At 47.9% G+C, this 51968-nt stretch overlaps 3 protein-coding genes and 1 non-coding gene across 4 annotated transcripts; 1 reads left to right on the forward strand and 3 right to left on the reverse strand.

Annotated features, from left to right (window-relative positions):
• Positions 1-5168: 5168 nt before the first annotated feature.
• NPR1 (natriuretic peptide receptor 1) lies at positions 5169-18456 on the reverse strand. The gene is made up of 22 exons (XM_068962816.1): positions 17745-18456; positions 16859-17058; positions 16306-16419; positions 15763-15898; positions 15327-15418; positions 14594-14729; positions 14136-14220; positions 13132-13252; positions 12466-12540; positions 12231-12308; positions 11719-11823; positions 11395-11466; positions 11131-11287; positions 10699-10854; positions 10290-10458; positions 9188-9334; positions 8979-9102; positions 8758-8826; positions 8114-8288; positions 7797-7895; positions 6322-6413; positions 5169-6169 (listed from the first exon to the last, which is right to left on the reverse strand). The coding sequence occupies exons 1-22, from the start codon at positions 18454-18456 to the stop codon at positions 6107-6109; spliced, it is 3177 nt and encodes a 1058-aa protein (XP_068818917.1). The 3' UTR covers positions 5169-6106.
• A 10680-nt stretch (positions 18457-29136) lies between these two features.
• Positions 29137-29208, reverse strand: TRNAM-CAU (transfer RNA methionine (anticodon CAU)). The gene has a single exon. It is a non-coding gene; the product is annotated as a tRNA-Met (tRNA).
• Positions 29209-29456: 248 nt separating this feature from the next.
• Positions 29457-36216, forward strand: ILF2 (interleukin enhancer binding factor 2). The gene is made up of 14 exons (XM_068964498.1): positions 29457-29541; positions 30233-30292; positions 30500-30542; positions 31111-31215; positions 31594-31671; positions 31980-32082; positions 32576-32641; positions 33116-33232; positions 33715-33793; positions 34462-34549; positions 34968-35029; positions 35108-35222; positions 35429-35519; positions 35666-36216. Exons 1-14 carry the CDS (start codon positions 29537-29539, stop codon positions 35824-35826), a joined length of 1173 nt encoding a protein of 390 aa, XP_068820599.1. The 5' UTR covers positions 29457-29536; the 3' UTR covers positions 35827-36216.
• Positions 36217-36405: 189 nt separating this feature from the next.
• On the reverse strand, positions 36406-38028 carry SNAPIN (SNAP associated protein). Its single transcript, XM_068965360.1, has 4 exons — positions 37871-38028; positions 37561-37607; positions 37213-37331; positions 36406-37002 (listed from the first exon to the last, which is right to left on the reverse strand). Exons 1-4 carry the CDS (start codon positions 38011-38013, stop codon positions 36901-36903), a joined length of 411 nt encoding a protein of 136 aa, XP_068821461.1. The 5' UTR covers positions 38014-38028; the 3' UTR covers positions 36406-36900.
• Between the last annotated feature and the right edge of the window lie 13940 nt (positions 38029-51968).

A 51968-nucleotide genomic window follows, 5' to 3' on the forward strand; every position in this document is an offset into this window, starting at 1 on the left:
GGTAATGGACAGGGAAGCCTGGGTTGCTGCAGTCCATGGGGTCACAAAGAGTCGGACACGACTGAACAATTGAACTGAACTGAATTGATTGTGCTCTCAGTGACATAACCCTTCTCCTCATCATCATCTATGTGAAATCTTTAGTAAAATAGGTATTTTTTATTTTGAAATTGCACAAAGAACAAGGAGGGAGAGACTTGATGAACAGTAGCAACGTCAGAAAAACTGTGGAGGTCAGGGGAGAGAGGGATACATGTGGCCACAAGTTCCATAATAGCCCATCATGTGACAGATGCTAGGAGGTGATAATTCCTGCTCTCTGCACTCCTGAGACTTCACCTGAGTGATTCTGCTCCAGACAGGGAGGTAGGCTGTCAAAGGGACATTGATGAACCAGGGTGAACACACAGGAGCTCCCCCAGAATGGTACAGAGTTTGGAGTCAAATTTTAGAGAAATCTCTAAAGAAACTAGTGATGTTATATTGTTGAGACTCCAATAGGGGGGATGGAGGGGGAGGAAGGGGGTTAGGATTAGGGGGGCAGGTTGTCCTTGGAAGAGAGAGGAGACTTTTACAGAGCTACAAACCTCAGTGCTAGGGCCAGTGGAAGAGGTAAGAGGCAGATTGGCCTTTCCATAAACATAAAGGGAATTTATATTAAATATCCAACATCAAACAATTTATAATTCACACTGGAATGATGTTCATCAAATGTTACCAATAACTATTCAATGGCCAAATTTTAATTTCTTCTGTGTACCTCTTTAGAGAAGTGTGTCATTTCTAGAAAACAATAAAGTCACAAGTTTTTGTTGTTGTTGTTGTTGTTTTTATTTTGGCAGTGCTTGTGGGATCCTAGTTCCCCAACCGGGGATTGAACTAGGTTCTGAAGGCGGAAGTGCCAAACCCTAACCACTGGACCACCAGGAAACTTCAATCACTACCTCTTTTTTTTTTTTTTTAAGTCTCTATTAGATATATCTGGTCTCCAAAGTCACCGTTCATCTACTGGAATATCTCTATCCTTGCTTCTTCTCTCAACTGTCACACAAGTGGATTTATTAGACAAGCTCATCCTGAGCTCACAATTTATATAAAAACTCAGCTCGAGGCTCTGAAAAACAAAGGACCCTTCATCCAACAAGATGCGCCTTCCTTAGAAGGCAGTTGAAGGAGCATGGGCGTGCTTCCTTGTCTGTAAACACAAATTATTTCCTCAAAAGGAATTCTATGATTGAAATATCTCCATCTTCTTATATCAGGGAGAATATTCTAATCACAGCTGTTCAAAAATAGAATGGTCTTAGTTCCAAGTCCCTGAAAGTTTTCCAGTAGAACATGAAAGATACACAGATGTTTCTTAAAGGATTTCAGTCCCAGATAAGTGGTTGAAATGCATAACCTCTAGCTTTTCTTCTAAGATTTTTAGATCTTACCTCTCATTGAGGGGGTCTAATCATGTTGCATTTCACTTACAACTGTTCCTGGATATCAGTAATTCCTTACATTTAGCATTATAGTTTGCATAATATAGACTTTTAATAGTAGCAGCAAACTTAATGAGTTCCTATTACCTGCCCTTCAGTGTTTTAAGGATATGATGGGAAAAAACATAATCCTCCAGGCAACCCTATGGGGTGGGTCTTTATTCCCATGTTAGAGCGACAGAGGATGAGATGATTGGATGGCATCACCGATTCAATGGATATGAACTTGGGTAAACTCCGGAAGATGGTGAGGAACAGGGAAGCCTGGCATGCTTGGAGTCACAAAGAGTCGGACACGATTTGGCGACTGAACAACAACCACCACGTTAGAGCAGCAAATTGAAGCTTAGAGAAGTTGAGAAGTTTGCCCACAGCTACTTGGATTATAGGTGGCAAAAGGTTGTCCCTTGGGGTCCCATGGTTAAGATTCCACCCTTCCTTTGCAGGGGGCACAGGTTCAATCCATGGTGGGGGAACTAAGATCCCACATGCCTCACAGTGAGGCCAAAATATATATTTTAGGCGGAGCTGAAATTTGAATCCAGAATTAGTCTCTTAATCAGCATCATAATGCCTCTCACTTACTAGAGGTTTGAGGTTGCTCCAGTTCTGAATCCTGAGTTTTATATTGTATGATGGCCTGGTCTTGGCCTGCTGGGAGTTTCGTGGGTTGAGACAAGATAAGCTGACCTGATCACAGGACATTATCAATAGTCAATGTATGCCATGTGCTGTCCACATTTGAAAGCCTAAGGCAGATAGAAACAGTGGGATGCATTAAGTCCAGAAGAGGTGTCATAGTGATTTTCAGATGCATCTGATTATGGAATCTTTGCTATGGAAAGAATCTTACAGGGCAACCAGCCTGACCACTCACTCAGGGGTGAAATCTGTGATAGGGAACTGGGCGGGTAGGTTTTATCCCCATCTGGACCCCCTCACTACACCTGCAGTTAGCACTACAGTTAAATGGGTTCCTGCCCCACACCATCTCTCTTCTAAGGCCTTATCCTCCTCACCAGCATCCAAATTTATCAGCATCTTGATGATAAACACCTCGCCTGGAATCTTAATTGAATTCCAGTTCAATGAGATTAAACCTCCCTGAACAGCATTAGCTATTTTTTTAATGGTTGATTAATTTATTTTCGTATTTTTACAACTCTTGCAATTAAAAAGAAAAAAATGACTTTCAGGCTGCAAAACTGGCCTCTGCTGCTAATTAGATTCCACGGATCAGTCCTGAAAGGTATGTGAAGTCGCTCAGTCGTGTCCGACTCTTTGCGACCCATGGACCGTAGCCCACCAAGCTCCTCCGTCCATGGGATTCTCTAGGCAAGAATACTGGAGTGGGTTGCCATTTCCTTCTCCAGGGGATCCTTTTAAAAACATCATCACTAAACGTACTGCTAGAATAAATAAACTACCCAAGCTCTTCGACCTAGAGAAGAGGATGGAGGGGGGCGTGGCGTGTGAAGATATTTGTCTTTTTCTGTCAGCTTTTTTTGTTTTTTTTTTCGGGTCCCAGGCTCTGGCACCGCCGGTTCCCTCTGCACACTGTCTACAGTGGGCCCTCCTACCCACAGCTGCACGCCCTCCCTCCCCTTCCAAGGGTGTCACGTGGGCTGATGAGATAATGTATGTGAAAGCCTTGGTCAACTGCAAGGCACAATCGAATGCCAATGATGACTGTTGTTATTATTCTTATCATACTCCAGGGAAACCCTGTTGCGTCCCACCCTCCCAGACCTACTCTGCAGGACAGCCGGCGAAACTCAAGCAAGGCTAGACAGCCCCTCCCACGTGGGCGGAGGTCCCGGCGCAAATCCGTCTCCCCTGCTAGCAGGCGGGGGGCGCTACTGCTCGCCTCAGACCCTACCCGCCTACCCGCCCCCCACCTCCCCTCAGTAATGGCTTTCCCAGTCCTTCCTGGCTTCGGGGGCCTAACTGCGGAAGGAAATCTCCTCAGTTCCAGTGAAAGTTCTCGAGCTACTGAAGTCATCGACTCCCTTGGCCTGTCTTCACACCCAGTCCCCCAGCCCCCTCCCCTCCAAGTGCCCGCAGCGGAGCCAGGCTGCCCCGGAAGGATCTGACCGGCAATTTCCTACAATTGTCTGACTGGGGCTCCTCAGTCTATCAGCTCCCCGCTTCCTTCCCCACCTCATCTCTTGCAGTCTCCCCTCCCCAAAGTCTCCCCTCCTGGATATCCCAACCTCCACCCTGATCTGACTTCTTAGGCCCACAGTTCTCTTTAGCATTTCCTCTCTCTTCTGGGATTGTCACTACCCTGGGGGAGGTGGAATGGGGGTTTGGGAGTCAACATGGCCACCAGGGCCCATCAGGAAGTTGGATGTGCTGCCGTGTTACCAAGGCAACCACCCTTCTGTGTTAGGCCTTCCCAGAGCTATTTGTCCCCAGCTGTGGAGGGTGAGGACTTGACTGTGTTAGGTCCCTCTCCCAATAAATCAAATCTGCCTGAGGCCAAAAAGGGTGGGCAGGGAGCACAGGATGTCTAGAAGACTCATTAGACAAAGGGAGGACAATTTATCCTTTCTTCAGCGACTTGTGTATCAAGGAGCGCTGTCCCCAAGGCAGACCTCCAAGCTCTCCCTGGACCATCCTGACCTCCAGTGCCGCTGGGCGTGGCCTCCAGGAAGAGGCTTGCAGAGGTCGGAGGAGGGGCCTGTCTGCACTTGATGGATGGTACTGAAGAAATGTCTGGCACTTTCTTTCCCCATGGGGGAGGTGAAACTGCAGCCACCTCTCCCCCGCATTCACATTCCTGCCTGCCTGCTCAGGAAGGGGGTGGGGTGGGTGGCCGGAGCAGGCAAAGGAGGGCCCTTAGCCCCACTGAGAGTTGTAAACTATCACTCACATTTGCCTACAGTCAGGGAACTGTGGATGGGCAGGTGGAAAATTCCCACATTTCAACTGAGGTAAAAGGGGATCCCTATGTTCCCACCCCACCCTCGTTCTTGGCTCCCAGACCGCCTGGGGTCGGTGCCAAGACTGCCCATTCAGTCTGCACTCATTATATTCCTACTGTATGCTGGGCATTGGGTAACAGAGCAAATAAATAGAGGTCTCAAAGGGTAGTCCACAGATTCTGTGAGTCCCCAAGATCCTTTCAGGGGATGTTGCTCAGACAGTTCAGTCATGTCCAACTCTTTGCAACCCCATGGACTGTAGCCTGCTTGGCTCTTCTGTCCATGGAATTCTCCAGGCAAGAATACTGGAGTGGGTTGCCATTTCCTTCTCCATTTCAGGGGATGGATGAGGTCAAAAAGATTTTCATGGGAATTCTCTGACAGTGCAGTGGTTGGGACTTGGTGTTTTCACTGCTGTGGCTTGGGTTCAATCCCTAGTCGAGGAAGTAGGATCCTGCAAACGGTGCAGCATTACCAAAAAAAAAAGTTTTTTTCCCCATAATCCTACTAATTATATATTATTTTACCGTTTTTTGGCTGCACTGAGCAGCACACAGAATCTTAGTTCCCTGACCAGGGATGAAACCTGTGCCCCTGCATCAAGAGCGTGGAGTCTTAACCACTGGATTTCCAGGGAAGTTTTTATTTACTTTATTGACTGTGTTGTTATGTGCACTGATAAGGCTCGTGTCTTAGCATAAAGTAAGGCAGTCGTTGTAATCTTCAAAAAAAAAAAAAAGCCAGTTTCTCTCAAGAATGTCTTTGATAAAGCAGTAAAAAATTAACATGTGATGGGTTTATTAAAGTTATTTTAAATGAGTTAATAAAGACTTGTTTTAATTTCTAATACAGAATATATCAATAGATATAACCCACATAAAAGCTCTTTGGGGCCCTCAGTAGTTCTTAAGGGTGTAAACAGATCCTGAGACCAACAGAGTCAGCACTGCTGGGGTCACTCATAGGCTGTTACACTGGTTCCTCAAAGTTGAAGGGAACTTTCTCACATATTAAATTGCCAGCTTGTGAAACGTCTTATTTAAAGCTGAGGGTAGAGAATATGGTTGTGTTTCCTGGCAACCCTGGCTCGAGAAAAGACACTGTCACTGGAATAAAGATTTTAATGGTCTCCACTCACAGGAGAAGCAAGGCATGCAAGCCCGCAGCCCTCTGTACTTCCCTTTCTCCCCTATGTGCTGAATGTCTTGTGTTGGGTCATGGGGGATTTGGGGTGTTTGGGGCCCATGTGGGCTAGGCCCAGATGTGGGCTTCTCCCAGCCTAGATTCCTCTTTAGTCCCTTCTCCTATTCCCACTCAGGGGGCTCTTCCCACCTCTCCCATAATAGTCACAGTGGGCACAGGGAGGGGCAGGAGGATTCAGGAATCCATATCCCAACCTGGCCTGGCCTGGGATAGGGTAGAGAGTGAGTGTGTGTGCCTACGTGTGTGTGTGCGTGTGTGTTCCCTGGGCATGAGTGTGAGTTTTGGTCCCGTCCTGTGGGCTCCAAGTTCTCCCCATACCAGTCCTCTTTCAGAGGTAGTATCTGGTGTCTCCACTGGGATCAGCACATCTGAGCTATTCAAGCCACTTCTTTGGCAATGTGGGGTTGCTGTGGACGGGCTGATGCTAGCATCTCTCTGTCATCTCCAGCCCAGGGAAGGGGGCAGTGGAAGGCCGGGAGGGGACCCAGGTCAGCCTCGGGTGCTACTCCCTCGCTCCCCCAGGAGCCAGTAGGTCCGAACTTTGCCTTTGCCCTGGAGGAGAAAAGAGGACATTGGGGTGGGGAGTGATACATCCACTTTCCCAAATGATGGGAATGGGGATGGTTGCCTGAGAAGGGGCCCGGGGGAAGGTGAGCCCTGCAGGGACCTCAAGGGGTCGTGAGGGCAGGGACTTTCTTTTCTACCTTCATTTCTACATCCCCTCGAAGCTCCAGCTCGAAACCACCAAACTCCTCCAGGACAGCCTTGGTTTCAGAAGATAAGTGGATCTTCAGGGCTGGGTAGGAGAAGGGAGGAGAAGGGAGACGAGAGATGCAAGAGTTGGGAGCAGGAGACTGGGGGCCGTGGGGCTAGAAAGATGCTCTCCCACCTTCCTTTAGCCCTGAAAGCCTCCCAATTCAGAGTCCCACCCACTCCACATGGTGTCTGACCACATAGGGCTTGCCCTAAGAATTCCAGAGCTGTGTTATGATAGCCACTAGCCACATAACACCATGACAGCCACTAGTCACACGTGGCTGTTTAAATTGTAATTAAAATGAAATACAGTTAAAATGCAATAAATAAATAAAATGCAGTGCCTCAGAGGCTACCATATTGGACAACACAGCTTATAGTAGAGTGTAGAGGTCAAGGGCTCAGACACTGGAGCCTGCACTGCCTAGCATGAACCCGAGCTTGGACACTCAGCTAGGGAAGTAATATTCACTCTCTGTGCCTCATTTTCCTTGTCTACAAAATGCTGAGAGTGACAGGACCCATCTCAAAGTTTTCCCGTGTGGATTAAACTTAATGTGATTCATAGAGTATTTCAAAAGAATCTGGCACTTAGGAGGCACTGTACAATTGGTTGCTATCATCGTTTTTTAACTCAGCACCCTCATATTAGAGTTGAGGGAGGGGAGATTTGCGCAGGCTGGTGAGGTCAGGCCCAGGCCTCCTGACTACTGTTCCCCGCAGCCCTTCCTTGACTCCCTAGCAAACTGTAGTCTAGGTCATCTTAGTATTCCAGGGCCTGGTATTCAGTAGTTGCTCAATAAATGGTGAATTGAATTGTGTTGACTACAGCAGGAAGCAGATCAACAGGAAGGAAGCCTAAGGGAAGAGCTGGGAGCAAGCATTTATCAGGTACCCATTGTGTTCCGGGGGTTGTGCTATGTTTTTTTATAACCCCAAGACATCATCATTTTAAAGATAAACAGCTGAAGCTCAGACAAGCTGAACAACAATTACGTGCTAGTCATGTTATATGACTTTCTCAAATAACTCTTCTGAGGTAGATGTTTAATTCTCATTTTCCAGATAAGGAAAACAGGGGTTCAGGGAGGTGTAGCAAGTTGACATGAAACATCAGTTGTAGAACTGAGATTCACACCAAGTGGAATGCTCTGAAGCCCTCTTAACCACACCCAAGAGGGCCCTAAAGGTAAGATTCCTGCTGGAAACTGTCAGAGGTTAGTCTGGAAAGACTTCAGTCATTTGGCAAAGGGGGCAGCTGGGACCTGCGTCTCTGATTAGACTCAAGGTGACCTGGCCAGGTTGAACCCTTATGAGAAGGCAACTCGGGAAGAGAGAGAACAGGGAGGAGAAGGCATCGGCTGCCAGGCGGGCAACGACAGCTCCCCTGCCCTCCCTGTCCCACCCAGGGGACCCAGAGTACCTTCCCCATTAGACTCCATTCGTGAGGCAGTGTTGACTGTGTCCCCAAAGAGACAGTACCGGGGCATCTTCAGCCCCACCACGCCAGCACACACGGGTCCTGAGAGAGTGGAAGCGCACCAGTTCAGGGGAGTAGGTGGGAGGAATGGAGGGTGACCTGGGTGAGGCTAGGGTAGGGTGCCCCAGGAGAGGCAGCAGGTGGGATCTGTGGTCGGTGGGAGCCCAGGGGTGTGTGTGGGGAGAGGTGTAGGTGTATGCGCGTGTGTAGGGAGAGCTGGAGAGAGCTAGGGCTGGTCTCCCATCTTTCGGCGGCCTCACCCGTGTGGATGCCGATGCGCAGGCGCAGCTGCTCCTGGGGCCGGTGGCGGATGCGGAAGGAGCGGACAGCGTCCAGCAGCGCCAGGGCCATGCGGGCCACCTCGCGGGCGTGCAGCCTCCCGTTCCGCACCGGGAGCCCGGACACCACCATGTAGGCGTCACCGATGGTCTCCACCTGTGAGGGTCGCGAGAGTGTGCAGGACCTGAGGGCTCCAACTTTCTCTTCCCAGTATGGGCCGTCACCCAGAGGGCACTGTCTCCTAGTCCACCCGTCTACCAGCCGTTGTGTTTGCCCGGTTTTTCTGGCGGTTCCTGGGTCTCCCCGTGACACCTCCTCGTGAGACTGTCTTTGCCCATGTCCCTTGGTCTTCTTTTTCTCTCCTTTTTTTCCCCAGTTCTACCTGTTTATTGCTACCAACCCATCTCCCGCCACCCCCCTCATGGGCGCATGCTCAGTCATGTGACCCCATGGACTGCAGCCCACCAGGCTCCTCTGTCCATGGACTTCTCCAGGCAAGAATATTAGAGTGGGTTGCCGTTTCCCTCTTCAGGGTAGTCTTCTCTCTTAAGGCTCTATGTCATTCTACCCTTCACTTTTTTGTAACCCTGTCCACAACTGTCTGTCCCTTTCCATCTTTACTCACCTTGTATACGTCAAAATTGTCTATGACAGCATCAAAGCAAGTGTACAGGTCGTTGAGCAGGGTCACCACCTGGAAGAAAAGAGAATCCACAAGGGGTGAGGCGTAAGGGACCCCACCTGGGCTCAGGTGGAAAATGCAGACCCAGAAGGCAGACCTGTGAGATGGAGATGAGAAGCCAGCACACCTGGCTGCTCTCACATCTGTAGCTGTGCCTGACTCACCTGCATGGGCGTGCTCTCTGCTGATAGGGCTGTGAAACCCACGATGTCACTGAAGTAGATGGTGACGCTGTCAAAGGCTTCGGCCTGGACTGTCTCCCCACGCTTCAGCTGCTCAGCCACTGAGCTGAGGGGCCAGGGACAGGGGCAGGATCAGAAGATGAGCCGGGCCCAGGGCAGGGCTGGTGGGGGCACCAAGCACGGGCACTCACTGAGGCAGAATCTGGTAGAGCAGGGCCTCGGCCTTGCGCTTCTCCTCCAGGTAGGCCTGGGTCCGCTCCTCCACCAGCTCCTCCAGGTTGTTGGCGTACTGCTCCATGCGTGACAGCAGGTTGTCCAGGATGTTGCTGCTGTTCTCCCTGGGGAGGGGGGTGGTAGAGGGGGTGGTGATGAGAGGGGAGCAGCATGCCCAACCCTGCAGTGCCCACCCCAGGCTCTCACCCTACCCAGACTTAAGTTAGCTTATACTGCAGCAGAGTCCCTGGAGACGTTCAAGGTTGGAGGGCACAGCAGGATGGGAGTGCAGGGGAAGAGGGTAGGAAGAAAGTCCAACTCAGCCCTGAGTCCCCCAGGGTCAAATCTGAAGCTTCAGATGTATTGGCTCTTTTGCTCATTTTGTTGAACACAAGTAGGCTAGAAGGAGGTGGAGGAGATAGAGGGCATCCCAGGTGGTGCTAGTGATAAAGAACCTGTGTGCTAATGCAGGAGACCCAGGAGATGAGGGTTCGATCCCTGGGTCGGGAAGATGCCCTGGAGGAGGGCATGGCAACCCACTCCAGTATTCTTGCCTAGGAAATCCCATGGACCGACGAGCCTGGCAGGCTGTATAGTCCATAGTGTCTCAAAGAGTCAGACACGACTGAAGTGACTTAGCACACATGCACACAGAGGAGGTAGAGAGGAACAGGGATCAATTGAGAAGAGAGTGAGGGCACAGACTAGCTAAGGGGTGTGCCTGGCAGAACTGGCCCCCATAGAGCACACTGGGAAAGAGGATCAAAGGATGGCTGGGAGCTCCCAGGGGGGACAGAGAGGCAAAGGGAGGAGGTGGAAGGCCATTTACTCTGCTTACCAGTGAAGACTGTGGAGAAGGGGCCAGGGAGGAGACTGGTATGAAAAGTGGGTGGCTGTGGGGACAACAGGGTCCTCCAGTATTCACAAAGGGGGCTGCGGGACTGTGGTGGGCTGGAGCAGACTATGTCTGGGGGGCTGTGTGTGGGCTCTGCCACCACAGGGATAAGACTTAAGCATGGGATACATGGTGGCTGCTGTGGGTGGAGGAGGCTGGGACGGCCCAGGGCGAACACCAGCAACCTGTTAAATTTTCGCAACATCAGGCGGATCTGCTGGAAGGGTGGCCGCTCCTGTGGGTCCTCGGCCCAGCAGCGCTGCATCAACTGCCCCAGTTCCTCCAGGTGACTCTGCAGGACCAGGGAGGGCCGGAAGGGGGGCTGCTCGCCCCGAGTCACACGCTCGATGATCTCTGTGTGGTCGGGGGAGAGAGGATGAGAGATGGGTACAGCCAGGGGCCTGTTGAGTAATGAGGTGGGGAAGCCCAGGATCAGGACAAGGGCCAGGGAAGCCCCGCAGGGACCTGAGCCAACCGTGCTCAGGGTCACTGGCCACAGTGGGGGAGAAGGGGGCAGCGTTTCCAGGGTTCCCTCTCTCTCGAGCTAGGCTCAGTGGAGTGTGGCGGCATTAGGGGAAAGTGTGGTCCTCTCACCTTTGGGACTGAGGTCCAAACCTTCCACATGGAAGGGGCCGCTCCTCAGGGCAATCTCCTGAAGGATGATCCCAAAGCTGTACACATCACCAGCCTGGGAACCCCGGGCAGGGGGCGAGGCCATTCGCAGGAGCTCAGGGGCTGTCCACAACTTTTCTGTGGGTCAGAGGTCAGGAGTCACAGGGTGAAGGGCCCAAAGCTAAGGGGTGACGGGAAACAAGGATGTGGCTGGGCTGATCTGGAGACAAAACAGGGGGTGTTAGAGCTAGAAGGGGCTTGAGATGACTTCATCTGACTCAGCTTTCTACTGATGATGAATTGAACTGGGAGTCAGGAAAGGCGGACCCGAGCCCATCATAGGCCAGGGCATCAGTCTCCCCATCGGGTTGTGCTTGCCGTAGGGGTTAAGGGTCAGAGTCATGTGGGGCTCACTGGCATAGAGGGTGTGTCCTTGCTCTGGCTCTGGATCCCTGAAGCTCTCCAGCCCGTAGTCAGTGATCTTGAGCACAAAGCGCCCATCTACCACGCAGTTGGATGACTTGAGGTTCCCATGGGAGCAAATGGCTCCATTGTGTAAGAACAGCATACCCTGGGAAGTTCGGGGAGGCAGGGGTCTGAGTGGGACCTCCAACCAGGGCCAGAGAAGAGGCCTGCCTGGCCCCTCGCCCCACACCCAGTGTGCTGTACCCGACCTACCTTGACAATGTCATTGGTGAGCGAGTACCGGAACATCCAGTCCAGGGTGATGCTCTCATTCTCCAGGATGTCCTGCAGGGCAGTGAGAGTCAGCCCTGTACCCTGCACGCGCCCTCGGGAGGAGGAGTGCAGGGGTCCCGCTGACATAAACTGGCAGAACGGAGCAAAGCTTCGTATTTACTCTAGTGCCACCACCTTCCCCCACTTCCATTTTACAGATGGGGAAAATAAAGGTCAGAAGAAGGAGAGGCTTGCCCTTATGGTCAGTCAAGGGCGGACTCAGGGCTGGGCCCAGGTGCCCTGACATTCCCTTGTCACCCTCACCTGGAGGCTCCCACGGGGACAGTACTCTGTGAGGATACAGATGTTGGGGGGATCAGTGCAGGCTCCCACAAACCTGGTCAAGTGTTCATTTTGTACATCCCGCATCTGCAGGTGAGAGCCAGCATCAGAGCCTGGCAAAGACCTCACTCCTCACCAAATCGCCCCTACCCTCAGGGAACCCTCACTCTTCCTAAATCCCGATGTATTCTCTCCAGACATTCTGTGAGCTTCCTGTGATTCTCACCCACTCCTGTTCGAAAGAACCTGTCCCCAGAATCTGCTCCCTCCTCCCTCTGCTTCCTAAGCCCATCCAGCGGAGCCCCTAGGAAATCTCTAGGAGCCCTTCTCCCATCTGTGATTCTACTCACAATGTGCAAGGGCCCCTCCCACGGCTCTAGGGCCCACCCTTTCCTAGGATACTCTGAGGTCCCTCCATGCTGCTTCTGTGGGCCAACCTCCCTGTATCCCCAGATTCTTCCCCAGGCCACTGCCTCCCTCCCTCCGCACATTACATGCTTCAGCTCAAACAGGACTTCCCGTGTCAGCTCAATGCGTTTCCGGTTCACACGTTTCACAGCCACGAGGTTGCCCTGAGCAAGGAGTGGAGGTGGTCACTGTGAGGAAAGAGCCCAGCACTGGGAACCCCACCGCTCTGACAGCCCACCGCTGCCCTAAGACTCTCCCCAGTCCTTCATCAGAGCATAGCCCTGCCCGATCTGGACGACCAGTGGTCTCACCCAGACTTACCTTATAATACGCTGTCTTGGCAAAGATTTGCAATTGGCCCTCTGTGGTCAGTAGGGAGCCATAATTGGAGCCTCTCTGAAGGGGCGGAGTGCAGGAGGGATGGTCAGCCAGGGGGCCTAGTTCTCCATCCCGGCCGTCTGAGCGCTGCTCTTCACTGCCCTGCCTTATCTTTGTGTCACCCTGCCTCATCCTGTCACCCTACGTCAATGTGGGGAATTTCAGCTCATCCTGAAATCCTTTCGTCATTTATTCACTTTTTAGAAAACAAAATTTATTGGAGTGTAGTTGCGTTACAGTGTTATGTCGGTCTCTGCAGTACAGCAAAGTGAATCAAATGTAGGTACGCATCTCTCCCTTCTTTTTTAGATTTCTTTCCCACTTAGGTCACCACAGAGCATTGACTAGAAGTTCCCTGTGTTAGACAGGAGGTTCTCATTATTTACTTAAAAAAAAAAAAATGTACTTTCACATATGCTATCACTGACCTGTGAGGGAGGCTCTGTGGATATAATCATTATCTGAGATGGTCTCAGAGAGGGTATGTGACTTGCCCAAGGTCACATAGCAAGTGAAGGCAGAGCTGGGACGAGAACCTTGCTCTCTACCCTAACTCGTCAGGTGCTGCCCCCAGCTCAGCCCCCTTCGCCCCAGTAGTGGAGTTCTTACCCCGCTCAGGGTCAGCCGGCTGCCTGCACTCCGCAGATGCCTCTCTAGGCTACTGGGCTGCAGGTCCTCCCAGCGCACACGCCACAGCTCTGAGGCCAGTTCCTTCTCCAGCTGCATCTTCCTGGGGCATGAAACCTGCACCTGAGCCCACGTCTGAGCCCCTGACCCAGGGCGGGGGTACTCAGCAGCCCCTCCTCAGAGCCCTGGGATCTCTGCAGGAGCTGAGAGATGGGTGGGGCAGTTACAGCCTCTCGGCTCTGAGTCAGGAGGCTTGGGTGAAATTCTGCCTCACTGGGGACCTTGAGCTAGTCATTTCATTTCTCTGAGTCTCATATTCACGTCTAAATGTCCTCATGAGGAAACTGGGGATCTTGATGTTTACTTCAAAGCATTGTTATAAGAGTGAAAAGAAAGGTGTGTGGAAGTGCCTGGCACACAATTTATGCTCAACCAGCCCTGATTTTCTTCTCTCCCTCCTTGCTTCCCTCTGTCATCAACTCTTCCTGCACCTGTCAGCCTCCCACCAGAAGGCAGGAGTGAGTCTTCCTTATCTCTCTCCTTTGCTCTGGGTTCAGCCCCTGGTACATGGCCGAGCCATCATCCTTGCTCAGCTAATATGGGTCCAACACATTGCTTCCCATCTGGTCTGTACAAACAGGAAGGGAGGATAGACCAGCCTCAGCCCAGAACCCACATCCTATGATGCTCCAACAGATCTGCTCCTTCTCGGATCTCCAAGATTCCCCTTGACCACTCCTATCTCTGGTCCCTCCTTAAGTCTCCTGCATTGGCAGGAGGGTTCTTTACCACTAGCACCACCGGGGAAGCCCTTTCCCCTCCTTCTTCGTTCTGGCGCTTTTAAGTCTCTTTTCTCCCCCATCTCCCTGGGCCTTGCTATGCTGTCCCTACACCCCTCCCTCTCCACTCTGGGTCCCTGCCACCTCCTCTCCTACTGGTTCTCCGGGCCTTCCAGCCTCAGTCACCACCCTCATCCCCAGGCTCACCTGTATATGAAGAAGGAGACGATCAGGATGCTGAGAAGGGAGAGGCTCCCCACCAAAGCCAGCACCTCCAGGGTGGAGAAGTGGTCTACAGAGGAGGACCGAGTTGCAGCAAGAGAGATGTGAGATAGACATTGGACAGGAGAAAGAAGAACTTTTTTATATATAATTTTTTTTTTTTGGTCGCACTGCATGGCATGCAGGCTACTCTCCTGACTGAGATTTGAACCCATGCCTAAAGTGGAAGCGTGGATTCCTAATCACTGGACTGCCAGGGAAGTCCCAGCACTTTTTAATATTTAATCATTGAACTCAGATGGTGGACGAAGGGACAAAAAAGGCAGGCAGAGTCTCTGCGGGAAACCCTCAGTGCCAGAGAGCAGCACCTATTCGACTCCCTGAACAGGAAGCATGCAGTGTCTGCAGAATGGAGGCCAGGAAGGCAAGGGGCAGTCAGTCACCTTGGTTGCAGGCTGGGTCCTCGTTGTCAAAGCCACACTTGGGGACATCGGGAGGTGGATACCCCAGGGGCCAGTTCAGTTTGCACCCTGACATGGTCACCAGTTCTTGGGAAGTCCCATTGAAGTTCAGAACAACCTGTGGGGGGGCAGGAGTGGTGGGTGGGCAAGGGGCCTTGGTGAGGCCTCCTGTCCAGGGTAGCAGTCCTCTCCCTCACTTACCCCGTCTCCGCTGCCAGAGACTGCGTCTGCACTGTCAACAGCTCACCGAGCCCCTGGCATGACTGGATACAGAGAGCCTGATACCCACGCCCCATGTTATCAGAACGGACAAACTTGTAAGTGACTTAAGCACTTCTATATTCTATATAGAATCACAGGCCCACACTCAGGAAGTTTGTAATCTGGGATTGAAGCACCCAGAAAATAGAAAAAGGCAGTGTTTTCAGTCCACATTCCCAGGCCTAAACCATATACTCTTCCTTCTGAATATAGCCTGTCTCTGCGGGAAGGGGATCCTGCCTACCTTCAGAGACATGGGGCTTGCTGAGAGCAGGGCTGTGATCCCTTCTTACACATGGGGCTCCCCAAGGACAACACCTGAGTCCCTATCATTCTGGTTGTTCCTCCAGATTGGCTGGAACGCTTTTATCCAGGGTTCGCTCTTATGCAGGGAGGTGGGAAGATGAGATGTCACTCCCAGTTGGCACTGCCTTCTTGGGGGGCACAACCTTACCCTGAAGGCGCCAGTGTTAGGATCCATATCCCAGAGGGAGAAGTCGGTCTCCCGGTCTCCATTGCTGTCCATTTTCAGGTATCCTGTCACACCTGGGGGTATGGAGGATGATGGCTGTGTTTTGAGAGTGGAAGTTCAGGGACTCCAGACCTCATCTCCATCTTTTGATCTGGTCTGTCTTGCCCTCCGAATATATATATGTATATATATAATAAAAGAGACAGATGTGTCATCAGCAGGAATGATTAGTGTTGGGCACTTAGGAAGACTTCTTGATGACTCTAGGGAGATGGGGAAGAAAGCCTAAAGGCAGCTTGGAGGAGAGGAAGAGACTGGTGTGTGTAAGTGACTACCTGCACTGCAGGCCTAGAGGCTTCCTGTTGCCTCCTGCCTGGGGCCCCAGGGTAGCCCATTCCTGCCACCTGCAGTCCCTGACCTTGGAAGCTTCGGTTCCACATCCGCTGAGTGATGCCCTCCCCGTCGGTGACAGCTCCCCCGTGTGCTAGAGTCTCCGTCACCGCCTGGATGTAGAGCAGGAGCCCATCGTGGAAGGACGCTGGGATGGTGTTCACCTGCAGGGGCAGGTAGAGCTGGGCTGGTGGGGGAAGTATGAGGGTGCAGAGTGGGGTGATGTGGGGCAGGGAATGGGAGGTAATGGGAACTTGGAAGAGGATGGGCGAAAACAACCTCACCCATGAACAGACAGAGAGATTTCACTACTTAGAAGACACATCTGTGTACACCTGCTAGGCACATGGGGCAGGACATATCAGCCTCATTTTGCTGATAAAGATTTGAGGTTCAGAGGTTGAACAATCGTCAGGGCCACCCACCATCATCAGGAGAGACAGGGGAGCAAAGGGAAGGGAAAGAAGGGCAGGCCTAGGAAGAGGAGGGAGGCTGAGAAAGCAGGGCAGAGACCAGCAGAGGGCTGTGGAGTGGAGATTCGGGGCCCACATCACCCAGGACCCCCTCCTACCAGGCCATCCTCCATGGTGAGGTTGAACTGCTCAAGGGCCAAGCGTTTTAGCTTCTGTAGGAATTCCAAGTACTCGGGATTATCCGGCTCTTTATATGTAATGATTTTGGCAGCCTAAAGAGGAGTCAGGGGAGAGGGGAGAGCTGGTTGGACGCTGACTCTGGTCCTCCCTGTACCCTGAGTGCCCACCTCCCAGAGTGGCACCTCTGCTTAGCTCAAGGTCAGATTGGACCTCATGTCCTGCATGAGGTGCTGCCTGAATCAAAGCAGGGAATGAACTGGGATGGCATTTCTAAGTCCTGATGGTCGTCGGGATGTGAACATTATCCCGCCTCAATGGCATTCTCTCATATTTTTAGCCTCCTAGTTCTGAAGTCCTCCGACCCTCTATGTACCTCTGGCCCCAGCCCCCTGCCCTTCTGTCACCTAACTCCTTACGAGAATCAATACTTTCTTTTCTGGAACCCTTTCAGACACTGAGGCACCCAGGACCCGGAAAAGATGTGCAGCAACCCAGAGCCCCACGGCTTGGGCTTCCAAGCTGGACCCTCACCCGGAAGGCCTGGTGGGCACTGACATCCTGCCCATCTCCTCTCTCCCAGGGCCTGCGGGGAGCAAGGCCGTGTGCACCTTGCAGGCTTTGCCCAAAGAGGTCCAGGTGGAAGAAAACATAGTCGTCCCCACTCAGGCCAGCTTCCAGGGCCAGAAGCATGAGGGCTCTGAAGGTATCCGGCGAGCTGCAGATGTAGATAACTGGGGAGAGAGAGAAGCCAGGGAAGCCAGGGTGTCAGGGAGTGGAGGAGAAACTGAAGCTGGCGGGCCCAGGGGAGGAAGTTCAGAGACCCTGCAGGTGGTTAAGTGGAACTCCTGGCTCAGTCTAGGCTAAGCAGAAGAAAGCCGAGGGAGAAGGTGGTGGGAGGGGGAGGAGGAAGGAGGCCAGATAGGGAGAGCAGGAATGGTGGAGCTGAAGGTGGGGAAGGTGAGGTGTGGGGCAGGGAGAGCAGAGGAGGGCCAGCTGGCGGGGGGACGGGAACAGGAGAGGGCATATGGGAGCTCCGGGAGGAGAAGCTGGAGCAGGGAAGGAGGCTGTTGGGAAAAGATGGAAAATGGGGAGAAAAAGAGGGCTAGGAATTAAGCCGGGGCCCCACTAAGTGTCAGGGTGGTAGCTGGAGGCCTTTTTTATCTCTGTTAACTCCGGAGGAATCGGTGGGAAGGAGGAGAGGGAGTAGGGAGGTGAGAATACAGGCGAGGTTAGGAAGAAGAGAGGGGGCCATGGAGAAAGACAGGGAAATAGAAACTCAGAGGTGGACAGGGCGGAGGAGGCCGAGGCAGGAATGAAGGGCCCAGAGGAGGAGACATTTGGTGCCGACAGGAGAGAGGTTAAGTCCCGGAGAAGGCCCGGAGGCAAAGCGGCCAGGCGGGTGTGCCCTGCCTCTCACCTCGGCCTTTACGCCGCACGGTGCGCAGCAGCATGGTGTAGTGGTCGCGGTCTCCCTCGGCGAATTCCAGGTGGTCCACCGTGATGTTGAGGCGGTCGCGAACCCGCATGTACAGCCCCTCCACCACGAAGAAGCAGGGCTGGTCGTCACCCGGCTGGTAGGCGTAGAGCACGAGCGCCTGGCGCTCCCAGCCCAGCCGTCGGTGCAGCGCCGCCACGAAGTCGCCCAGCTTGGCGTGGCTGGGTCCCGCGCGGGTGGTCAGCGCGTACTCGTCCTTGGCTCCGAAGCCCACGGCTGGGGCGCCGGCGGTCAGCAGCGGCACCCGCCAGTGCGCGGTGAAGCGGCCCACGGGGGCGGCGGCGTACACGCAGCCAGGGCCCAGGAACACCGCGGGGCTGTGCTCCCACTTGAGGTCCACGGCGGCCAGGGGCGCGGCGGTGTCGGAGCAGACGCCCAACGCGCTCTCACTGCTGCCCAGCACCGTGCGGACTGTCCAGCCCGGCAGCAGGTCCGGCCGCGCCTTCACCCGGGCCAGGGCCAGCTCCACCGCCGGTCCCACGCGCGCCCAAGACCACGGGTACGAGGTGTTGGTCAGAGGCAGCACCACGGCCACCGTCAGGTTGCCAGCGTAGCTGCCGGGGAGCAGTAGCAACGGCGGCAGGAGCAGAAGCAGGCGCAGGCGGGCGCCGCAGGGGCGCCCCGGGCGCGGCATGGCCTCAGCGGGCACCGTGGTGGGCGAGCGCTCTCACCATGGCCTCAAGCGTCCACTCCGGCTGAGCGGCCGGTACTGGGCACCGGGAGCGCCCCTGTGGGAGGGAGGAGGGGCGGAGCGGGGGCGCTCACCCCGGGGCACGCTGCCCCCTCTAGCTGCGACAGTCCGCGCCGGGAGCACCAGGGGCGCGCGACCTAGGGGTGTGCCCAGGGCTCTGCGGAGCAGGTGGGTGCGAGGAGAGCGCGGGGGCAGAGAGGACCCGAGTGTGAACCGCAGGGTATGTGTGTGTGCGTGTTAGGAGAGAGAAAAAGAGAGCGCGAGCGAGCGCTCGGTGAAGGATGGGAGAGAGGGCGCCAGGGAGGAAAAGGGGAGTGTGAGTGTTTGCATGTGTGCGTGAGCGCTTGGCCCAGGGAGTGTGCCAGAAGGGGCGTCCGGCCGGCCCAAGTCGCCGACAGTCCGGGGGGAACTGGGGAGGACCCAAGCCAAGCTCCGAACCCTCCCTCCCGGCCGCTTCCCCTCCCAGACTCCGAGACCGCAGAACCAAGCCTGGATCTTTAACTCCTTCCTCCCCGCCCCGAAGTCGTGGACTCTCCCGAGCCTCTCAACCCTCGCGGTTTCCTCTAGACCCTCTTCCCGCTTCTCGGCGGGCCAAAAGTGTTTCTCCTCCGAGAAGCGGTACTCGCAGGAGGGGCTCCCTCACGGGGATGCGAAGAACAGAGATGTATGGAAGTAACAGAGTGTCTCTTGCGCCCCACCTTGTCCCTCTCCTCCTACCTGGCTCCGTCTCGGGAAGAAAGAGGTGCAGGTTTGGGATCTTAGCCGGAAAAGGTGTGAGTGTTTGGTTGCTGTCAGGTTGTGGGGCAGGAGGGTGACGGTTTTTGGAAAAGAAATTAAAGTAGTTGAATCCAGGGTCCCGTGACCGCTCTATCTAGGATGTCACCCACCCCCCAGCTTCCAGATTGAGCGGATTAGTGGAGGAAAAGGACCAGGTGGAAGGACGGAGTTAACTCTTTAGTTCCCAAAAGGCCGTAGGAACGGGAGGGAGAGCTGGTGGGTGGCCGCTGAAACGAAGAGATGTGACCTCAGGGCTGCTACGGGCGTGTGCGTTTTGCCTTAAAGAGGATTATTAAAGTGAGATTTGTCGGGACGGTGGCAGACAGTGTTGGAAATGACAAGCGGAGGCGTATACTGGGGAATGTTTGGGGGGCCCTTGACGGCTGGGTCAGGGGCAGGACAGCTGTGGAGTCAGTCTGCTCTCTAGTGGCCAGAAGAAGTCACTGGCGGTATCGCGGGCCAACCTCTGAAAACTTCTGCCTCAGTTCAGTTCGGATCAGTCGCTCAGGACCAAAGCTCAGCAAACTTCTGCACTGTAGACTTTCAAAGGACCCATTACATGTTAAGCACCAACTAGACGCTGAAGGCATAAATATGAAGATTCTCTGTGTGTATATTTGTCCTTGTTGTTCAGTCACTAAGTCATGTCCGAATGTTTGCCACCCCAGGGACTGAAGCACACCAGACTCTTCTGTCCTTCACTATCTCCTGTCCTTTGAGTCGGTGATGCGATCTAACCATCTCATCTTCTGCCACCTCTTTCTCCTTTTGCTTTTAGTCTTTCCCAGCATCAGAGTCTTTTCCAGTGACTAGGCTCTTCACAGGAGGTGGCCAAAGTACTGGAGCTTCAGCTTCAGTCCTTCCAATGAATATTCAGGGTTGATTTCCTTTAGGATTGACTGGCTTGATCTTCTTGGTGTCCAGTGGACTCTCAAGAGTGTTCTCCAGCACCACGGTCTGAAAGCATCAATTCTTCAGCACTCAGCCTTCCTTATGCTCCAACTCTCACATCCATACATGACTACTGGAAAAACCATAACGTTGACTATATGGACCTTTGTTGGCAAAGTAATGTCTGTGCTTTTTAATGTGCTGTCTAGGTTTCATAGCTTTCCTTCCAAGGAGCAAGTGTCTTTTAAATCATGGTTGCAGTCATCGTCCGCAGTGATTTTGGAGTCCAAAAAAATAACATCTGTCCTGTTTCCACTTTTTCCCCTTCTATTTGCCATGATGTGATGGGACCAGATGCCATGATCTTAGTTTTAATCATGTTGAGTTTTAAGCCAACTTTTTCACTCTCCTCTTTCACCCTCAGCAAGAGGTTCTTTAGTTCCTCTTCACTTCCTGCCATTAGAATGGTAGTATCTGCAAATCTGAGGTTATTGGTATTTCTCCTGGCAATCTTGATTCCAACTTGTGATTCTTCCAGCCTGGCATTTCACATGCTGTACTCTGCATAAAAGTTTAATAATCAGAGTGACAATATGTAGCCTTGTTGTACTCCTTTTTCAATTTTGAACTGGTCTTCCCTGTCTGATTCTAACTGTTGCTTCTTAACCTGCATTCAAGTTTCTCAGGAGATAGGTGAGGTGGTCTGGTATTCCCATCTCTTGAAGAATTTTCCACAGTTTATTGTGATCCAAACAGTAAAAGCTTTCAGTGTAGTCATGAAGCCAAAGTAGATGTTTTTCTGGAATTCTGTTGCTTTCTCTATGATCCAATAAATGTTGGCAATTTGATCTTTGGTTCCTCTACCTTTTCTAAATTCAATGTGTACATCTGGAGTTCTGCGTTCACATACTGTGGAAGCCTACCTTGAAGGATTAAGAGCATAACCTTGCTATCATGTTGCTGTTGCCCCTGCTAAGTTGCTTCAGTCTTGTCTCTGTGCGACCCCAGAGACGGCAGCCCACCAGGTTCCCCCATCCCTGGGATTCTCTAGGCAAGAATACTGGAGTGGGTTGCCATTTCCTTCTCCAATGCAGGAAAGTGAAAAGTGAGAGTGAAGTCGCTCAGCTGTGTCCTACTCTTCACGACCCCATGGACTGCAGCCTACCAGGCTCCTCTGTCCATGGGATTTTCCAGGCAAGAATACTGAGCGCAATTGTATGGTAGTTTGAATATTCTTTGGCATTGGAATGAAAACTGATCTTTTCCAGTCCTGTGGCCACTGTTGAATTTTCCAAATTTGCTGACATCTTGAGTCCAACACTTTAACAGCATCATCTTTTAGGATTTGAAATAGCACAGCTGGAATTCCATCACCTCTACTAGCTTTGTCTGCAGTAATGCTTCCTAAGGCCCACTTGACTTTACACTCCGAGAAGTCCAGCTGTCGGTGAATGACCACATCATCGTGGTTATCCTAGTCATTAAGACCTTTTTTGTATAGTTCTTCTGCGTATTCTTGCCACCTCTTCATCTCTTCTGCTTCTGTTAGGTCTTTACTGTTTCCGTCCTTCATCATGCCCATCCTTGCATGAAAAGTTGGCTTGATATCTCCAATTTTCTTGAAGAGCTCTAGTCTTTCCCATTCAATTGTTCTGCTCTATTTCTTTGCATTGTTCATTTAAGAAGACCTTCTTATCTCTCCCTGCTATTCTCTGTAACTTTGCATTCAGTTGAGTTTATCTGTCCCTTTGTCCCTTGCTTTTTCGAGTCTCTTCTTTCAGTCATTTATAAAGCCTTCCCAGACAACTACTTTGCTTTCCTGCATTTCTTTTTCTTTGGGATAGTTTTGGTCACTGCCTCAAGTACATGTTACAAACCTCTGTTCATAGTTCTTCAGGCACTCTATCAGATCTAATCCTTTGAATCTATTCATCACCTCCACTTGATAATCCTAAGGGATTTGATTTAGCTCATACCTGAATGACCTAAGGTGTTTCCTACTTTCTTCAATTCAAGTCTGAATTTTGCAATAGGGAGCTCATGATCTGAGCCAGTCAGCTCCTGGTCTTGTTTTTGCTGACTGTATAGAACTTCTCCATCTTTGGCTGCAAAGAATATAATCAATCTGATTTTAGTATTGACCATCGGTGATATCCATGTGTAGAGTCATCTCTTGTTTTGTTGGAAAAGGGTGTTTGCTATGACCAGTGTGTTCTTTTGACAAAACTCTGTTAGCTTTTGCCCTGCTTCATTTTGTACTCCAAGGCCAACTGAAAGTGAAAGTATTAGTAGCTCGGTTGTGTCCAACTCTTTATGACCCCATGGACTATTATAACGGCCAGCAGGCTCCTCTGTCCATGGAATTCTACAGGCCAGAAAACTGAAGTGGGTAGCCATTCCCTTCTCAGGGGGATCTTCCCCACCCAGGACTCCTGCATTAAGGGCAGATTCTTTATCGTATGAGCAACCAGGGAAGCCACTCTGAAGCCAAACTTACCTGTTATTCCCAGTATCTCTTGAACTCCTACTTTTACATTCCAATTTCCTATGATAAAAAGGACATCTTTTTTGGTGTTAGTTCTAGAAGTTCTTATAGGTCTTCATAGCACCTGTCAACTTCAGCTTCTTTGGTATCAGTGGTTGGGGCATAGACTTGGATTACCATGATATTGAATGGTTTGTCTTGGAAACGAACAGACATCGTTCTGTCATTTTTGAGGCTGACCCCAAGTACTGCATTTTGAACTCTTCTATTGACTATGAGGGTTACGTACTTCTTTTCTTCTAAGGGATTCTTGCCCACAGTAGTAGATATAATGATCATCTGAATTAAATTTGCCCATTCCCATCCATTTTAGTTCACTGATGCCTAAGATGTCGATGTTCAGTCTTGCTGTCTCCTGCCATCACGACATCCAGTTTACCTTGATTCATGGACCTACATTCCAGGTTCCTATGCAATATTGTTCTTTACAGCATCAGACTTTACTTTCACCACCAGACACATCCACAACGGAGTGTTGTTTCCACTTTGGCCCGGTTGCTGCATTCCTTCTGGAGCAATTAGTAATTGCCCTCCACTCTTCCCCAGTAGCATACTAAACACCTTCGACTTAGGAAGCTCATCTTCCAGTGTCATATCTTTTTGCCTATTCATACTGTCCATGAGGTTCTTGCAACAAGAATACTGGAAGGGGTTGCCATTTCCTTCTCTGGTGGACCACATTTTGTCAGAACTCTTCACTATGACCCATCCGTCTTGGGTGGCCCTGCACAGCATGTCTCATAGCTTCACCAAGTTACACAAGCCCCTTCACCATGACAAGCCTGTGATCCATGAAGGGGTTGAAGATGAGAAGTTATTCTGTACAGAGAGAGCAGAATACTGAAGTATGTTTCCTACATATTTAGAAGAATTTTGAATATTGTTATGGTCTAGAGCAAACAGTAGCCCATAGACCAACTTTAGATGGCAGCCATGTTTTATCTCACCTGTTCTCTCTCTCTCTTGGAATTGACCAAGCACATTTTTATATCAGCAGGTGGCACATGAATATTTAGACTTCTGACTCGTCTTAAAATATTGGAGAGCTGGTGCATCTCTCTATGAACAATCATCTGAAACCAAGCATCCAATACTTCTTTGAGATGAGTCTAGCTCATCACAGTTCCTGTACACCATGTTGACTCATTTGCATCATTGGCTGCAGCACTAGCGTATGTTTTCAACCCCGATCTAAGATGTAAGGTATATAGGTGTAAGAGTGACTGAGGAGGAGAGGCCAGAAAAGGCTGCAGAGGGCAGATAACGCAAGCTTTGTGCGACAGGCATAATGTCTTTGTCCTAAAGGGAGGACTCCAGAAGCTATAGAGGTAGATAGCAGATAGGGAAATAAAAAAATAAAACAGTTTTATTGAAGTATATCTGTTATACCATAAACTGGACATTGTAACATATATTACGGTTTGATGAGCTTGGACGTGAAACCATCACCACAACATCAAAGTAATACACATTTTCATCACCTCCAAAAATTTCCTTGTGTGCTTTTGTGTGTGTGTGTGTGTGTGTGTGTGTGTGTGTGTGTGTGTGTAAGAACACCTAACATGAGATCTATCCTTTCAACAAAATTTGAAATGTATAATGTGGTCTTGTTCATTATAGGGCGATAGAAGTAGAACCAATTGGAATTCAGGAAAAGAAGACAGCATACCAATAACTGAAGTCTAGGTAACACTGACCCATTAGTTGAGAAGCTGAAAGGTTTTGGGAGGGAAGGTAACAATTTTAGTTTATTGGTTTTGAGGCGCCTGTAGATACCCAAGTGGAGGTATCCAATAAGCCACTGGAATAGTGGAACTGGAACTCAGGAGAACTAGACTAGAAATCTAACTTAGTAATTGAGCTTCCCTTTTACCCATAATGGCTTAAACAATTTGTCCAACCCTCAAGCTGAGCTGAAGATAACTAAAAAATGATAGATGAAATGCTTTTGAAAATCAACAGTCTAGGAAGACAGTGAGAGCATGAAACGAGAGGAAAGCAGATCAGCAGTAGGAGGCCTTTTCCCCCTGGAGTCGTTTCCGGATCCAAAATTGGTGGCAGAAAATAGGCTACATGGGGCAAGTGGGACAAAAGTTGGAGTCCAAATGTCCCCAAAGATGATCACCTGGGGAAACCATCTTCCTATTTAGGGTTAGGGTCCTGAAAGGCTGCACTCTTAGGGGAAACCCAGGAGTAGGGGAAACCAGAAGTAAACAGAAAATCCAGTCTTGAAATGGTCAAAAGCCCAAAATTAAGAACCAATTGATGAGTTTAAGAGCAAGTTAGACTTAGCAAGTGAGGAGTAAGTAATGAATTGGAAGAAACATAGAAGAAACCACTCAGAACGAAGCATGGACAAAAAGGAATGAAAAATATAAAAGAGGAGGTTAGAGGGAAAAAAAGGAGGTTGCAGATATAAAAGATATCATGAGAAAGTCTGGCTCTCTTTTATTTGGAGCCAAGGAGGGAGGGAAATAATAGGGTAGAAGCAATATTTAAAGAGACAGTGGCTGAGAAACTTAAAAAAACATGTACATCAAGCCACAGATTCAAGAAGCTCAACAAATCTCAGGATTAAAAAGAATAATCCATACCTGGAACCATCAGAATGAAACTACAGGAAATGAAAGATTTGTCTCTCAGTCGTGTCTGACTTCTTGTGACCCCATAGACTGCTGCACGCCAGGCTTCCCTGTTCTTCACTGTCTCCTATAGCTTGCTCAAACTCATGTTCCTTGAGTCGATGATGCTATCCAACCATCTCATCCTCTGTCCCCACCTTCTCCTCTGTCTTCAATCTTTCCCAGCATCAGGGTCTTTTTCAATTAATCGACTCGTCCAACTCTTTGCGACTCCATGGACCGCAAACTCCAGGCTTCCTAGTCCTTCAGTGATTATGGTATTAAGATCAATTAAATCCATTAGTGAGTACCTGGCATCACTTATTTGTCATTGAAAATATTTACTATATAATACAAATTTCTGGATGTGAGAGTGTAATTGAAAAAGTCTTGGTCTTACTTTTAAATCTAAACCAAATTAGTTACTATGTGACACTGTCATTGTTGTTCAGTCGCTAACTCATGTCCAACTCTTCACAACCCCGTGAACTGACCCATGAACTGCAGCACTCCAGGCTTCCCTGTCCTTCACTATCTCCTGTTCAAATTCATGTCCACTGAGTCAGTGATGCTATCCGACCACCTCATCCTTTGCTTCCCTCTTCTCCTTTTGCCTTCAATCTTTCCCAGCATCAGGGACTTTTCCAGAGTCTGATCTTCACATCAGGAGACTAAAATATTGGAACTTCAACTTCATCAGTTTCAGTCGTTCCAGTGAGTATTCAACGTTAATTTCCTTTAGGATTGACTGGCTTGATCCCCTTGCAGTCCAAATGGACTCTCAAGAGTCTTCTCCAGCAGCACAATTTGAAATCATCTATTCTTTGGTGCTCAGCCTTCTTTATGATTCAACTGTTAAATTCGTATGACTACTGGAAAAACTATAGCTTTGACTGTAGGGACTTTTGTCAGCAAAGTGATGTCTCTGGTTTTTAAAATGCTGTCTTGGGTTTGTTATAGTTTCCCTTCCAAGGAGCAAGTGTCTTTTAATTCCATAACTGCAGTCACCGTCCCCAGTCATTTTGGAGCCCAAGAGAATAAAATCTGCCACTGTTTCCGCTTTTTCCCCATCTATTGGCCATGAAATGATGGGACCAGATGCCATGATCTTTGTTTTTTGAATGTTGAGTTTTAAGCCAGCTTTTTCACTCTCCTCTTTCACCTTCATCTAGAGGCTCTTTAGTTCCTCTTCATTTTCTGCCATTAGAGTGGGGTCATCTGCATATCTGAGGTTATTGATATTTCTCCCGGCAATCTTTAAAATCTTTAAAGACAATCAGAAAAAAGAGGATTGGTTACTCTCAGAAGAGCAATCATTTGACTAACAACTCTTTTTTCACAGCAAAAATGGAAGCCATAAATAGTAAAATAATATTGTAAATGTGCTGAAAGAAAATGACTTCCAGTTTAGAATTACATATCTAGAGAAAATTTCCTTCAAAAACAAAGGTGAAATAAAGATGTATTCAGAGAAGCTGAAAACAAGAAAGTTAGCCACCAGCAGAAGGGCACTAATTCTCAAGGAGTATTATTCCATAGTGTTGTGGATACAGGAAGGAATAAAAAGCTTTAAAAATGGTAAATCTCAGTGACCATTGTCTTAGTAAGCATTAATGTCTTATGGGATTGAAAATATATATGGAATTTAAATTCTGTAAACATATACACCAACACTTACCCAATAGGAACAATTGCATCTCACAAGAATCTTGTACAAAAATGGTCATAGCAGCTTTATTCATAAAGGCTTCAAACTGGAGACAACCCAAATATATTAGCCTGTGTCTCAGCCAGTCAGCGGAGAAGGCAATGGCACCCCACTCCAGTACTCTTGCCTGGAAAACCCCATGGACAGAGGAGCCTGGTGGGCTGCAGTCCATGGGGTCGCTAAGAGTGCGGATGCGACTGAACGACTTCACTTTCACTTTTCACTTTCATGCATTGGAGAAGAACATGGCAACCCACTCCAGTGTTCTTGCCTGGAGAATCCCAGGGACAGAGGAGCCTAGTAGGAGGCTGTCTATGGGGTCGCACAGAGTCGGTCACAACTGAAGCGACTTAGCAGCAGCAGCCAGTCAGAGGTCCTGTATTCAACACAGGAGAATGGACAACAAACTGTGGAATATTTATGCAATGGAATGCGACTCATAATAAAAGGGAACAAATTACTGACAGACGCAAAACTTCAGAAGAATTTTAAAATGGGTCAAGCAAAAGAAGCTAGACAAAAAAATGAGTACATAGGATGTGAGCCCTTTTATGTGAACAACAGACAAAAGTAATCTCTGATAATAGAAATTAGAATAGTGATTGCCTCTAGGGGAAGGGCAAAGGGGTATCAGTGAATTTTTTGAGGTGATAAAAATGTTTTATGTTAATCGTGTGGTGGTTACCTGGGAAAAATTTACTACTCAAAATTAATCAAGCTGTAGACTTAAGATCTGTGCAGTCTGCTGTAGTAAATAATACACCAATATAGTACTTAAAGGGGTTACACAACAATATATACAATCCTGGAGGGAGTGATGGTGGTTAATGGAATTAAATTATTCTTGCATTTTTCTCGAGGAGGGAAAAGATTTTATAAAATTAGACTTTGACAATCGAGGAGGCGCGTCATAATTTTTAGGATAACAACTAGAAATGTAGAAAAAGAGTTGGAACTCTCAATTGACAGAAGCAGAGAAGGAATAATAAACAGTAATTAATGCAAAAGAAGGCAAGGAGCATAAACAGGATTATAGGAAGGACAAAAAGCACCTTGGAAGAAAAGTTATGACCAACCTAGATAGCATATTGAAAAGCAGAGACATTACTTTGCCAACAAAGGTCCGTTTAGTCAAGGCTATGGTTTTTCCAGCGGTCATGTATGGATGCCAGAGTTGGACTGTGAAGAAAGCTGAGCGCCGAAGAATAAATGCTTTTGAACTGTGGTGTTGGAAAAGACTCTTGAGAGTCCCTTGGACTGCAAGGAGATCCAACCAGTCCATTCTAAAGGAGATCAGCCCTGGGTGTTCTTTGGAAGGAATGATGCTAAAGCTGAAACTCCAGTACTTTGGCCACCTCATGCGAAGAGTTGACTCATTGGAAAAGAGGGATGCTGGGAGGGATTGGGGGCAGGAGGAGAAGGGGACGACAGAGGATGAGATGGCTGGATGGTATCACCGATTCGATGGACGTGAGTCTGAGTGAACTCCAGGAGTTGGTGATGGACAGGGAGGCCTGTGCTGCGATTCATGGGGTCGCCAAGGGTTGGACACGACTGAGCGACTGAACTGAACTGAACTGAATATGAATTGATGTAAATGCAACCACAGTATATCCATATACGTGGCTGTGAAACTTTGCATAAAGGTGGAATCCGCTAGAGAGGTTGTAGAATGAGGAAAGGAGAGGAAACGACAAAAAATGGCAGCGGTCTGGTCCTTCTCTCCTGTCGCTTCCCTTGCCCTCCTTTTCTGAGCTCTCTTTCCAAAGGCTGTCTCAGCTTCCCTTCTAGTCCCTCACCATCAGTACTTTCCCTGAGTCAATCAACATACATACTCATATCCGTTTCTTCTGCTTCAGCCTCTGTGAACCACATCCAGACATGTAGTGATCACAGTCACCCAAAATCCCTTCCTACATGATTTCGGTTGCCTTTTCCATTTCACTCGCTGATGGCAAAAACAGCTTTTAAAGGCTGCATTTTTTGAGGGAGAAAAAAGTAGGATTACGGTAGTTACATTTACTGAAGATATTTAACACAGAAAAACTGTCCCAGGAGAAAAAAAGAAAAAAAACCACCGCTAGCAGAGGATGGTTTCGATCCATCGACCTCTGGGTTATGGGCCCAGCACGCTTCCGCTGCGCCACTCTGCTCTTGTGACTTTTACTCCCCAAGAATCATAGAAAGGTCTCTAGATGCCAGCCACACTAATTTCTTTACACAGCGCTCTCTAGTGTCTGCAAAAGGGCGTTAACGTCTAACCTGTTCTTATTGGCTAGTTACTGACATAGCATGTCCTTTTCATTGGCTCAATAAACCGGTTTGCCAAAGCAAACCAATAGGCACAAGCAGCGGAGTACGGCGGGAGCCAATCGCGCTGGAGTTTGTTGGGACACGCCGGCAAGCTGCCTCTCCAGTTGTCGGCTCCCCAGAGGAAAGGGGCGGTTGGTGTGGCCTCCATTGTTCGGGATCTAGGACGCCATGAGGTAAGGGTTGTGGGGTGCTCTGGAGAGGTTTCAGGTAACGACCGAAAACTTTAGGAAGTTGGTCCGAAAGGAGTCGGCGGACTGGAAAGGGCCATGTACCTGGGGGTTGCACGGAAACCTGAGAACTCCGGCTCTAAGAGAAGGGGAGGTCGGGGGCAGTGGAGGCGGGGAAACTTGGCCGGGGATGGAGGGTGGGGCCCAGGAGTCGAGAGGCGGTTTCGACTGTTCGCTCTCTGGGGGGTTCAGATGAGAGGGTGTCCTCAGGTTCCAGGAGGAGCACCCCCACGCCTCCTCTTTAGACTGAGACGGCTGGAACGTGTCTCATTCATCCTCAGTGCCAGTTGCTTGACATACACGATACGCCTGATAGATGCTTTTACTACATGAACGAATGAATAAGCAGTCACATTAGTCTGCGAAGTATTAGGGTTGGCGGGACCCGGCGATTATGGGATGTTTCTTGTAGGGCTCTCTTTAATGTGGTTTGATGTGATTCAGTTATCCAGTCATGGGGAGTGAGGCTGGACATTTGGAAGGTGTAGAAGTGTAAGTGAGAATGGGATCCTTTGGCTTCCAAAGGGAAGTGCAGAGCGATAGAGGTAGGTTAACTTGAAATCATACGGCCGGTATCGAGGAGATTGCTTCAATGAGATGAAAAGAAAGTTAAAATATGTTAATAATGCATTTCTAGGGGTGACAGAGGCCGCGGTCGTGGCGGGCGCTTTGGTTCCAGAGGAGGCCCAGGAGGAGGGTGAGTGCCAGTCCTTAGCACCTGTGCCCGTTGGTTTCCGTTTCAGTCATCTAAATAGGAGTGGAGTATCTTATCTGCCTTGTTGAGATCCAGCTGTAGTTTAGAAGTATTCTTCTCATGCTCTCTTGATAAATGAGTTTGGCCCCATTATGTGAAGTCAGTTTGATTTATGTGGTGAGTAATCTGGATTGTTTTTCCGCTTTTTAGGTTCAGGCCCTTTGTGCCACATATTCCATTTGACTTCTATTTGGTGAGTACCGTGGCTCTTCCCTGGTGGCTAAGAGGTTAAAGTGTCTGCCTCTAATGCGGGAGACCTGGGTTCGATCCCTGGGTGGGGAAGATCCCCTGGAGAAGGAAATGGCAACCCACTCCAGTATTCTTGCCTGGAGAATCCCATGGACGGAGGAGCCTGGTGGGCTACAGTCCATGGGGTCGCAAAGAGTCAGACACGACTGAGCGACTTAACTAACTTAACTTTGGCCACTATTCAATTGTTGTTTCTTGGAACCTGGTGACTCCCTGTTAATGAAGTCATGTGGTAGTTGGAGTAGAAAAAGGGAAGTTTTGAGTCATCTGTGTTGCTTTACATACAAAAAAGTGTAACCTGGGTGGGGAAGATAGGTCCTTCATGACAATTGACAGTAACATGATTATAATCTTTGTTCTGAACAGTTAATTGTATCACTGCCTTATCTGTTAATATTAGGGTCGCAAGAGTAGAAGTGTTGTAGAATTATCTCTTTTTTTGTGTTGTGGCAACAGAAAAATCTGTTGCATATTATTTTTGGCAAGTAGTATATAGTATATTTCTTGTTTAGTGTGAAATGGCTTTTCCCCGGGTCAAGCCAGCACCTGATGAAACTTCCTTCAGTGAGGCCTTGCTGAAGAGGAATCAGGACCTTGCTCCTAATTCTGCTGAACAGGTATATTCTGTTGGTTTTCTTCCTGAGATTTCATGAAGGAAGCTAGAGAAGTAAATAGCTACTTGGTGAGGTTACTGTTGTCAGAGCCTGAACTCCACAGGTTTAATCATTCTTATTTTTCATTGTGTTTAAAGGGAGAGCATCAGGTGAATGTATAAACAGATTACATGTGCGTTCATATTATTATTGGGGAATCTGTCTTTGGGATCAGAGTTTTCTCTTCTGGCATATTCAAGGCCGGGAGAGTCTGGGTGCTCTCAGAATCTGGTATAGGTGTTGATTCATCTCCTATTGAAGAAATTGGGGAAATAGTCAAACTTGATGAAAAGTTGCTTGGTATTTCACCTGAGGGTATTTTTGTTTCCTGCTATTTTTCAGGCCTCTATCCTTTCCCTGGTGACAAAAATAAACAACGTGATTGACAATTTGATTGTGGCTCCAGGGACATTTGAAGTGGTGAGTTTTTGAAGATTTAGTCCTAGGAAAGGGAAGTCATGGAAGTGTGAAAGTTTCCTTGGTTCCTGTCGCTTGATTCTTCAGATGCTTATTTAAAGCCACTCTTGGAATGGGAAAGTACAGTAGAATTCCTTTGTTGTGCTGGTCTTAGGGACCAGATTCATCATTGCTATCAGCTGGCCGTAATGAATCAGGCTTTTCATTGCTCATTTTGGAATATGATTTGAACTCTGCTACTTCCAAATCTGGGTAATAAGCTTCTCACTTGTAAGTTTTGTTTTTCCTTTCTTAAATCCCGTTTCCAACAGCAAATTGAAGAAGTCCGACAAGTCGGATCATATAAAAAGGGAACGATGACTACAGGACACAACGTGGCTGACCTGGTGGTGATCCTAAAGATTTTGCCAACATGTAAGTGTGCCTCTCTTTGGCCACAGCAGCAGAACATAGCAGTTGGATTTGAGGCATAGGGATTTAAATGGTGTGCTGTATGTGAAAGAATGTATGACTAGCTACTGCAGGACAGACTTTGCTCCCCAGGGGACATTCAGCAATGTCTGGAGATGTTTGAGGCTAACGTCTTCTGGTAGAGGCCAAGGTTGCTGCTAAGCATCCTGCAGTGGACAAGATAGACCCTACCTCCCAACCCCAAACAAAGAATTATCCAGGCCAAAATGGCATTAGTCCCACTGATAAAAATCCCTACTGTGGAAAAAAGTGTGTAAAGGAGGAGGTGTCATCGAGCCTTCAGTTTCTCTGTTTTTACAAACTTCCCCTTGTAAAAGTGTGTATTCAGTTGCTTGTCGTTGCTCCGCAGGAATCAGAGTGCAGAGTAGCTTTGAGACATAGAAAGTCTACTAAAATAATTATAATCTTCATTATCTCTTTTTCTCTTTCAATCTAGTGGAAGCTGTTGCTGCACTAGGAAACAAGGTTGTGGAGAGCCTAAGAGCACAGGATCCTTCTGAAGGTTTGAGTTTGTTGCTGAACATGTAATACAGTGGTCATAGAAGCCAGGTTTATAATTATAAGTACATTTAACAAAGTCAGGTCAGACTAGAAGGAAGAGTGAGCGCAGAGTTTTATGTTGGGAAAGTTTCTAGCGGAGATCACCAGCGTTCAAGATCTAATTGATTTCCCTTGCTTTTAAAATTCTGTGTTCTCAATTCTGACTCTGGACTGTTGCTGTTTTTTAAAAACCTGGGACTTCCCTAGTGATCCAGTTGTTAAGATTTTACACTACCAATGTAAGGGGCATGGGTTCGATCCCTGGTTGGGGAACTAAGATTCCATAGCCAAGTAAATAACAAATAATAACAGATAGATAGATCTGTTTGATAAATCAGTAGATAAATACAATATCTGTTCCCCTACCCTCATCCTGGATTTACCTTTGGTCATCTAATGGAAATGTAAGTGCAACTTCTGATTTTTCTTCTTTCAGTTTTGACCATGCTGACCAATGAAACTGGCTTTGAAATCAGCTCTTCTGATGCTACAGTGAAGATTCTCATTACAACAGTGCCACCAAATCTCCGAAAACTGGACCCAGAACTCCACTGTTAGTCCTTTTATTCCTTTGCTGTGAAACTTGGGGGAAATTCAAAATGTGGTATTAAGTGCTATTGAATTTACTTCATTTGTTGCTATTCCACATGAGACCTTTTGGGGACCCAAGTTTACCCCCAAACTTTGCTGTCTTCCTTTGTAATTTGGAAGTAGTTTTATCAGCTTGCTAATGAAATTGTCAAAAACAGCCAGGCCAAGAAAGCAGTTTGAGGACTTAAGAAAAAGGACTGAGGAAATATTTATGGAGGGGGTAGGCTTTTGGAGAAAACTGGGGCTCTTTCATGCTTCCAGATCTGGTTTAGGGGAGGAACAGTGATTTGGGGATTTGCTGATCTGGGGATATGGGGATTAGTTCAAGGGATTACCAAGTTATCCTGTCTTCCTTCTGAGTTCTTGGAGCGTGGCTGTGGAATTGAATTGCTTGCTCAGTAATCGGAATGTTTCATCTTGGTGGATGTCATGCTTGTCTTCTAGTGGATATCAAGGTGTTACAGAGTGCCTTAGCAGCCATCAGACATGCCCGCTGGTTTGAGGAAAATGCTTCTCAGTCCACGTGAGTCCCTCCCTATTTGAGTGATGATATATCCTAATCCTTGTAACTACATTGAACAGCCTGATAACCCAGTCTTTCTCTGACAACTGTTTTTGACTGATTTTCTGTCTGGATTTTGATTTTTTTCTTTACCTGAAGTACTTGGTAGCTCAACTGGTAAAGAATCCACCTGCAATGCAGGAGACCCCAGTTCGATTCCTGGGTCGGGAAGATCCCCTGGAGAAGGGAATGGCTACCCACTCCAGTATTCTGACCTGGAGAATTCCATGGACTATATGGTCCATGGTGTTGCAGATGACTCTGCATGAGTGAGTGACTTTCACTTCACTTCAAGCAACTTAGGTTGAGGGAAAGAAGGGAATAATTCTGGCATTAGCTTCATCTCTGTGCCTTAGGTATGGAAGTAAAATCTTACTGCTTTAATTTTTAAAGGTTATAGAAGGCCCGTCTTGTACAGTGTATCCTTGTAACATTTATTTGATACGTAGTAGTTTGCGCCTCTTAGTCCCATGGCCCCTATTGTGCCCCTTCCCCTTCTCTCTCCCCATTCGTAACCACTTGCTTGTTCTCTGTATCTGTGGGTCTGTTTCTGTTTCCTTTTTGTTATATTCACTGATTTGTTTCATCATCTGTTACTGCTTTTAATTCCTGGTGCATCTTATCTTCAGAGTTAAAGTTCTCATCAGACTGCTGAAGGACCTGAGGATTCGTTTTCCCGGCTTTGAGCCCCTCACTCCTTGGATACTTGACCTACTTGTAAGTAATGAAGGGCAACTGGAATTCCTGATCCACCCTATGAGTCAGTAGTTAGTCTGAAACCTACCATAAAATGAAACTTTGGTACAGATTAAAAGAAATCTTGGAGGAATGGAGGGACCAAAAAAAAAAAAGAAGAAGAAGAAATCTCATTAGTGGACAAGAAATCCAATAAAGATTCAATGTTCATTATTTCTTGGGCTTTTGGAGTATTCAATTAAATGGGTAGTTATTACTGCTCCTTTATCTTTTTCATTACTGTTGTCATTAATGTGGTAAAGGAGAGAAATTACTGAATTAGCAGTCATTTCAAAACTGCTTCTTGAACATGAAAGTTTTCCTCATGATGGTTTAAAGTTTTAATTTGTTTGAAGATAGCATTGCCACTTTATGGCACACTTACCAGATTTTCTTGTAGGGACACTATGCCGTGATGAACAACCCTACCAGACAGCCTTTGGCTCTAAACGTGGCATACAGGTACAGCATGCTGCTTTGGGGTTGGGGTTTGACTGTAAGTTGTCTTGTGTGTTCTTCTAATACCTCTCCACGTTTCAGACGATGCTTGCAGATTCTGGCTGCAGGACTATTCCTGCCAGGGTCGGTGGGTATCACAGACCCCTGTGAGAGTGGCAACTTCAGAGTACACACAGTCATGACTCTGGAACAGCAGGTACTGGTGCAGCTCTGAAATGGTCCATTGTGCCCCCCTCTTGAATATCCCGTGTCAGAAAGCAAAGGAAATGTGATCTTAGTGGTCAGAGATTTGGGGGTTCTCACAGATTTTGGTTTTGAAATTAAGATTTCTTCATCTTTCATGAAAATGAGAAAGTATTTTGATTCTCCTTGCTGATTTACTCTTACTTTGCTCTCCCTCAGGATATGGTCTGCTACACAGCTCAGACTCTGGTCCGAATCCTCTCACATGGTGGCTTTAGGAAGATCCTTGGCCAGGAGGGTGATGCCAGCTGTGAGTGGCCACTGTGGGGCAGGGGTTCATTATGATGCTCTGTGGTCTACAGAGTAACTCTGCTCAGTGCTCTCCATGTTTTCACTGTGTAGGTCATGACTTGGATGTTGGGCTGCTTGTCTGAAGTCACCTTTTTTCTCTTCTAGATCTTGCTTCTGAAATATCTACCTGGGATGGAGTGATAGTGACACCTTCAGAAAAGGCTTATGAGAAGCCACCAGAGAAGAAGGAAGGAGAGGAAGAGGAGGAGAATACAGAAGAGCCACCTCAAGGGGAGGAAGAGGAAAGCATGGAGACTCAGGAGTGACCTCCGTATCTCTTCACCTCCCCTTTTTTACCCAAGGGGAAGATTGGAGCCTAAGCTGACTGCTGCTGGGCTTTATGTGGTGGCATTTCTGAGGGAGTAAGGGAGACAGGAAGGAAGATTTTTAAAGAAAGACTCTCTAGAAGGAAGCGTCATTGCACTGGGTTCTGAAACTGTCTTAGTGATCAGAAGTCTCCCGTTTATGACCTGTGTCATCCATCTACAGTGAAGCAAGATACCAACTTTTCTTCCTAATATTCTAGAATCCCCAGCTCCTGAAACCTCTCTCAGCCAGTATTTTGTTGTTGAAATGTTGTGAACTGTGTTTGGATTTTTTTTTTTTTTCTAAGAAAAAAGATTAAAGTACTTCCTAGTAGGGCTCTTGGTACTGTTTTTCCTTGGCATCTGGCAATTGTTATTCTTCCATTTACTTTCTGTACTCTTCACTGAAAATGATGGTACTTGAGTTTTTTCATTGTGAATGCTAGATCTCAATTTGAAGCTATATTTGAATTAATGTAGAAGACTCTTAGAACACTTCCGTATACCAGAGTAAACTGGAATACCATTTAAGCATTTATTGAATGAAATATTTCTAGTAACACTGCTACAGTAGTCAAGCCAATGCAGTCAACAAAAGGGAGTAAATGGTTCATTCACCTTGACTTTGCCTGTCCTTTCCTCTCAATCCTTAGTGTAAACAAAGGAAAATTGGAAGTCACAGAGGACATTCTGCCCAGGTCCAACGACCTGCCATGTAACAGGAAGCCCCTCCCTTGTTAATGAGGCTCAGAGATGGTACAGGAAGTGGGCCTTGACACTGCTTAGAAAGAAAAATGCAGAAGCCTCAATTCATTCCTAGAAGTAAGAGCCATAATAAATCCTTTGGGATCCTGAGTCCTGCTGTACACAGGTTTCTTTGGGCCCCACATAAATGGGTAAGACTCTGAAGTGTTTCAGACAAACCACAGGGCTGCCTTTTTGATGTCCCAACACCTACAGGGAGTCCTAGCGGAGACAGGCAGCTGGGGAATAGTAGTTGTGCTACACTGTGGCCATGGGCCATCTTCTGGCCTGTTACTTGCTTGGGGAACCAGAGGGGTATACTCCTGAATCCAACATTGCTCTCCTTCGGGCTGTTTCCTTGGCCACGCTGTGGTTTAGCCTTCTCAGCCGTTCCTACAAAACAAGGTTTGCAATCAGGTAACTGCCCTGTCAAGGGTTTAGAGCTTGCTGTCAACTAGGTGCTGGAAAATATCTTAGGCTTGCTTCATCAACTCCCTTTCCCCAAAGACTAAAAATGACGGTGACTTTCATTGTGCTGGGGACTTGACACCTTTTGAAAATTGGAAAGTACCTTGAATTACTGTTAGCAGGAAACTCCTTTACCTGGGCATTCTGGAGGATGTTATTGACCAAGACGACTCGTCGTCGGGCATTAAGGAGCTTCTTCACATAGGGGTCGAGATCCAGGGCCACTTTCTGGTCCTCATTGATACGGCACAGTTCTGGGAGACAGAAGGAAGAGGCAACTAAACACCTAATGGCCTTGTTCTTGGGACAAGTAAGCTAGTAAATATTATGGAAAACACTCTTTACCACATGGATACTGTCACTAGAAACTCAGGAGTCAGTCAGCAGCCCTAGAAGCAAGGGAGAAACCCAGCCCAAGACGTTAGCAAAACAAGGTACTGAAGTCAGTTGTAGGATCCTGGGTATACAGGGATGCTTACTCACCGGTGGCTAGGTTGTCAATTTGTTCCCGGAGCTCTACTTGGCTCTCTCTGCAAAGAGGTACGAGGCCTACACGGTCAGACAGTTAATGGAACCAAAAACCTCCCCTGTGTGTTTCCCAAGTGCTTAGAGAAGCCAGCTTCTGCCTCCACCTGCACGCCGCCCCGCCAGTCGGCCCCGCCTCCAATCTGTTTCCCCACTTTTAGTCCCACCGGAACGCCAGCGAACTCATCTTGCCTCCTCCCTTTCGTGGTCCCGCCCCTAAAAAGCCAAATCAAGGAGAGGCCCCGCCCCAACCTGCCCTCCAGGGCACCTGACGGCGTGGACGTGAGAGTCAAGCTGCTGCACAGCTGGTCTCAGGAACTCGAGGAGCCCCTCGGCAAAGAGGTCGCGGCCTGCGGGCCCCGCCACGGGCGTCCCTGCACCGGACACAGCGGCGGAACTAGCGCCTGCCATCACGAACTGCCCTTACGCCCGGAACCTGCCGCGAAGGCCGCCGGGAACTTAAGCCGCGCCAAAGCGCCGCCAGGGGGCGCCTGGGGAGTGCCGGCTCTGACCCTGCCAGGGGGTTCTGGGAAATGCAGTCTCTGGAGCCAGAGAGGCGGGGCGGGACGGAGAGACGCGCAGGGACAGAGCCTAGAGCTACTGGGAGTTGTAGTTCTTTTTAGGCTTTGACGTGACTGGTGGAGAAAGTTTCCAGACTTCAAGAGCTGAAAGTGAAAGTGAAGTCGCGCAGTCGTGTCTCTTTGCGAACCGATGGACTGTAGCCCACCAGGCTCTTCTGTCCATGGGGTTTTCCAGGCAAGAATACTGGAGTGAGTTGCTATTTACTTCTCCAGGAGATCTTCCCGACTCAGGGATTGAACCCGGGTCTCCCGCATTGTAGGCAGACGCTTTATCGTCTGAGCCACCAGGGAAGTCCAAAGAAACCGTCTTGGGGGTGGTACTTTTTGTTTTCTCCAAAGTTGAAAAATAATTGCTTACATACCCTATTGTTCATAGCTTTCCCATGTTAATTTTGTGGGAAATCTAAATGATAGTCATAGTATATTTCTAAATTTAAGTGTATTTTTAATGGCACTAAAACATACACAAAACTGAATCTGAATATTATTCACCCTGAAGAAGGAATGAAATTCTGGTGTGTGCTCTGATATGGGTTAAATGTGAAGACATTATGCTAAGTGAGATAAGCCAGACACAGAAGGTCAAATATTTAATAGTCCTGCTTATATGAAGTACCTACAGCAGTCAGATTCATGGAGCTAAAATGTCGTTTTGTCTATCAGAACAGTGTTGTCAGGGACTGAGGGGAATGGGGATTTGTTGCTCAACAGATACAGTTTCAGTATTTGTTGTTGTTGAGTCGCTCAGTCATGTCCGACTCTGTGACCCCATGGACTGCAGCATGCCAGGCTTCCCTGTCCATCACCATCTCCCGGAGCTTGCTCATACTCATGTCCATTGAGTCAGTGATGCCATCCAACCATCTCATCCTCTGTTGTCCCCTTCTCCTCCTGCCTTCAGTCGTTCCCAGCATCAGGGTCTTTTCTAATGAGTCAACTCTTTGCATCAAGTGGCCAAAGTATTGGAGCTTCAGCATTAGTCCTTCCAATGAATGTTCAGGATTGAGTTCCTTTAAGATTGACTGGTTTGATCTCCTTGCAGTCCAAGGGATTCTCAAGAGTCTTCTCCAACACCACAGTTTAAAAGCACATCAATTCTTTGGAGCTCAGCCTTCTTTATGGTCCAACTCTCACATCCATCCATGACTACTGGAAAAACCATAGCTTTGACTAGACAGACCTTTGTTGGCAAAGTAATGTCTCTGCTTTTTAATATGCTGTCTAGGTTGGTCATAGCTTTCAGTTCTAGAGATGAGTAGTGGTGATAGTTTCACCATAATGTGAGTTTACTCAATGGCACTGAACCTTACACTTAAAAATTATTAAAGTGCTAATTTTTATGTAATATATATTTTGCCACAGGGAAAAAAATTTAACCTGCATGTTTCCATATTTTTATTTTTTTCTACCTTCAAATAGTTTCCTTACTTTGTGTTTCATGGCTTTCCAGAGAGTTTATATCTCTTGTTGAACTCTCAACAAGAGGCACAGCCTTCTGTCTCTAAAATCCTAATGTGTTCCAGTGGCTCACAAAAAAATGGGCATCAAAATATTCATTCTTGAGATTTGATGAAATGAAGTTCCTATTCTGAGGCAAGAAAACTGCTTGGGAATTTCTCGGTGGTACAGTGGTTAGGATTGTGTACAACACTACCCAGGACCTGGGTTTAATCCCTGGCCTAGGAACTAAGATCCGGAAAGTCTTTTTTTGTCCACATCTCATGGCGTGCCAGATTTTAGTTCCCTGTTATTGTTGTTACTCAGTCCTGTCTGACTCTTTGTGACCCCATGGTCTAAAGCACAGGCTCCTCTGTCCTTCACTATTTCCTGGAATTTGCTCAAATTCATGTCCATTGAGTCGGTGATGCTATTTAACCATCTCATCTTCTGCCACCCCCTTCTCCTTTTGTCTTCAGTCTTTTTCAGCATCAGGATCTTGTCCAATGAATTAGCTCTTTGCATCAGGCGGCCAAAGTATTGGAGCTTCGACTTTAGCATCAGTCCTTCCAATGAATATTCAAGGTTGATTTCCTTTAGGATGGACTGGTTTGATCTCTTGGCAGTCCAAAGGACTCTCAAGTGTCTTTTCCAGTACTACAATTCAAAAACATCTTTTCTTCAGCACTCCACCTTCTTTATGGTCCAACTCTTACCGTCATGCATTTCCCAGGTGGTGCTAGTGGTAAAGAATCTGCCTGCCAATATAGGAGATGTAGGAGCCATGGGTTTGATCCCTGGGTCAGGAAGATCCCTGGAGGAGGGAATGGCTACTCCCTCCAGTATTCTTGCCTGGAGAATTCCATGGACATGGACAGAGGAGCCTGGCATGCTACAGTCCATGGGGTTCTAAAGAGTCAGACATGACTGAGCAACTAACACTTTCACTTTAGTTCTCTGACCAGGGATCAAACCTGTACCCTCTGCAGTGGAAGCACAAAGTCTTAACTGCTGGACACCAGGGAAGTCCCGTGGGCCTCTTCTCTTCCCTCTTGTGTTCAGTGTGTGTCTGCATTGTGAGTTAACCAGATCTTTACCATGTCAGAAATAGCTGCTCAACCATACATTTTTTGTCTTCTGACACCAGACTTGTAATTCCTTAGAAGATTACATTTCTTTCTCAGTCCTGTAAGGCATCAGGATGACCCACCACTCACCCTGTACCTGCAGGTATCTTTGGTAAACTTTATGTGCAATACCAATATATCATTCCCTTAAAGCTAGCGATTGCAGCAGGACAGACTAAGCCAGATGACCTGCAGAGATACCTAATGAAAGTTCTTAGCTTAGATGCTTACTTATGACCTGATTAATATTACTAGCTATCTTACTTATATTCTGCCTATTTTACAAGATTATTGTTTATTCCATTACCAAATGTGTGACTAAGCTGCCAATAAAAATAGTGACAACTAGGCAACTTGAAACAATTGACCAAATATGTACTTTTATAAGATAAAAAGTTGTAAAAAAAAATCAAAAATAGTACAGCATAACTCTAGATATGAAAGAAACAAGAGGGAAACATTATCCAGGCCATAACAGACTAGTAAGACAGATGGTCCAGAGGCTTTTGGATACTGTTAACAGGGGCCTAGTCCAGTAACAGCACCTTGACTGGCCCATCAGTGAATTCTTTGCCTGACCTTGGAATGAACAGCCTTCTTTATGGTCCATCTCTCACATCCATACATGACTACTGAAAAAACCATAATTATACGCACCTTTGTAGAGGACTGGAAAATAAAGGATGTTGCCCACTACCCAGTTCTATAAGAATCAAGTCATTAGCCACTGTGGTCAGTGACCTACAGTACATCCAGAAAGGAATTCAGGATAAGGATGAGGTATTTTGTGCTCTGGGAAAACTGGGAGAACTGGCCCTCAGTTCCAAATTTTCAGGAGAAACTTTTATGAACTCAGTTTCTTGCATCTTCCCATAGTTAGACAAGCACTAAAACTGTACCCCTTGGTCAAAAATCACATAAGTTCTAGCCTTCCCCCTTAGCTCTTTGGAACAGTCCTCAGAGCTTTCTGAAAGACTGTCTCCACCTTAAAAGTCCTGCTGGTGCTGCTGCTAAGTCACTTCAGTCGTGTCCAACTCTGTGCAACCCCGTAGACGGCAGCCCACCAGGCTCCCTCGTCCCTGGGATTCTCCAGGCAAGAACACTGGAGTGGGTTGCCATTTCCTTCTCCAACGCATGAAAGTGAAAAGTGAAAGTGAAGTTGCTCAGTCATGTCCGACTCTTAGCAACCCCATGGACTGCAGCCTACCAGGCTTCTCCGTCTATGGGATTTTCCAGGCAAGAGTGCTGGAGTGGGGTGCCATTGCCTTCTCCGTTATAATTCCTAGATGGGTTTGAATAAAATTTTCCAGTTCTTTCTTAGATTGAGTGTTGATTAATTTTTTTCATTGACAACTTCGTCCTCAGGAATAAAGGTGTTTAAATCATTGTGGGAGAGTGGTGGTCAGCAGCTGCAAACCTGAGACTCAAACCACGGCAACTTTTAAAACCTAGTACACTTTTTGTTGTTTTCTGTGTTTGTTTCTCTGTATCGTTCTCTCTAGTGATTAGAGGTAAAACTCTCAGGAGAGGCTGGGGTCTTATTTTGGGAGTAAGCAGCAACGAAGTGGGTAGCTAGGGCAACAACAGCCGGCTTTCAGTAAAGGAAGCCCAGGGGAAAAAGCAGCCTGAGTGCTGAAGAGGAAAGGAAAAAGGTCAAGTCCTTGGGTCCTGTGCTGGAGACAGAGAACAGGGGCTGGCCTTGGCTGGAAAAGAGATGGATGGCCCATGTCTAGACAGGAAGCCCCCAAGTTAGGCCACAGTCCTTTCAGATACGTCTTCAAAGTAATGTCGCCAGATTGAGAAAACAGAACAAAAAACTCTGGGACACTAGGTAAATTAGAATTTCAGATAAACAACAAATAAATTTTGTAATGTAACTATCTTATCTAGTAATTCTACTTCAAAGGCTGGTTCTCTGAGGAAAATCACTCTGTGTTTTGTTTTCACGCTTTCTTTTTCACTCCTTATCACCTTGAGTTAGCTTTTTTTTTTTTTTTTTTTTAGTTAGCTGTTATATCTCATGAGGACATTGTATCAACCTCCTGACTGACTGGTCTTCTTGCTTCTAGTCTCTCTACCTTCCAGGTCAGCCTGCACTCTAAAATATCAGTCAGATCACATAATAACCCTGCTCAGAGAAAACAAATGCTGAAAGCGACTTTAGAATCCATGTTTTCTTGATTCCTTGGACAGCTCTGTGAAGGAGACTGGGCAAGGATCTTCCAGAAACCCTGACGTTTGATAACAGGTTGAAAGCTGGTGCTGGTTCAATTATTCATCCTCTAAACACTTATCAAATTCCAGGGAGAGTGGCACTCAGTTCTCACCTCAAACCGCACTCCTCCCTGCCTGTGCCCGAGTCACATAGCGGTGATCTCCTAGTCCTCGGCTTTCCCCCAGAGGCTGAAGGAAACGTGAGTCATAAAAACTCCCTGTTTCTTCTGTTCCTGAGCTCCCAGCCCCTTGTTGTTGTTCAGTTGCTTAGTCGTGTCTGATTCCTTGTGACCCCATGGACTACAGCACACCAGGCTTCCTGTCCTTCACCATCTCCCGGAGCTTGCTCAGATTGATGTCCATTGAGTCAGTGATGCCATCCAACAATCTCGTCCTTTGTTGTCCCCTTCTCCTCCTGCCTTCAATCTTTCCCAGCATCAGGGTCTTTTCCAATGAGTCAGCCCTTTGCATCAGGTGGCCAAAGTATTGGAACGTCAACTTCAGCATCCATCCTTCCAAAGAATATTCAGGGTTGATTTCCTTTAGCATTGACTTGAATCCTAAAGAATTGACTTTCTTTTAGGATTGGTTTGAACTTGCATCCGTGGACAGTGCTTAGGTTGCCTTGTCCCCTTCTTGCTGGATAGCTTCAGATGGTTCTGGGGGTACGTCCATAAGAAATCTCTGCACCAGGCTATGCTGAGTGCTGCTGTGGCTCAGGCAGTACAGCCGTTATCAAATCCAAGTTTGTGTGCCTGATGAACAGTGAGGCTGAGACTTCACAAGTTTGGGAGCAGAGAAAGGTTTATTGCAGGGCCATGCAAGAAGAACGGGATGGCTCATTCTCAAAAGACCTGAACTCCACAAAGGGTCTCAGGGAAGAGTTTTTAAGGAGAAGGTGGGTGAGGGGAGTTGCAGGTTGTGCACAGTTCTCTGCTTGGTTGATCATGAGGTAATAGGGTAGTGTCTCAGGGATTAACATATCAGTCATCGTGCTCTAGTTGGTCTGGCGACTACAGTCTCATAGTCATCAAGTAATTAATTTTTTCCATTTGGTGGGAATCTTGGCATCTGTAAAACAGCTCAGGAAATTTCCATCAGATACTTTTATCTAGGCATTTTAGGGGGAAACTTAAGATTCTGTGATTACCATATGGCTGATTTACTGTTTAAATTCTCACCAGTTCTCCTGGCCCAACTCCTGTATTTTGTCCTTACAAGTTCACATCTTTTCACTCAATTCTTCTTCTTTTTTTTTTTTTTAATATTTAGAGTTATTGTACTATTTATTTATTTACTTTGGCCATGCTACATGGATTGCAAGATCTTAGTTCCCTCACCAGGGACTGAACTTGTGCCCTTGGCATTAAAAGCACAGAGTCCTAAGGAATTGCCTGCCAGGGAATTCCCTCACTCAATTCTTGAGCCAGGATTTTGGGACCCAGGGGAGGCCTGGGAGACTACAACTTTTACAAGGAAGAGGCAGGCAGAGGAAGTAGGGGGCGGGGTCTGTCAAGAGTAGGTCCTACAGGGTCTTGTTTTATTGTTCATTACAGTGTCCTCTTCCTGGCAAGGTCAGGCTTCAGTAGCTGTGGAATCTGAGCTATAGAACCCAGGACACCTGCGTGTAAATCAAATGTTTTTCTATCATAGGCATTGTTGTATGCTAGTTTTAAAAATCAATCCAGTTGTTGGATGTGTGGTCAGGTACCTTCCCAGGTCATTCACCTTCCCAGGTCATTCAGTAGGTAAAGAGTCCGCCTGCAATGCAGTAGACTTGGGTTCAATCCCTGAGTCAGGAAGATCCCCAGGAGGAGGGCATGGCAACCCATTCTAGCATTCTTGCCTGGAGAATCCCATGGAGAGAGGAGCCTGGCAGGATACAATCCACAGGGATGCAAAGAATCACACGTGACTGAAGCGACTGAGCACAAGCATGGGCTCTAGAGCACAGGCTCAGCAGCTGTCATCTGCATGGGCTTAGTTGCCCTGCAGCTTGTGGCATCTTCTTGGACCAGGGATCGAACCTGTGTCTCCTGCACTGGCAGGTGGATTCTATCCTGCTGAGCCTCCAGGGAAGCCCTAGCAGTTTTCTAGGTATGGGAAGAAGCGAGAGTCTGGGCTTATTGAAATAATTCCTTTGAGGGACTTCCCGGCAGTCCAGTGGTTAAGACTCTGCACTTCCACTGCAGAGAGCATGGGTTTTATTTCTGGTTGGGGAACTAAGACACCACAGGGCAGGAGGGCAGTCAAAAAACAGAAGAAGGTGGAAACTATTCCCATGCTCCTTAGTTATCAAAGGATAGGGCCAATATCCTGTTTTTCTCCATCCCGAATCCCCTCACGGTGCATCCCTGGGGCAGCTGCAGTGGCTGAGAGCTCGATGGCTAGCCTCAACATCACTTGCTTACTGAAAAGGCAGAGCATTCTGGGTCCACAGCAGGTTAACGGCTGTCCAATAAATGCCACCAGCAACCCCCACCCAAATCTTTCCACTTTAGACACCAGCCTCTAGGCTAGCTCAGGTTTACCTGTAATTTTACCAGACTGGCTCTAAGTCAGAGATTCCCATGACCCCCCTCCTGGCTAAACTCAGATTTGGCCGCTTGCCACTCAAAAGCCAACACTGGAGACAAGTGATGGTAGGAATGGAAAGCTTGCTTTATTTTGGTGGCTGGCAACATGGGGAGATGGTGAACTCACATCCAAAAACTAACTCGGAGGATTCTGCTTTGACCATGTTTTTAAAGGGAGAATCATTTGGGGAGGGGTTCGGAGTCTTCATTCTGCTGCACGCGGACTTTCTTCTAATTGCTTGGTGGTGGTAGTGCGGTGTTCCTAGAATCTTGTGCTCGGCTTGAAGTCCCCATTCTCCACTTGAGTGGGGGCCTTAGTTCCTGCTGAAGAACTCAAACGTATTTTGTTGGAAAGAGTGTGAAGCTTCCATGTCCTCTCCAGGCATGACATTCTCCTCAATTCTCCATATGCTCATCAGCTGTAAACTCTTAGAATCAAGAGAGCTTTTGGTTTTCAGGAAATTTTCAGTACATACACATGAATCATCAGCCTTTGGTGATTCATAGGCAACCTCCAGCCCTTCTCCCCTCCGTGGAGGCTGGGGAGTGGGACTGAAAGTCCCTTCCCTCTAATTACCAGGTTGGTTCTCCTGGTAACCAACCACTATCCTTTTGCTGTTGTTCAGTTGCTCAGTTGTATCTGACTCTTTTCTGTCTCATGGACTGCAGCACGTCTGGCTTCCCTGTCTGGTCCAAACCACTTCATTAACAAAACTCAGTCTCCAGCCCGTCTCCTGTCCCCAGAGGTCTGGGGAAAGGAATGAAAGTTCCAAGGCTTTAATGATTTGACTGATTGCCCTGGCAACTAGCCCCAGTCCACTCCCTTAGATTACCTGGAGCTTTCAAAAAGCCACCTTATTAACATAAAAAAAAGACATCTTTATTCGTCTTTGTTGTTGTGTCTCAGTTGTGTCTCAGTCCCTCAGTTGTGTCCAGCTTCCCTGTCCTTCACCATCTCCTGGAGCTTGCTCAAACTCACGTCCATCAAGTCAGTGCTGCCATCCAGGCATCTCATCCTCTGTCCTCCCCTTCTCCTCCTGCCTGCAACCTTTCCCAGCATCAGGATCTCTTCTAATGAGTTGGCTCTTCTCATCAGATGGCCAAAGTATTGGAGCCTCAGCTTCAGTATCAGTCCTTCCAATGAATATTCAGGACTGGTTTGATCTCCTTGCAGTCCAAGGGACCCTCAAGAGTCTTCTCCAACACCACAGTTCAAAAGCACCAATTCTTCAGTGCTCAGCCTTCTTTATGGTCCAACTCTCACATCCATACATGAGCACTGGAAAAAACCATAGCTTTGACTAGATGGACCTTTGTCAGCAAAGTGATGTCTCTGCTTTTTAATATGTGGACTAGGTTGGTCATAGCTTTTCTTCCAAGGAGTAAGTGTCTTTTAATTTCATGGCTGCAGTCACCATCTGCAGTGATTTTGGAGCTCAAGAAAATATAGTCTGTCACTGTTTCCATTGTTTCCCCATCTATTGGCCATGAAGTGATGGGACCAGATGCCATGATCTTAGTTTTCTGAATATTGAGTTTTAAGCCAGCTTTTTCACTCTCCTCTTTCACTTTCATCAAGAGGTTCTTTAGTTCTTCTTTCCTTTCTGCCATAATGGTGGTATCATCTGCATATCTGAGGTTATTGATATTTCTCCTGGCAATTTTGATTCCAGCTTGTGCTTCATCCAGCCCAGCGTTTTGTATGATGTACTCTGGATATATAAACAGGGTGACAATATATAGCCTTGATGGACTCCTTTCCCAATTTGGAACCAGTCCATGGTTCCATGTCCAGTTCTAACTGTTGCTTCTTGACCTGCATACAGGTTTCTCAGGAGGCAGGTAAGGTGGTCTGGTATTCCCATCTCTTTAAGAATTTTCCACTATTTGTTGTGATCCACACAGTCAGAAGCTTTAGCATAGTCACAGGAAATTCTAAGGACTTTAGCACCTTGTGGCAGGAACTGGACTGATGACCAAACATATAATATGTCTTGTGTAAGTCCCATCATAGCACTCTTGTTTAGTTGCTAAGTCATGTCCAACTCTTGCAGGACCAAATGGACAAGAACTGGACATGAAACAATGGACTAGTTCAAAACTGGGAAAGGACTATGACAAAGCTTTTCATACTGTTCATGAGATTCTTGAGAATAGCTATGACAAACCTAGACAGCATATTAAAAAGCAGAGACATCACTTTGCTGACAAAGGTCCATCTAGTCAAAGCTATGGTTTTTTCCAGTGCTCATGTATGGATGTGAGAGTTGGACCATGAAGAAGGCTGAGCACTGAAGAATTGGTGCTTTTGAACTGTGGTGTTGGAGAAGACTCTTGAGAGTCCTTTGGACTGCAAGGAGATCCAACCAGTCAATCCTAAAGGAAATCAGTTCTGAATATTCATTGGAAGGACTGATGCTGTAGCTGAGGCTCCAACACTTTGGCCACCTGATGAGAAGAACCAACTCATTAGAAGAGAGCCTGAAAAAAAAAAAAAAAAGAAGAGAACCTGATGCTGGGAAAGATTGAAGGAGGGAGGAGAAGGGGAGGACAGAGGATGAGATTGTTGGATGGCATCACTGACTCTTCACTTGCTCATGAGTTTGAGCAAGCTCCGGGAGTTGGTGATGGACATGGAAGCCTGGCATGCGGCAGTCCATGGGGTCGAAATGAGTAGGACAGGACTGAGTGGCCTAATCTTACCCCCACTACCTGCATCCAAGAGAGACTAGGGGTTAAGACAAGGAAGGGACTTTATCTGGGGAACTGACTGAGAAGATGGGAGGCTAGTGCCTCAAAATAACCATCTTGTCGAGGTCTGGATGCCAGGATCTTTTGTAGACTTAGAGAGAAAGAGGCAAAGAGGAAGGAAAGTCAAAGGCAGAAGAGAGAGGGAGAGGCAAGTAAAGTGAAAGGGTCTTCAGTCTTGCAAAACATCTCCAAGGGCATGACCAGTTTTTGGAAGGGGTGTGTTAATCTCTTCTATTCATAGGTGGGCAAGGTCAGATTAAGAAGAGGTGGCAAGAATACACAGAAGAACTATATAAAAAAGATCATGACCCAGATAACCACGATCACTCTAGGTGATCACTCACCTAGAGCCAGACATCCTGGAATGTGAAGTCAAGTGGGCCTTAGGAAGCATCACTACGAGCAAAGCTAGTGGAGGTGATGGAATTCCAATTGAGCTGTTTCAAATCCTAAAAGAGGATGCTGTTAAAGTGCTGCACTCAATATGTCAGCAAATTTGGAAAACTCAGCAGTGGCCACAGGACTGGAAAAGGTGTTTTCATTCCAATCCCAGAGAAAGGCAATGCCAAAGAATGTTCAAGCTACCACACAATTGCACTCGTCTCACATGCTAGGAAAGTAATGCTCAAAATTCTCCAAGCCAGGCTTCAATGGTACATGAACCGTGAACTTCCAGAAGTTCAAGCTGGTTTTAGAAAAGGCAGAGGAACCAGAGATCAAATTGCCAACATTGGTTGGATCATTGAAAACACAAGAGTTCCAGAAAAACATCCACTTCTGCTTTACTGACTACGCCAAAGTCTTTGGGTGGATCACAACAAACTGAAAAATTCTTCAAGAGATGGGAATACCGAAGGAGGGAACAGACAGAGCTGGACTCCGTCTTAGGCCAGGCTGCGAACATTAAGCTACACACATGGTCACCCTCCCAGTGGACTCTGAAATTTGTGCCCAGTGTCTATAGAAATGGCATGCCAGGGAGGGGGGTTCATGTTTGGGAACACATGTAAGAATTAAAGATTTTAAAATTAAAAATAAAAATAAAAAATAAAATAAAATAAAATAAAAATGGAGGCAGGTCGAAAAGACATCTCAAGAAAAAAAAAAAAAAAAGAAATGGCATGCCAATGGAAAACCAGACCCCTGGACAAAAGAGCCTCAGGACTTGGACTCTCCGTTGCCTAAAAGAATATGCTAGTTGTTTCTGTAACAGAACAAAGGGGTAAATTCCATTATGTTTAAGACCACAGGCCTATTGATAAATACCCATTGTTTATCTAGTCTTGTGACCCATGAATCATGAGTTAACTTTGATCATATCTCTCTTTTACCTTGTCCAGACTAGTTTCAACGAATTTGGGGAGGTGGTGTTGAGCAAATACACTTAGGCTGTATAAGGTTTTCACAAAAACTGGTCGGGGTCCTTGGCTAAGAGGAGAATCTGCCTTGGGCCCGGAAGGTGTAATAAACTGCACTGCACAATCTGCATTGTCCTTCTGAGTGAGTTTTTTTCCCGGAAGGCATGGCTACAACATTTGTTGCATTGGCCGGGAAACTCCTCACTTTGAGGAGACAAGTCCCATTTGGGACTACTCCGAGGCCTTGCCACTTGAATATTCTAGAGGGGGAAGGAGCCTCGCCCTTCTGGAAGGATTCTGCTTCTCAATGCCTGGACCTTTCACGTTAGCAGGTAGTGGATGGCAGCAGGGGAACTGAGCGCTCAGGTGAGGAGGAACCCACCCGGCAGGGTGGAAGAGGGGGCCTGATCACCCCCCTGAGAAGGACTAGAAGGGGCACAGACCCACAGGCGCCTGGAATAGGCAGGCGGCGATTGCATGGTACACAGGTCGACATGAGCATGTTAGGGCTTAGGAAGGGAATTTGTGAAGGTCATTTAGGAGGTGTGTCCACGCCGTCTCAGGGAAAATTATTACCAGCGATCGCCAGGGGATTTTTAGGATGGGAAACTGGTCCTTGTATGCTCACATTCTGCCCTCCCCCAGGAGGTGTCCCATCTGCTGTGAAATTCTTGACCTGTCAGAATTGTCAGGCTAGAAGGAGGGGGATACATAAGTGAGTATGAACTGGCTTTTCCGGAGACGGCCTGGGACGTGGGATATTTAACCCATCTATGTTTTCATCCGCACTGGATCAAGCCCACCAAGGCAGAATGGACTTTAAGGGAGAAACAGTCTTGGACCACGTGGTGTTCTTGGTCGGCCTTGCTGACCGGGAGGTGAAGACATGCGGATCCCCCTTCTCCCTCTGGGATCTGGCAGGATTTGGACAAGGATGACCTGCCCCTCCCCCATACTGGATGACGGCGTGCCCACTGGCCCAGTGCTCCACCAGGACCGGAGGCTGCCTTAATGCCCGATCCTGGACCAAGCGAAGTTCCTGCAGCAGCCGCTGCTCCTCCGCCAGCTCTCCCGGAGTTCGTAGAGCCGCCACCTTGGCGGGCTCCGATCCCAGGGGCAGAAGCCTCTGGCCAACACTTCCAGGATCCGGGTCCAGCCAAACTGCCCAAGCTATCCCCGCCTCTCCCGGTGAGTACTGACAGGAAGAGGAGGGAGACCTTGGAATTAAGTGGAGACTGCGCTCTGCCAGAGAGCTGGAGGGAACGAAAGAGAACAGATTTGCAATGCTAGCTGCTGCTCTGGGAAAGTCTATCTCGGGTCCTCCGGAAAACCTCCTATGCCTCAGGGACCGGACAGTCCTTCAGCCGGTCCCAACGGAGGCCCCGGGCGAAACCAGTGTGCCCGGTGCCGAGGTTTTGGCCACTGGAAGAATGAATGCCCTAAGGCAAGGAAGGAAGAGGAAGCTCTGGCAGTGGTGGGGCTCGCTGACTTGGAAATTAAATAGGGCTGCGGGGACGGGGGTGGAGTGGTGGTCAGAGATATCAGGTCCCCGAGAGCCCATGGTAACCTTAATAGTGGAGGACCAAAACATTGACTTCATGGTGGATACAGGAGCAGAACTGTTGGTAGCAACAAAACCTGTGGCACCACTGTCCAAAAAGATTACTGCTGTAACTGCAGTATCGGGAGAAGAGATGATTAAATTGTTTTGCCAGCCCAGAAAATGTCAGATGGGGGGGGCACCAAGTGATTCATGAATTCCTCTACATTTCTGAGTGCCCAGTACCCCTGTTGGGAAGAGACTTGCTCTCCAAACTAGAAGCACAAGTGACTTTCTCCCCTGAGGAGAGGCCCACCTTCCAGATGGGCACTATGACTTATTTGCTCTCTCTCAATACCCTCTCAAGATGAGTGGAGGTTGCATGAGCCTCCCAAGGAAGAACTGGGTGGGCTGGAAGAGCACGAGAGAGAGCTAACTCAATTATTCCCTGAGGTCTGGGCAGAAGACAACCCCCCCTCCCCCAAGGCTGGCTAAACATCAAGCCCCAGTGATAAGAGAACTCCAACCAGGCACCATCCCGGTTAGAAAGCGCCAGTACCCTCTACCAATAGAGGCCTGGGCCAGCATACTGCCCCACATCAATAGATTGAAACAAGCAGGCATTCTAGTGGAGTGCCAGTCAGCTTGGAATACGCCGATCCTGCCAGTCAAAAAGGAAGAAGGACAGGACTAAAGGCCTGTACAGGATCTCAGGCTAGTCACCTAGGCTACTGTGACTTCACACCCCACTGTTCCAAACCCCTATACCTTACTTAGCCTCC

The sequence above is a fragment of the Capricornis sumatraensis genome, chromosome 2, assembly GCF_032405125.1.
Source record: "Capricornis sumatraensis isolate serow.1 chromosome 2, serow.2, whole genome shotgun sequence".
Classification (NCBI taxonomy): Eukaryota; Metazoa; Chordata; class Mammalia; order Artiodactyla; family Bovidae; genus Capricornis; species Capricornis sumatraensis.

What these genes read in the sequence shown, in the direction of transcription:
- NPR1 (XM_068962816.1), bottom strand. Translation starts at nt 18,456, where the DNA reads ATGCCGCGCCCGGGGCGCCCCTGCGGCGCCCGCCTGCGCCTGCTTCTG. An exon ending in CTCTACCAGATTCTGCCTCA is followed by an intron (nt 9,103 to 9,187) that starts GTGAGTGCCCGT and finishes CTGGCCCCTCAG; the next exon opens with CTCAGTGGCTGAGCAGCTGA. An exon ending in GAGGGGATGTAGAAATGAAG is followed by an intron (nt 6,170 to 6,321) that starts GTAGAAAAGAAA and finishes TTTCTCCTCCAG; the next exon opens with GGCAAAGGCAAAGTTCGGAC.
- ILF2 (XM_068964498.1), top strand. An exon ending in TTCCATTTGACTTCTATTTG is followed by an intron (nt 30,543 to 31,110) that starts GTGAGTACCGTG and finishes TTTCTTGTTTAG; the next exon opens with TGTGAAATGGCTTTTCCCCG. An exon ending in CTTGGATACTTGACCTACTT is followed by an intron (nt 34,550 to 34,967) that starts GTAAGTAATGAA and finishes ATTTTCTTGTAG; the next exon opens with GGACACTATGCCGTGATGAA.
- SNAPIN (XM_068965360.1), bottom strand. Translation starts at nt 38,013, where the DNA reads ATGGCAGGCGCTAGTTCCGCCGCTGTGTCCGGTGCAGGGACGCCCGTG. An exon ending in TCTCACGTCCACGCCGTCAG is followed by an intron (nt 37,608 to 37,870) that starts GTGCCCTGGAGG and finishes ACCTCTTTGCAG; the next exon opens with AGAGAGCCAAGTAGAGCTCC. An exon ending in ACATCCTCCAGAATGCCCAG is followed by an intron (nt 37,003 to 37,212) that starts GTAAAGGAGTTT and finishes CTTGTTTTGTAG; the next exon opens with GAACGGCTGAGAAGGCTAAA.